This window comes from Plutella xylostella, chromosome 18 (assembly GCF_932276165.1).
Source record: "Plutella xylostella chromosome 18, ilPluXylo3.1, whole genome shotgun sequence".
NCBI classification, from domain to species: Eukaryota; Metazoa; Arthropoda; class Insecta; order Lepidoptera; family Plutellidae; genus Plutella; species Plutella xylostella.
Window position 1 is genome coordinate 236,465 of NC_063998.1, and position 72,089 is coordinate 308,553.

Sequence of the window (72,089 nt, forward strand, 5' to 3'; positions counted from 1 at the left end):
ATATGCCTATTGATATTGATATTTAAAGGCCATAACAATCAAGCCATGACCTACATTTGTGAAGTATACCTAGGTAAGTGAAGTTTAAACCACAACATTCCAAAAGCCAAAACCACTAACTAAAAGGGTACTTAACCCATTTTTCATGATGCATGGAGAAACTATCAATCAATCATCTCTTCTCAATAGGTGGCCACAGACATAATTAGGTAAGTACATACGCAGATTGCACATAACGATTAAGTATGAAAAATAAAAACAACTATACAACATAATCTTTATAATAATATAGGTATTTTCTTAAGTAAAGGAACAGAATTTAATCTTTAATCGATCTAAATTCATAGAAGTATCGAGTAGACAACATAGTTAAACGACCACTGACGACTTAGTATTGAGCCAAAATTCGAAAATAGAACTGCACAAATTCAAAAGGCACTACAGCGGTTTAAATTTGGAACAGTATTCAAATGGTGGTTGTTCAAACAGTGAATGCCGCGCGCTGCGATACAAAACTAAGCCACAACGAACTGCGACCGATAGAGACCGCAAACCAGTATCCATTATAATTGCAACCTAATTGATTCTGCATTAGGGTTGAGCACAGGTTAGACTTGTTTGGAGTTTTATATCAGTAAATAGGTAGGTACTTCAATTATATAATTATGTATCTAATTTGTAGTGGAAAGGAGAGCCGGATGTAGCTTTTTCTTCTTTTCGTGTCAGTGACAGCTAGACTAAGGTTCCCACGCAGTCAAAGGATTTGCAAGTGCGTTGCACAGCCTGGGTTATGGTGATGTGAAATTTCAACTAACACTTTCAAGTTTCAAGAATAGCAGGAGAAAATAAATGGGAGTATCTGACAGACTGCTCAACCGTAAATATTAAAAATATCATTGAAATTACTAAATAAGGGTCGGTTATTTATTTTCAGGGCAGAATATAGGTATTGTGAGGGGCTGGTAAATTAAACTCACATATAAATTCGTTTTAAGTGGACTGTATTCAAATAATTATTTAATTTGGCTAGGCTAAGTACATGAGAAGTTAATGCGACCGCGGTAATGAGGTAACTGAACTTAATCTATAGCTACTTACAGATACTAACATATATGCTATACATCTGTTTACTATAGCTAGCTATGTAGGTATAAATCTATATGTGCGTTTCGTACATAATTGCGCCCAACGGCAAAGATATATCCTAATGACTTTACATGAAAAAATTAACACCTATACCCATGTGATAGTGATAACAAACAATTTAGAAACTTTGATTGAACCAATGTATAACTATTTAAGCAACTACTTAATTTAAACACATGGAGTAAGACATTAACGACACCTTATCCTATAATAATAGTTAATAACTACAGTTAAGTAATGTTACATATCTATCTACGCAGATTACATTGACTAACATTGCTCACACAAAATTAGCAAGTACACACAGGTAGACATAATCATGCATTCATAAATTTTATTAAGACACATTAATAGTTATGTACTTATAACAGGTATATGTGTGAACTGACCAACCAGTTACACCAACTAATTTGTGACTGCAACCTATTTGTGCAAGTGAATAACTTAGATAATTAATTTAACTGTGTTTAAAGTAACTGTAACAGAATAACATGTATTAAACTTATATTTTTATTAATCACACTGCATTTTATTGACCTTTACCTAAACGAACTTACTTATGTTTACAAATACATTTATTTACTATGGCATATCATACCTTTACATGCATTTTGATAGATAGGTAACACATCATCAGTAAACATAAATGGGAAATATGTACAAGTATAATGAAATACAGCTATGTACCTAGGTACATTTTAACTTTACACCTGAACAGTAAAGACACAAATTTTAAGTTTAATAACAATTGTAAGTCTTAAGATAAACTACTGTAACCTATTTAGCCACATATTTATATTGCTTTAATACAAACTAAACAAATTTTACAATGTAAATTAGTTGAGTAAGGCGAGCCCAATGAGCACCACAATGGAACCACCACGTTCCAGGCTTATTTATCGATAGGTAGTACACATACTTTGGTAACACTTGTCCGTAACACAGTACCTTTTGTTGTTTTGACTGACAATGCCCTAACTTTGCCATCTGAACCTGGGAACGTTTCAACAACACGTGCCATTGGCCAACTCAAAGGAGGAATGTTATCACTCCTCAATAAAACTAATGTTCCTACTTCGATATTAGGAAGAGAATTCTGCCACTTAGGCCTATTTTGCAACTGTACTAAGTACTGCTTGGACCACAACTTCCAAAAACTTTGCACCATTTGGGTACACTGTCTCCAGAATGACAGCCGATTGGTAGGTATATAAGTAACATCTGGGTCTGGAATGAACGATAGGGGAGCACCCGTTAGAAAATGACCAGGTGTTAAGTACGACATGTCATTTGTATCAGCTGTTTGCAGGGCAGTTAATGGTCGTGAGTTTAAGACTCCTTCGACTTGAACAACGACAGAATTTAACTCTTCGTAGGTAAGTACCTGATTTCCACTCTCTTCAAGTGATACTTAGCACTCTTTATACCACTTTCCCAAAGACCACCAAATATTGGGCTATAACTAGGTATAAAACTAAATTGAATACCTATTTGGGAAGCATAATTAATTACACTGTTTTGGTGATCAACATTGTTATGTAATTTATATAATTCGCTGAGTTGAGTATTAGCTGACCTAAACGTAGCAGCATTGTCGCAGTAAATTACTGATGGTTTATTTCGCCTGGAAATAAATCTTTTCAGACATTGAAGGAAGCTTTCTGTAGTCATATTAGATACTAATTCTATATGTATCGCTTTCGTAGTGAAGCACACAAATAAGACAATGTAAGCCTTATAAATCAAAGGTTTCCTTACTCGATGTAATTTGACTGAAAATGGACCACCATAATCTATTCCTACTATTTCAAATACACGGTTTGGATTGACCCTGTCAGCCGGTAAAGAACCCATAAGCTGTTGTGACGTTTCAGCTTTCAGCCTAAAACATATAACACACTTGTGTATAACCTTTTTAACTTCCCGTAAGCCATTTGAAATATAGTATCTCTGACTCAAGCTTTCTAATAATAATTTTTGTCCAGCATGCATTAACCCTAGAGTGCTCGCGCTATGAGCATTTTGCCGCCCTCAGCAAATAATGTTTATTATTTTGTGAACTATACACTCCTCAAGGTCCAGCGTCCATGTAGCTGCCCTCTCGGTCTTCTCCTACATGTTACGTAAATTTGGAGAAATTCAGTGCACAGGTTACAGCAGGAAGAGAGAATTGAAGAGAGTGTGTCGCACGCGGCGGCAAAATGCTCACTGCGCGAGCACTCGCGTCAGTGAAATTAAAGTTATTTTTTTACAATTGTTATGAAATATTGTTAGTTTTTCAGTGTTTTTTGGTAATAATAATGTAAATTAGATTTAGGTATGTGTCTATTTCAGTTTACATTCGATTTACGATATAATTTTGTTAATTTACTAACAAGTTAATTTTACGAAGAATTTACCTGGAAAAATAGCTCTGCCTATAACTACACCACGTATAACAATGGAATCTTACATATGGACAGTACATAAGTGTTTTTTATTGGTCCGGTGGTACAAATCTCCCGTTTTGTACCACCGGACCAACAAAAAACACCCTAAAGAAGAGAGGGTACATGCCTGTAACTATGTCCATATAAGAAAAATAGCAGGTCAAAAAAGGGTGCAATACATGAAGAAAGTTAATGTGCAACGAACACTTTGTGTTCATGTTTCAGTACTGTGTTGCTAAAATAAATGCTGTAGATGACGATAACATCTAATTTTTTTAATAATTTTGAGATTTGTTGATTTTGTGTGGCTTAAGACAAATTTATACCTAAAAGATCAAAATTTTTCCCAAAGCATGAACGATAGCTCATATATTGAACAATTATAATATAAAAACTATAAATATTACTTTTTCTAATACCATATGATTCATTTTATTCAAATTATATGCATTTAAAAGTTTTCGTAATTATTAAGTGTCCAAAAAATACATTTTAATATGTGCGGCAAAATGCCGTCACGCGAGCACTCGCGTCACAAAAAATGGCGCGACTACTCTAGGGTTAATAGCTTGTGCTCATTTAATATTATTAATTGAGTAATGACAGACCCTTTTGGCAATATAATTGGATGTTTTTTAAAGAACGGAACATCGGCATGCTGAAGCCTTCCAGACACTCTTAATAGTCCAAAACTATCTACAAACGGATTCACCTGTCTTAAATTAGACTTAATTGGCTTGTCAGCACTTAGTGCACCTAACTCAGGAGCAAAATGCGTTTTTTGATCCTGCCTAATAATTACCTTTAGAGCAAAGTCTAGCTCTTTGCATGATATCTGTGACAGAAGCCTATCTTCTTTCTTTGTTCTACAGTTGTTATAGAATCTATAAATTAATGCTACTATTCTCGTTAGCGTATGAATACTCGAGTATTGAGATAACAAGTTAAACTCATCTTCCTGCACACACGCAGTATTGCAATTTTTTATCTCGGGCACCTCTGTAGGTATATCTATATCTTCACAAGTATGTAAGTAATTCGCACTTGTTAAGAATGATGGCCCGTGAAACCATAACTCATTATTTTGCAATAAATGAGGCTTCACACCCCTAGAAAGACAATCTGCAGGGTTATCAGAGGTGTTCACATACAACCACGAAATGCCTTTTGTTAATTCTTTTATAAATTTGACTCGGTTTGCTACATAAACAGTTAGTTTTATAGATTCTGTATCTAACCATGCTAGTACTATCTTAGAGTCAACATATAGATACACTCTTATGTTGAATTTTGACTTCAAACATTTAACAATCCTTTTAGTAAGTGTTGCAAGCAATAATGCACTGTTAAGCTCTAGCCTAGGAGTGCTCAATGGTTTGATGGGATTAATTCTCGATTTAGAGCATAAAAGATTAATCTTAACATTACCATGCTCGTCTATGGTACGTATATATAAACAACATCCATATGCCTTGTGTGATGCGTCAGCAAATCCAATCAACTCAATCAATTTGACATTATGTGTATTTATGTTTCTATGGATTACTATATTTGTCATATTTAAATTATGAACAAATTCCCTGAACTGTTGATTTAATTCAATTGAAAGTAAGCAATCCCAATTAATTTTTAACAAGAACGTTTGCTGCATTATAAGTTTTGCCATAACTATAATTGGTCCCACAAGACCAAGTGGGTCATACAACGTACTGAGAATGCTTAAGGCCTTTCTTTTAGTGTATGAATCTAATAATTCTTGTTGTTGACAGCTTATAGAAAGCGTATCAGTATTCACATTGTACTTAAGCCCCAATGTTTTAACAAATGCAGTCTCATTTTTTCCTAACTCCAATTCAGTAAGGTTAAGCTCGGCTTGTGGAATATTTTGTAATAATTCACTATTGTTGGAACACCACTTATGCAATTGGAACCCGCCCAAGGCAAGCAGCTCAATTAATTGTTCTTTGATTTTACCTAATTCTTCTAAGCTATTGCTAGAAGCTGTTATGTCATCAACAAATGTATTGTTAAGCAACATATCGGAACCTAAAGGATACTTATCCTTATATCTATGTGCTAATTCGTTTAGGCATCTCGTTGCTAAATAATTCGAACTTTTTAATCCATATGTAATTGTTAATAATTGAATACATTTAATTCTTTCTTGTGGGCTACTACGCCATAGTATGTTCTGAATTGAGCATTGTGATGGATCAAGTTTAATGTTTCTGAACATCTTTTTTATGTCAGTTACTAAGACAAATTTATGCAATCGAAATAATATTAATATATTAAACAAACTGTTTTGCACACAAGGTCCATTTAACATTAAGTCATTTAATGAAATGTTTCGATCGGTCTGCATTGAACCGTCGAAAACTACCCTTAACCGCGTAGTTTTACTACCTTCATTAATCACAGGGTGATGAGACAGAAAATATACAGGATCCTCTTCTAAATTGTAACTTTCAATATCAACATATTTCGCATGCCCAAGCGAAACATATTCATCAATAAATTGTTTATATTGCTGAAAAAGCAACGGATCCTTTAAAAACCTTTTTTCTAAGTTATAGAACCTCTGTAAGGCTCGAGATAAAGAATTACCCAGCCTGACTTCATTAAAATCTTGCTTTAAAGGTAGCTTTACCTGAAATTTACAGTCTTCTAGCTGGACTGACTCCTGAAACATTGTTTCTGCTAGTTCCTGCTCAGATGAAGCCTCCTTATAAATCTGCGGCACCTGCTCGCACCGCCACAGCTGTTTGAGTGAGCTATCAATAGATGTAAGAGTGTCATCGACCTCACGTGACCTAATTTCATTGTCAAGGTTACAAAAGTTGCTAACAGCTGTTATCTGTTGTGACGTGGTGGCCGGGCTTCGTTGTAACGGTAATTGTCCTGCCAAAACATAACCAAAACGCGTGTCATGTAAATATAACCCGCCAGGAATTATTGGCAATTGTTCACGCAAAAGAATTTTGAAAAATATATCACAACCCAATAAAATTGATATTGGTTCACTTTTATTGAAATCCCTGTCAGCTAACTTGATGTGAGTCGGTATGTTTAAGCTACCAATATCTACATCAAATTGTGGTAAATCGCAAGTTATTTTTGAAACAATGCAACATGTTAGCTTTAAGCTGTAATCATTATTTTCAGAATATATTGTAAACTTAGCCTTCTTTGCAGTTTTGTTTTTCCCTTGACATATGCCACTAATTATAGTTTGCTCATCTTTTAATTCACAACTAATTTGATCAGCTAAATCTGATGAAATGAATGATATTTGACTACCTGAGTCACATAAAGCCTTGGCATAAACCGTATTGCCAAGCTTATCTACTAAACCTACCTTAATAGTTGGTAGTAATATATTGCCATATTGGCCCATTGATACCGATACCTGCTTAGGTATTTCTGGTACATTATCTACGTGCAATAACGTATTATGACGCTCCTTACATATGCTACACTTGAATGCAAAGAAACACTTTCTATTGTTATGCTGATTTAAGCAAAGTGAACACAACTTATTATTTTGAATAAACAGCACACGTTCAGTTGGCAAAGCTAATTGAAACTTTTGACATTGATACAACTTGTGATATTTAGACTTACAGAAGTCGCAGCATCTTGTGCTGGAGCTGGTGGTACTCCCTGTGGTGGTCACGAGGCTCGCTCCGTGGCTCTTGTTCACTACTCGGGTAGGGTGAGCATGGCTATGGCCAGCCTCAGCCACGGTCTCAAGAATGGTTGCACGTTGCTCTAAAAAGTTTAGAAAATAATCTAGCTTAGGCAATGTATTTTGTTTAAGCTCTGAATGGAAAAACCTAAACGTGCCCTGATCAATTTTCCTTTGCAAAATGGAAATTATAATTAAGTCCCAGGATTGAACTGGTACATCAAGTGTTTGTAAGGCAGCTATGTGTTGTTTTGTTTGTGAAACAATGTTTCTTAGCATTGAGGCTGAGCACTTATTTATTTGCTGTATATCTAAAATTGATGAGATGTGAAAGTTAATGATTCTAAGCTTATTGTCGTACCTTTCAGCCAGCAAGGATAAAGCTAGTGAGTAATTAGCATCAGATAGGCTTAGGTGTTTCACCAGTTCAGCGGCATCTTGTTCGAGCAATGATTTTAAATAGAAAAATTTGTCGCATTGTGACAAACGCCCATCTTGATCAATTACACTTTTAAATAATGAGATAAAACTGTGATAATCACCCACCTGTCCGCTGAACCTCGGTATTTCTATCCTGGGCAACTTAGTCAGGTTGCTGCTGCTGGTAGATGGTTTACCAACCTCAGAATTTGTATCAGGAGTCAATTTTTCATTAATGGCAGCCATTATTGCAAAGTATTGATTTTCGATGCGCTCGAAATCCTCGCAATTTTGTGAATCTAGAACAGATATATCTATATTTAAATCACAATATTGTTGGAAGGTTTGGACCAACAATTCCTTTTTAACCTTCAATTGTTCAAGCGTACCTTTTTTAAACTCGGTTTCATTACTAATGAAATTATACAATCTTGTAATTGTGCCTTTTAACTGGCCTCTCGCAGCTATCAGCCTTTTTAAGTCTTGTTCCATTATGAACTTTTTACTAATAAAACTATTAAATAGTAATAATTGTAGTGATTAATCACGAATCACTTTACAAAAAAATACTTGTTGCGCCCACGACACAACGAGGTTACAAAATAAAATACAAATGGCGCAGATTCGGCAGCAGCTTATTCTAGTCTATGGTGCAGATGGCACCACTGAGCAATGGATGGCACACGAAACTTGCACGAAACTCGGAATAATAACTAGGTAGCCAGACGAAACTCGGAAACACGTATTGAAGTTGGTTCCGCTAGCCAATGAGAGACTACGATGCGGCGCGGCGAGTGTCCACGAAGCAACACGAAGTGCATGAACGAACGATTCCGAAGCCTCACGACCAGCAGGAGACGGAAACTGCGTCAACGCCAACCGCTATAATACGTATTTATGTGCAACGCCTTGTACTTTTGGTATTTTAATTTAATGATTATATAGATGAATATGCTACACTAGGTGCACTTCACAATGTCCACAATGCTAATTGAGCATGCGAAATCAAACACTACGCGCGATTGATTTATAATTCCGACCACAGTTCTTCGGTAGGTTATACTTAGGTAACCTATATAAACGTCCTTGTCGCACTTAATGTTCCAGCGAATAGCACCGGCAACACCAATGTCCCGGGACAGAGACTGTGAAGGTCCGTATAGATGAAGCACTGTATAGCAGTAGCACGCACCAACAGCCTGAGAGTTCTGCAGCACCTTATAGAAGTGGTAACAGTCCTCCTGACCAACGTCCACGAAGACAGCCGTTTTATAGAAACAGCACACGACGCGATGACACGACACACGCTTTGACGCAACTCGAAGAAGTCAACGGGTTAAAGCACACGTTAACTACGCGTTAACTTAAATGTCCCAATATGGCGGTTTAAATGTTGAGTTACACACACGACGGCACCACTTTTAAATGTCCTTAGCCAGCCCTTTATTAACGGCGAGAAATGACCATTATGTGAGGGGCTGGTAAATTAAACTCACATATAAATTCGTTTTAAGTGGACTGTATTCAAATAATTATTTAATTTGGCTAGGCTAAGTACATGAGAAGTTAATGCGACCGCGGTAATGAAGTAACTGAACTTAATCTATAGCTACTTACAGATACTAACATATATGCTATACATCTGTTTACTATAGCTAGCTATGTAGGTATAAATCTATATGTGCGTTTCGTACAGGTATTATTATACTTATGACCGTGACCTTTTTATATTGTGGGAATAAATCAATTTACTTATATATTTGATATTTAAAAATGATCGGAAGAAGTGGAAATTCATTCTTCGAGCCCTATGTCCCTGATGAGGGATAAGAGGATTTCATCATCATCACATTTAGAAAAACCTGTGAGTGGCAGCCCTGCGGGAGACGCATATTGCACACTGACCGGCCAAATGTGCTCGTCAATCATTTGATCCGATTAATTTTGAATCTAGTTCTGTTGTGATTAATTATTAGTTATGATGCCTGATAGATGGCGCTGGCGGTGCAGTCCGCGACGCACGTTGTGGAGGGAATATACAATTATAATTAGAGGCAAACATACATATTATACTATGCTATAGTTGACGTGCCTTCGCACAACTAAGACCAGTGTGGGACTCCAACGTGCTCAAGCGTCGCGTGAAAATCTCCCTTTTCAACTCCGTCGTCAAATCGGTTCTGCTGTTCGGTTGTGAAACGTGGAGAGTGACTAAGGGATTGATGAACAAACTACAAGTGTTCGTCAACAAATCCCTGAGGTCGATCCTCCGCATCTTCTGGCCGAACACAATCCGGAACGTTGACCTGTGGAACGTGTGTAAGCAGACCTCCATCGAACAAGAAATCGCATTGCGAAAATGGAGATGGATTGGCCACACAATCAGAAAAGGAGCCGAGAGCAAAGCGAGCATTGCCTTTGAATGGAATCCACCTGGCGGCCACCGCAGACGCGGTCGCCCCGTGCACACATGGCGGCGCACAGTGGACGGCGAGCTGCGAGCGCAAGGCCTGAGCTGGACGGAAGCCAGAGCGGCTGCTGAGGACAGAACGGCGTGGCGCACGCTTTTAAAGGCCCTCTGTACCACCGGGGTACCATAGGACAGCAACAAATAGTTGACGTACAATTTTACTGAAACTTTTCATAAATATCAAGGATCTTCCATGGGAATTTCTTCAAAAATCACACTTTGTAACAAAAGTACATAACTCTATTAAGGAGTACCATAGCATTTAGATACTTACCTACAATTTATCGTAAGGCCCTTTTTCACAATGTCTAGTTAGTGGCTGCTTTACTACTTGTCAGATAAAAGACATGCTGTCACCCTCTGCTATTATTTTTAGACAGTGACAGCATGTTTTTTATCCCACAGGTAGCCACTAACTAGACATTGTGAAACAGGGCCGTACTAAATCCAAATGACACAAAATATTGTTCCTTCATACGTAACGGTTCTAAACTGATGTAAGCAAGGTCATCAGAACATTACCGAAATCAACAATAAACGAAGGAACCCTTTCAACCCCATTTAATAGTCAGGGCTCGTCAACCATTCCGATCCAAGCACTTACAGCTTCAGCAACACATTGCAAACATATGGACCTTAATACTTATGTAGCAAGACTCAAGATGGAAGTAGATAAGTGTACGATACATGTCTCTGAGTCGGTAGTACACGTCGCCTGGTCCATCCCACAGACTTACACTTAGATTTGACCAGACACTGCAATTAAGTACATCCTACAATTGCTAGGTATGTTCTTTGCATGTACAAATTTGATAAATCAAATCTCATACAGTGTGCAGCCAAACGTGCTCAATGACGGTCGATGATAATAACACAAGCCATCGCCTCCCCATTGCTAGGGCCCGGGTCTCCTTCCGATGAAACAGTAAGTGTTTTGAGCCTAGTCCACCACGCTGCCCTAGTGCGGGTTGGTGGCCCCAACACGAGCTTGTGTTGAGAGAGTTGCCGGCTAAGTGGGCCACCCGAACGGTCCGGCGGCGTCTGACTATGCTTTACGACTGCTGCCGAAGCAACAATCGGGACCCACGGTTTAACGTGCCTTAAGCACGGAAGCGCCCAGAAAACAACCACGTGCCAAGCTGTTGCTTAACTTGGTACTGGTCAGAGGTATGTATACTCATAACTTAAAAGATGTTTTGAAATAATGATACGCTTTGTTTCTATACAAGTGGAGTGCGCAGTCTAGGCAAATGTAAGTCTGTGGCCCATACAATCAAGTCACAAAGCCGATAGCGGTGGATTAGACTGGGCCGCTCCTGAATTAATTTGAAACGTGTCAATGATTTACTGCGTGACGGTTATTTAGTGCTGCGCCTGTAATGACGGGCTTGAGCGGGTAGATTGTACTGGTCATCATCATCATCCGCCTATAGCAGTCCACTCAAAGCATGCCATTGGATGCGATCTAAAGATTTCTAAAGATTTGCGTGAAAATGAAGTTAAATGTTTCCTATACAATGGATATTGGTTTGAGCATTTTGTATTTTACGCGGGAATATCTGGTTTAAATTGGAAAACACGGATGTCTCCTCGACTAAATATTCTACTAACGTGTGTAAAGTAATTTGCTTAATATACATTACTAACTAAGCTAATTTAATGTGTCCACGGTCTAAAGGCTACTGAAATAGTAATGTACATAATTTGAGGTAGCATTCGAAATGCGCCAGTATTGAATGAATGTCGCTACTCGCTCCCTCATTGAGAGTGAATGGAATTGGAAACTAATGCCCGGTACTTAATAATCGTGGCCAATATTAGTACAGGTTGCAGTGCAGAGGACCTATAATACTTAGTCACCCGTTCAATTAAGTACTTCCCTCTAACAATATTTTAAATGTATGTATGAGTGATTCTGTAAGAAATTAATTGATTCTTCTGAAATGGGAGCTATGAGTATAAGTTTGACGAAAACTTTGATGATGACATCCATCGTAGCCTCATCGATCAACTAGCTAGTCTTTGAGATTGGTGACCCGCGTGTGTGAGTGTGCATGGTTAGTTAGTGATTTGTATAACATGCCACATTTTGATTGATACATGATATGCAGTGTCCGACTATGGAACTGATTAAAATCTATACTGGGACCAAACTCGTGCGTACTACATCCACGACACACTATCACGAGACATTTCTGTGTATGATACTGTCAAAAACTGTGAATTTATCAAAAGGGACTAATATACTTTCTAAAATAAAATATAATACTTAATCCTAACTAATATTATAAATGTGAAAGTAACTGTGTCTGTCTGTCTGTCTGTCTGTCTGTCTGTCTGTCTGTCTGTTACTCTTTCACGCCAAAACTACTGAACGGATTTGCATGAAATTTTGGTATTGGTAATTGGTATACATACGGTCTAGACCCTGGGAAAGGACATAGGCTACTTTTTATCCCGGGATTCCCACGGGAAAACTTTTTAAGGCGAAGCGAAGCGCGCGGGAACAGCTAGTAAATAATAAAGTAAAAAAGAAAAGAAGAAGTTCAGTTTTTGACGGCGTCGGAAAATGGTGTAAATGACTGTAATGATTGCGGAATAATAGAGGTAATATAATATAAAGTGCGGCGCATAATGCATGTAAATTTATATTAATTTGTGATTAGATTATAGTGTGGTCATTGACAATACGGATTAATGAACTAAACTAACGGTGCAGCGTAATTATAATAATATGAAAACGTTAAATTATGCACAGTGGATTTTTGGGGTGAGTTTAGTTATTATATTTAACTTTATATCATCTTATTTTATCATATTTCCTATGCACATCTGAGGAGACCATAACTGAACCGAGACTTACTGGTGTTCCTTCGAATAATTTGTACCATGTACCTACTTACCACAAAACTAAAGGCAAGAAAAAGCCATGATATCTGCAAGTAACGCTGACGTCACAAGAACCTTTCACGCTGAGAGCTTATAGACAAAAGTAATATCTCCAGAATAAGAGAGCGTAGTGGTTCCTTGAGCTGGCATGGCGTGCCTTTGTCGTGTGGCGCCGAGATGAGGTATGGAGCCTCCGCGGGCTCGCTTCATACACTCGCGACTAGAGAAAATAATAAATATCAGCCAATAATCATCCACGGCCGGACATAGGCCTCTCCCAAGGAGCGCCACAACACTCGGTCCTCGGTCTTCCTCATCCAGCCACTACCGGCTACCCGCAGGTCGTCCAGCGGGCAGGAGGGCGTCCTACGCTGCGTTTGCCTGGTCGTGGTCTCCACTCAAGAACTCCTCTATCCCAACGGTTATCGGTTCTTCGGCAGATATGATCGGCCACTGTTTTCCTGTTTTTGTGTACAAATTAAGAAAATCTCTCGGTCTTAACTTTCTATTAACGTTTCATGCGACTGATGCAAACTTGTCAGAGTAAAATTTTTTTTTAATGATTTGTGAAAAGTGACCTCTTGATTTAATCATCAGAATAATATAAATCGTACACTCGTATGACCAATTTTTTTAAATTAAGATAAATAAGGTCGAAAGTGTCTGAAAGCGGCCCACTCAGGCGGCGTATTGTCATTTCTCGTCACATACTTCTTCAGAGGCGGCTGAGACGTGGGTTGTTAATGAATTACACTTGTACCTCTCTGCACACTCACTAAACCGCAACCCGAATACAAAAAAAAATATGCTTACAAAAAAATTTGAAAAGTAAAAGTGTTATTTGCAACAACATAATTATTATCACATAACTATACATAAATAGGTAGGTATGAAAAGTGTAACATAAGGATGTAACTGGGTAAGTTTTAGTCCAATGCCTCGATACGGGAGTTAGGTATTTTAATAGAAAAGATGAAAAATATTGTAGTTTTGTCTTTGATGACGACAGTCATCGATGCTTGCATGTTGCAAGTATTGTTTTATATCTGGACTTCCTCAAGATCTTTGAATTACGGGATCAATTATTACATTCTGAATACCTTATACTAGTATACGAATTATTTCTATTCATAATACTGTAACTATTATGAGCGATACAGTAGGACCGATGTGTAAGTTCCGGGTAAATAAAGCGTAGCGGCGCCGCCTCAAAGACTTCCATAGTCTAATTGAAATTGCTTCAGACTGTAGCTGGCCCATTCCTGTGCGGACCCCGACATCTGAATACCAAGGAAATGTATGTGATGCGATTCAATATAAGTTAAAAGGTATATTACATGTCCAGCTATTCCAAATGATTAAAAGTGTGCTTTAAATTGTATAATTTCCACTGAATCTTTTAAATGTAATATCCAATTTACGCTGCAGAAAAATAATACGCTATTTCATTATGTAATCTTTATGTATTATTGAAGTGGTTTATAAATGTATTTTATTGTCTTTCAGGTATGTCAGTCGCTGACCAGCAAACGTACGACACCGTCATTGACATCAGAAAACCGTAAGTTAACTGGATTAAGTTTAGTGAGCGACTAGTATGTTACACTTTAACTTTTATAGTTTACGACAAACCTCAGACATGTACGTAGACGTACTGCTGCAGTGAAGAACCAATGTTGGTACAGTAGGGTCGACGTGGCGATGCCAGACCGTCCCGGCCTCAAGGCGGAGGCGGATTGTTGCTAATTTAATTATTGTTTGTGATTCCGAGCGGCAGCATTAATTTATTTGGCCGCATGTACCTCCTGTTGGCTTCACAATCCGCGCTTATTTCCGCATGTTCTATACGATTTATGTGCGGCTGTTCGCTGTACAAGTTGCTGCTTGAAATTGTTGCCTATTTATTTATTTATTGAAAAGGATAAACAGAAATTGGATTTCGTAGTTGGAACGTAATTAATTACTAAACAGGTGTGTGTTTGTATACAGTTTCGTATTTAATTAATAGTAATTCACTGTATTTCAGCAACAATTATTAATGAGGGATTAAAATAATATCTGAAATAATTAATAATATCTCATGATTAAAGTGAAACTACGCAAGCTAAAATGGCGGATTATTCACTGACATCCTGAAAAAATTACAAACTAATTGAACCGGCTACCAGTATGGATACATATCGTATAAACGAAACACACAATTACAGTTGCCTTTGAGAAGTCCACTGATAAAACCCCCCTCTCTACACAAAGGTCTTGAAGCCCCACAACAACAGCGAGCGGCTCGGCACTCGGCAGTGCGGCCGCGGCATTCCGCAGCGAGCTAATTGAAATAGTTGCACTTTCAGTAGCAGTAGGTACTGTCCGCGCCAGACAGTGGTGGCTGCTCTCTTGTATGCCAGCCTTGCAAGGATTAAGGAACGTGTGTAAGAGTTTGATAGTAATAATGTATATGTAAACTATGTTTATATCTGCAGCAAAATAAGTTCATCCTGAGAGTCGCACTTGAAAGAAGCTGAAAATATTATACAATAGCTTATATTTTATGAAATTTAACAATGAATATCTTGAAGGATATCATATATGTAATCGTGTGTACTTACGCAATTACATACTGACTGAAATTGTAACACAGTTCGGGCAGTGAAAAATAAATGTGATATATAATTTGTATGACGTTTAAGATATTGATAGTGGAACTTGTGTAAAGCTACATAGGTAGCAATTCTTCGGCGCCATTCATTTTTGCGTTTATTAATAAAATTATCAATTAATCACTGATGAAACCGTTGAGCATTACTCCCAAGTCATCGTTGTTCTAAGGCTCAAACAATGCAGAAAAGTAATACGAGCGCAATCATAATCTTCACCACACCAGGGGCTCCAAGTTGAGTCGAGAGACGCAGGCACATGTCAGCGTTTGTTCAGTCGCTCATTTCGCTAATACTTTCAAAAGCTTTTTCAAAAACTTCTAAGCAGCTTTCCGAACAACTTTATTGTCGAAGACTGGGATTTTAGGACTTGGCACTGGCTTAAATAGAAAAGTCCTGACGAAATAAGATAGGGAAATAACTTTATATTGCCGTTTTCAATTGGGATTTTTGACAACAGCTGGAGAGCTTTTCAATCTCTTCGATAGGATGCAACTGTTAAAACAATTGAATTAAGTTTATCTTTACCTATTGAACGGTAACTTTTTAAAACCATTTATTACTTTCGATCAAAAAATGCGATGGAGTTGTATTAGTTCTTATATTGTTAAGATTGATTGTCCTAATGTTTAGAATTTGAGCAAAGTACACAACTTTTAATGTAAACAAAACATATTGCCTTATTTTATTACATTGTTAAAATACCTAATAATTATATTTTTTTTGTAAAAATAATCTTCTGGTAAGATTAAAAAGGCTTTCGCTTTTACGGCAGATTAAACACTTTTTTATATTAAAAAAGGTGAAAACTTTATCTACCGGTTTACTTTTAAGTATCTTATCTGGGTCAAGCGAACATAAAATATTTGTAAAAGATATTATGCTGTAAAATTACTTTATGAAAACATCAGGATATGAAATTCACTTCTTGTTATCCGATCGATAGTTTCTCAGAGCTTTATGTGTTTTAGAAAAGTAATAATGTACAATCAGGTGGACTAAAAGCATTTTCTAAGAGCTTAGAGCATTTTCTACCAGTCAACAGATATTTACAATCAAAGAGGGGTCCAGTGTACAAAAAAAATCTAAAGGAATATAATTCTTTTAAAAAATTTATATTTATATTGTATATGTGTCGCAGCCGGATCGTATAATCCGCCGTATTACATTATGGCTAGCCGCATTACAAGACAGGGCCTCTTTGTAATGCGGCGGATCAACGTTTAGCCGTATTGAATATGGCTGAATGAAAATGGGCCGGATTGTATTCGACATCATACGTCATTCAATATGGCTGGCCGTTATGTAATACGGCGAGAGATTAGCCACCGCATCAAAAGATTTTAGTTTCGTTTTTTTAACACTCGTGACGCTGCTTGACATAACAACAATAATGGCGTTGGATACAGATATTTGATGATGATTAAAACAAAGAAATCGTGTTAAATATGTTAGTAAACAGTGACTTCAAGAAGAATTTTCATGTGAAATTAAATAATATCTATTCCGATCAATGCGGAACAGTGAAAAACGTACAAAAGTTATAACGCACATCAAACAGCTAAAGTGACCATGGATTCTGGTGGTCGGCGGATTGCCACACAGTATTACTGGGTCAAAAAATATAATTGTGGCCGGCAAAGATTATTTGATCTTGAAGAGACTGCGACTAGGCAAACGTAGTGTGAGGCGCCCTCCGGCTAGATGAAATGACGACTTACGAAAGGTGGTTGGTTATGATTGGATGTGGAAAGCTATAGATCGCATCCAGTGATGTGCTTTGGGAGAGGCCTACGTCCAGAAGTGATAATGATGATGATGAAGAATAATAATTTCGAAGATCCTACAATCCGAGTAGTGCCCATGCACAGTATTTTGATACTTTAACGGAAGTCCATATGATAGCATATTTACACTATTATGATTACAAAATGTTTGTCAAACCACCGAAACCTCAAAATTCCTTCAGCAGTAATTTCATGGACATGATCACCCTACCATTTAGTAGTAGTACGATGCGGCTAAACGTGGGCCGCCGTAATGAAGAACGTATCGAAATGACAATCCGGCTAAACGTTGATACGCCGTATTACAAAGCGGCCCTGTTTTGTAATGCGGCCAGCCGTAATGTAATACGGCGGATTATACGATCCGGCTGCGACATATGTACTTATTATTAGGTACTTAACAAAATAAAATTACACGTATACTATACACATATCATATATTACACATATCTCTCGTACGCTATGTCTATACATGTCTATACATAGCGTACGAGGTAAATAATTTGTACTTCACTTACGACTCAAAATCAGATGATCATAGCCATATTGTTAACAAAAATTAGTCTCTACAGCTAGTAACTGAAAAGCTGTCCCTTCAGGTAGGTACCTATTCTCAGCACAAAAGCTCGTCAAAGTCTTACATATGACTGGATTATACTTGCAATTGGTATTTGCTTATTCGCAAAACAGTTACTGCTATATCCAAAGTGATCACGATTTGTAGTTGGAGGGCGAGTATTTAGGGGCGGTTTGTGTTAACCTCCTGTGTAGCAACTATCTTGAGCTATTCAATCGTGTCTAATTGGAGAAGTTTGCACGTTGCATGTCCCAATGACTGATAACAACAGCTACACGCAGAACCTACAGCGCCAACTTGGTGTATCGGGTTGTAAAACAAACTTTACCGCGACCTTTAGGCCATCCTTGAGTTGAAAATAGGCAAGCTAAAGATGTACGTGTATGATGTTTTGTTTTGATTCAGAATGATGTACTTAGCTATAGAGAGGCTGCGTTCCTAGTCTGAAAACTGCTCAGTCGTGTTTTCGCAATAAAGCGCCATTTACACGACGCAAGTTTCTTCCCTGTTAAAACATTGTTTAGTTTAGACCATACAAGTAATGAATTGCTTCAATTTAATTTTATGCAACAGGCAAGAAACATGCGTTGTGTAAATGGCGCTTAAGGCTTTCTAGTACCTACATTGCTCCTAGTCTGCAACTTTAATTCAAGTGCTGTTCAATAAAGCATATTCCCTTCTATTCTATTCTTTAAAGCCCTGATAAAATTTAAAAAAAAAACCTTATCTTTTCTTCTAAGAAGCCAACCATGTAGACGTGAGCTCAGCTGATCAGCGAATCAGTGATGCAGCTCATTCGGTCCTCATTACCATAACTCGCGTTGCCTCCACTCTGATAAGCAAGCGGAGCGCAGCTCTGTTGTGGCGTCCTGACTTGAAGAGACTAGCTAATTGTTTATCAAGGAGGCATGAGTGTAGAAGATCTCTTTTGAATTTAATAGTTTGATTTCAGAGTACGTAGGTAATCTTCGTCCTATAACCGAACCGACCTATAGTCGATATTCTATGAATAAAACTATATATCGGTGACTGGGTAATACTGAACAATCGCGACAGGAAAAGTGATTCTGAATAAACCCTAGAGTCACCCGCTTTCGGCTTATTATACCACTTTTACACACCCTGTAGGTATATAGAGTTTTGTCCTCATAAGCAAAATGTAAACTTTGTATGTATTATACCTACTCATGGGATATATTGTCATTAAGTTAAACGGTACAGAGGCTCTGGGCTAGAGTCAGCCGAATCTCGGCGCTGTATCAGTTGCTTACTCAATCGGGTGCTCAAATTGAAACGCCGAACGAAAATACAGTTCGGTGCACCGACAATTTACAATTCACTTGCACCGCCCTGTTGTTTCTGGGAGCGTGCAGTGCTGGCCAGATTATTAGGGACTTTTCTTAGTTCTTTAGTAAAAAATCTAGTAAGTAGATTAAGTTGGACCATCATAAATCATGCCAACAAAATGGTTAGTTATGTTTTTATTCAGTTTCAAATCCCAGAAAAAGCCATGACTGTGGGTCATGGCATTCACCTGATCTGGCATGGGTGCCATTCTAGGTATATAAATTTAAATTCATATTTCTTTTTTTGCTGATATTCATTATTCTGAGATTATTTATCATTAAGCCAATACACTGTTTTGCTACTTATCATTGGAAGTTTCAAAAACAATGTATCTATGACAGATTTATCTCAGGCATACATAATAGGTACATCGAGTTACAGACACCAAAAGCAAAATAAGCAAGCATTTTCAGGTGAAAAACCTTATATTTTCCCTGAAAACCGCTATAAAGTAGCATTACATTTGTAATTTCAAGAAATTATTATTATCTAGTACTACCCTGTTTCCTTTCATCAATACTTTTACTTACTCCCACCACCTGGGTACAACATCCCCAATGATTTGTCTTGCAGTGTATTCCTATGAATTGTATTTGAGAGTTAGGGTGCATTTTCATGGCACCGCCACCCAAATGATGTAAGGGAGGAAATGCACGGCCATTGGAAATTTGCTCTCGCGCTTAGCTCTATTTAGTCCCGCTTTATACCGACTAATGAATGCCAACCCAGTTATTGGTCGCGTCCAGTTGATGGCGGATTCATTGATTCTACTTTGGAATCGGCAAATCTCTGACGTATTGAGTTTGAATGTGACGTAACGTTATTGTTTGATAATTTAATAACGAGGTCGGAAACAGTATTTCTGTGTGAGGCATTTTGTGAGCTTTGTATCTAGTACGTAATGTAATTTGTACCTAGTGATTTGGTGATTTTTTTATTGAACTTTGCACGAAATAATTCACTTTCTGCTACCGTGATTCTATCTTTCTTTAGCAATCAATAATAATATATTTAAACAATGCATTGCAAGAAAAAGGTCATGTGATATTACACCAATCATACACCATTGTGCTTCACCATAAAACCTAGACAGTGATCAACAGATATGATGTTTAGCGCTGTCAAAGGCCTAATAAATCTGTCAATTACTATTGTGCACCCTTTAAACTTTGTTTTGAGGTAGATAATAGAGTTTATGCTTAAGCATGTCCTATAATACTGTTTCACAGCCTTATAATCTTTCAGTTTCCTTTACAAGTGCGGCTCGCCTATTACAAACACTAGAGCGGACATAATACACCCGCTAGCGAGGCTCGGTAAGAGGCCGTCAAATTAAAAGTACCAGGCAAGCATAGCCTCCGAGAGTAAAAGCCTCAGTAATTATTCCGCGCTACAGGTGTCGAGGAAAATGGGACGACCGTGACGTCACTCATTCCATAATGGACTCCTTTTGTACTCCGGTAAATGGAAAATTTCGAACGAAGTATTTTCCTTGTTAAGCAGTGTCATCCGAGGAGTGTTGATGTTGAGTGAGCCAGATACTTCCATTTCATGTAATCCTGGTATTAATAATAATAATAATAATAATAATATCCATTTATTTCAGGCATCAATGGCCCATAGTATAAAATACACAAATACATTTTAAAATAAATCAAACAATATTAATATATACTCTAGAAACTTATAAAAACTAAAATTAACTAAACTCTAGCACTATTATCAGGGGGTTTAATAGTCTGTTTGGCCTCCCTGTATCGGCGGAACACTATCCCCGCAGGCCAGAAGTTTTTATCCAGCAGAACCTTCTGCTGGGCCGCGGGAATCCGAATACGGAACGACTTGAAGTCCGTCTGCTTGGCGGACTGCAGCCTCTCGATCGCCAGCACCTGGACTGGCTGTTCGTTGCGGCCGACACTCCTCTCCTTAATATAGCCTTAATGTTGACCTGGAACTGTCTGATCACTTTCAATCAAACTGCCTACTGCAGGTGCAATTTTGATTTTGATTTATATTCGAACGGTAAATTCCAAAATCAGTTCACCACTTCCAACATATAAAACAGAAAAATTATAAAGTTGTTTCGACATTTTTACCGAAACTGCCAATCTAATATTATACGTACTGGTTTATATTAACAACCACTTTTGAATAGGTTCGTAGTTATCTCTATTCTACGTTAATTAAACAGCATTTTAATACTTAAAAGTATCATTTATTTACCTTAAAACTGGCAACAGAACAAACTTTAATAAGTTAAGCCATTTGTGAGTTTGCAAACATTGTTACCACGATATTACCGAGGCTCTTAGGCAAACGGTAGGCATTACGCAAATCCCTAATAAATACACGGATTACAATTTAGTATTCTAGGCTTTAGCTCTGGACTTGAGACACAGTCTAAGCACGTCCTTTGATAAAGTCACGTAAGTAGGTAGGGCGAGGTACCCGCCTAAATTTGATAGACTGAAAATATTCAAGACAGTAGCTGACAAAGTAAAATATTTTAACAATAATTATATTTCTCTGGTTAATCTATGTTCTTTTTTGTTTGAATATCGATACATTATCTTGAAGCTGGTAGAACCAATCTCATCTAGATTAATCGCAAAGATCAAGATCCACCCCATAGACATAGTAAGTACCTAAATTAAAAAATATTGTCAATAAATAAATAAAAACATAGAATAACGGTGACACGTGTTACAATCAATAGCTACATTGATTACCTACTATAGTGTGACAAACTTATCTGTTCCGGTGAGAGCGAACTAAATTGATCCATATCTCATTACTTACTAATGAATTGTATATTGTAATTGATTAGATGGGTTTATTACACCGCAAGAGCGAATTAACAATACGAGCAAACTTAAAATCTTATAGAATTAAGAAATATTAGTCATTTATGTGAGCTGTCACCGGAACAGATAAGTTTGTGGCACTGTACATAAATTTTTCAACTCACTTGATAGGTGACTTGAAAACTCATAGATTTCAAAATTCAAGTGTTTGCCTGCGTCACATATCTCCATTTATGACTGTACCTGTTAGTACATACATATTACCTGAAATAACATTATACATAAAGAATAATTTACTGTCTAAACAGTTTTTTTAAAGATCCCCCACAAGGCTGACATCGTATAAAAGCGGATCTCCAGTCTGACATCACAGGCGGAGCGGCGGACTGTAAACTACACGTCTGATATCGCGATGTGCGGCCGAGCGGCGTCCCACTGATCCCGGCTAGGGGCGGCCGGAGGGTGTCCCACGATTTGTCGATACTTCTTCTTCTTCTTGTCGTGTCGATGGCAACTGTCACTCGATACTGTACTTTGGATTTGATTCCATGGCCTAACGTACTTATTTAAAATATAATACAATTATTTATGTAATAATAATATCAAATTATTGTGATAGTCTTTAGTAAAACCTTATTATAAACCTCATAAAATTGACTTACAGATAAGGAACAATGCAACAATTTAATACTTGGCGCCTTATCGCAAAGAGTGATCTCTTACATACAACCGTTGTAGAACCAGAGTGAAACATTGGAAAATTGCATGTACTTACCTTCTTAATCATACGCGCTGTGGTGTCCCAGATGAAATAACCTCGATACTTCCTTGTTCCCCTCACTAGCAACATGCCTGAGTCTGGTTTGCTTTGTGATGTCAAACTGCTCTTTGTTACAGATAATTTCGGTTTAACTACGAGCAGCAGAACTGCGACATATTACTTGGTCTCCACTTTCAAACTCCTGGCATTAGGATCTTTGCAATAACAGGTTGGTTAGGTTGTGTTACATTTAATAACCAAATGTTTCAAATTATGTAAAACATACATAGAGTCCAACAGTACTTAATATGCACACAAAAACTCTGTTTTGCTTACACCAGAAAATAACAATCATCTTTTCTTTTTTTGACACAGACGTGTATCTTTTCTTATTTCTGACACAGACTTGGTTGTCGAGGCCTAATTCTTCACAATTCATTTAGGACACCAGAAAAAATCACCCAACTTGGTATTTTCTCTCCATATATTTTAATTCGACGAATAAATATGATAATAATGATTTACTACTGGTTGACCTATCCACCGCCAAACTGACCAGTCGGATATTCCACACGCAGCCGCCTTTTCGCAAACAATAAATATCATAATTAATATTTTCCCCACTGTAGACAATGAGTCCGTCCGGTGGACCCTCCCATACAGCCTTAAAGCGCCGACACACTAGCGGACGCGGTTTAGTCTTTTGGGACAGTTCGTGCCAGATCTCTTGTAGACGTCCGAGAGCGATTTGGCACGCACTGTCCCAAAAGACCGTGCACACTATCAGTCGCGACTGTCAGCCGCGTCCGTTAGCCGCGTCCGCTAGTGTGTCGGCGCCTTGCAGTCCGGCACGACTCGGCGGGTGCCACTCCCTCCGCTATATTACCTCATTGTTTTTAACCGCTGCTCCTGACTCACGCCTAATTTTATCACATTGGCTGTGAAATATGCTGAGGTTTTTGCGGAACAATGGGAAGGATTTTGAGAAAATTATGGGGTCTTCTTGGGGATTTTAATAATGTGTGATATAAATAACATCCTTAAGGGGCACGTAATTAATATGCCGTGTGAGCTAAAAAGTATTTATTTCTTGAGCCTAGCACACAAAAAAATAACAAACAGGAGACAGACACAAAAAATAGATGGTACAAATTGGCGGTCCTAACCGGGAATCTCTTCTAGACTGATAACTTATATTTATAATAATTATATAAGATTTTAGTTTCCACTTCTGACACGATGTAAAACTCTCACTAGGCTTTCACCTCCCCTTCCCTTCCCCTCCCCTCCCCTCCCCCCGCAGGTCTGTGCTGTCAGCGGCAGGCTGCACTGTCTCGGCGCTCAATGGACACCAAAGTAATTTACGGCCAGTATTGACCCCCATATCTTAGGGCTATAAGGGCAGAGATGCTACACTGAAGGAGGGTAGAGGAAACGTGTAAGTAAGTATTGCGTAACTAAACCACACATTGTACATAATTATAAGTATATCTATGTAGAAAATACCTTTTACGCGGCTTATTGAGAAGTCTCATACAGCCAAACTTTTATTGGATTATGTTATTTCCCATTTATTTTTTAATAACAGATTTTAGCTCAGGCATACATAATAGGTACATCGAGTTACAGACACCAAAAGCAAAATAAGCAAGCATTTTTATGTGAAAAACCTTATATTTTTTCCTGAAAACCGCTATAAAGTAGCATTACATTTGTAATTTCAAGAAATTATTATTATCTAGTACTACCCTGTTTCCTTTCATCAATACTTTTACTTACTCCCACCACCTCCCTACAATATCCCCAACGGTTTGTCTTGCAGTTTATTCTATGAATTGTATTTGAGAGTTAGGGTGCATTTTCATGGCACCGCCACCCAAATGATGTAAGGGAGGAAATGCACGGCCATTGGAAATTTGCTCCCGTGCTTAGCTCTATTTAGTCCCGCTTTATACCGACTAATGAATGCCAACCCAGTTATTGGTCGCGTCCAGTTGATGGCGGATTCATTGATTCTACTTTGAATCGGCAAATCTCTGACGTATTGAGTTTGAATGTGACGTAACGTTATTGTTTGATAATTTAATAAAGAGGTCGGAAACAGTATTTCTGTGTGAGGCATTTTGTGAGCTTTGTACCTAGTGATTTGGTGATTTTTTCTTTGAACTTTGCACGAAATAAATCACTTTCTGCTACTGTAACACCATCTTTCTTTAGCACTAAATAAATACATTGTCTAAATGCATTGCAAGAATAAGGTCATGTGATTTTATGTTATTAAAACATACACCATTGTTCTTCACCATGAAAACCTAGACTATTAATAGATGTTTAGCGCTCTCAAATGCCTTATAAATCTGTCAAATACTATTCTACACCCTTTAAACGTTCTTTTGAGGTAGATAATACAGTTTATACTTAAGCATGTCCTATAATACAGTTTCACAGCCTTATAATCTTTCAGTTTCCTTTTCAAGTGCGGCTCGCCTATTACAAACACTAGAGCGGACATAATACACCCGCTAGCGAGGCTCGGTAAGAGGCCGTCAAATTAAAAGTACCAGGCAAGCATAGCCTCCGAGAGTAAAAGCCTCAGTAATTATTCCGCGCTACAGGTGTCGAGGAAAATGGGACGACCGTGACGTCACTCATTCCATAATGGACTCCTTTTGTACTCCGGTAAATGGAAAATTTCGAACGAAGTATTTTCCTTGTTAAGCAGTGTCATCCGAGGAGTGTTGATGTTGAGTGAGCCAGATACTTCCATTTCATGCAGTCCTGGTATTAATGTTGACCTGGAACTGTCTGATCGCTTTCAATCAAACTGCCTACTGCAGGTGCAATTTTGATTTATATTCGAACGGTAAATTCCAAAATAAGTTCCACCACTTCCAACATATATTATAAAGCAGAAAAAATATTAAGTTGTTTCGACATTTGTACCGAGACTGGCAATCTAAGGTACTACGTACTGGTTTATTTTAACAACCATTTTTGAATAGGTTCATAGTTATCTGTATTCTACGTTAATTAAACAGAATTTTAATACTTAAAAGTATCATTTATTTACCTTAAAACTGGCAACAGAACAAACTTTAATAAGTTATGCCATTTGTGAGTTTGCAAACATTGTTACCACGATATTACCGTGGCTCTTAGGCAAACGGTAGGCATTACGCAAATCCCTAATAAATACACGGATTACAATTTAGTATTCTAGGCTTTAGCTCTGGGCCTCAAGTCTGCTATTGGTTATAAAAAATATCAATGCAGATATCCTATAGAGACTCAATAGAGACTCCATTGTGATTGGCCCAAAAACGGTAGTCCCTACGACTCACGGCCAGTCTCGATAAAATATAAATGCTATTGACACAGAGTGATCGTGACGTCATCTTGGCATATTATCAGTGTTGCCGCTTTTGTTAGAATTGTAAAGCCAGCATGCACGGATCGTCCGACTTGGGCTTAATTTGAAGATTTTTCACACTATTTATTTAAAAGTATAACTGTTTTATCTGATTCGATGCTTTTTAAAATCAATAAAAGACGTGTTATGGCATTTAAATATATTTTTCATATATTAAACTGGCTGTATAATTAAGACCATAGGCAAAAAAAAACTCTATTGTCGTGTCGATTTGTTTGTTACACAGAGTAGGTAATATATATGGTTTTGTTTCTTATGTCAACTTTAACATTGTATCGTTTTGTTTTGTTTCGGTTTTCTCTGTTAGTTGTGGATAAAAAAACATACAGACGAATTCGTTCATTTCCCTGTTGAAAAGTGATCTCTTCGCGAAATTATCGCAAATATGGATTATTTATCGATGAATGTGCAGTTGTGCACGCTTTGAAAGCTGAATTAAGGAAAAGAGGCGCATAAATAAGCGGTCTCAAAGAGCACCTAATTCGGAGGTTAGTTTGTTTACTGTTTACAAACTTATTTTTTACCAAATGTATGCTTGTTTGCTTAGATAACAGTTATGTTTTTTCTTTTTACAGACACCAAGACTATGACCGTAACAGTAACTTGGTTGGAAACGTAGAGGACAGCATCATACAACAAAATGATTCAGTGTATACTGTTGAGTGGCCTTCAGAAACTTTGTATAGCAGTGTGAACACTAAAAATTAAACTCCAGATCTAGATATTGTCACCAATGAGTAACTACTTTGGAATTTATGCACAGTGTACGGTGGCCTGCGCCTAAAAGTATACAGGCGGAGTTTTTAAAATAGCGATCCCTGATGATGAAGGGACCAGCTACATCTGTTATAAATCCGGGGACGTGTTGTGTGTGATGTGTGTAGCAGTGGTGTTTATGTGGATGTGCTTGAGCAGCATGTGAGCTTGAGATCGCTATTTTAAAATCTCCGCCTGTATACTTTTAGGCGCAGGCCACCGTACATACCATCGCTCTTACGGTGAATGAAAACATCGTGATAAAACCTGCATATCTAGATTTTCGAACCCAAAAACCTGCAGAGGACCAGCGTGGTAGGAAATGGTCCAAGCTTAGGAGTGGAGTTTAGACCTTAAGGCGATATGCACAAAGGCTCCATTCGAGTGAGCTAGGTGCAGGTACTGACACCCTCACAAATAATAGAATACTTAGTATACTATACTACCATTATTTAGTTTCAACTAACAACTCAACCAGCATTCATTGTGTGGATTACTAATGTGTTATATTTTTTGTATAGCAGTGTGTTTAAACGGAAAGGATAAATAAAAGTTAAATCAGTGTGTAACTCTTTTATTTTTATTGTATTTATTAAATGCCTAATCCATATTTACATTATGTTCTTTCTGAAATTGGTTATAATGATTTTCACAAACACGAGATTGTCGGATAATAATTATTTCACAAGCCACTGTTTTAGAACAGTTTTATTACTTGGTAACATATGTCCTCATTTTCTTTCCGAACATAACGGATCTGCACAACAATGCGGGATAGTAACTCGATATGATGATAGTTATTTTATAATTAATAAGCTTATAAGATTCAAGATTTTAAAACTTTATTGAGAACCTGCTCCTTTTTTCGGAGTATGTTAAAAATATGGCTAAGAGAATAATGCAATGAGTATCTGAAACGTATAATAAGTATACCTAAGTATTAGATAGTCTTCTACCATCCAGTTCAGAACAATTTTTTGCCAAATTATAGACGGCTCCAAACCTTCATAGATATACCATCTTTCCTGCGTTCTTTGGCTATCAGGGGAGTTAAATCCGCGGCAATCTCCTTCACCACATGCTTACTGAGGCGAAATGTCCTCACAAACTCCGAGTCCGGCAAACTCACGAGAGGATCGACATTCCGGCTCATGAAGGCGCGATTTCGACGCCGCTCCTTCAACTCCCGCCGACCTCTGTCCACTCTGTCTGCTAATATTAGCATTTCCCACCGCAAATTTAAATTATAATTCCGATCCATTATGACAACATCTGAATAATACGTGTATATTAGGTGTATCTGCTCAATGGCCTCAGAATGGTAATTTTTGACAGATAAACCGTAATGAAGCAACTGACGGAAACGTCAATAAATAGTGGACTACGCAAATTGTCACCCGAGAGACGATATCGGTGTGGCACTTGTCAGTGGACTAGCGTGTTGTTCAATGTATTATGAGTGGCTTCCATCCAACTTCCATCGAGCTGACACTATGGTCTTAAAAAATACAAGACTGCCAAATGTGTAATTTTGCGCTGTCGACATACAATCGACATACAATTATACTTTTTCATCAAAATTTAAGTGTTTGCGTTGCGTCACATATCTCCATTCATGACTGTACCTGTAAGTACATATTACCTGAAATAACATTATACATAAAGAATAATTTACTGTCTAAACAGTTTTTTTAAAGATCCCCCACAAGCCTGACATCGTATATAAAGGCGGATCTCCTGTCCGAGATCACAGGCGGAGCGGCGGACTGTAAACTACACGTCTGATATCGCGATGTGCGGCCGAGCGACCGACTGATCCCGGGTAGAGCCGGCTGGAGGGTGTCCCACGACTTGTCGATACTGGAATTGGGCTGTAGCGCTTAAAATATTACACTGTAATAAAATTGTATGTATTGATGTTTTTAGTACACTTACAATCAACACTTTATATGTATGTAATAATTAATAAAAAGCAGTGGACCGCCATGGTTGAGTTAAGAGGCAGTTAAGATCATGTGGCTGTCTCTCGGAATCATGGAACCTTTGTACACGTCCCCTATACAATACATCCAAGACAAAATTTACTCGATACTTCCTCTTGTTCCCCTCACTAGCAACATGCCTGAGTCTGGTTTGCTTTGTGATGTCAAGCTGCTCTTTGTTACAGATAATTTCGGTTTAACTACGAGTAGCAGAACTGCGACATATTACTTGGTCTCCACTTTCAAACTCCTGGCATTAGGATCTTAATAACAGGTTGGTTAGGTTGTGTTACATTTAATAACCAAATGTTTCAAATTATGTAAAACATACATAGAGTCCAACAGTGCTTAATATGCACACAAAAACTCTGTTTTGCTTACACCAGAAAATAACAATCATCTTTTCTTTTTTTGACACAGACGTGTATCTTTTCTTATTTCTGACACAGACTTGGTTGTCGAGGCCTAATTCTTCTCAATTCATTTAGGACACCAGAAAAAATCACCCAACTTGGTATTTTCTCTCCATATATTTTAATTCGACGAATAAATATGATAATAATGATTTACTACTGGTTGACCTATCCACCGCCAAACTGACCAGTCGGATATTCCACAAGCTACCGCCTTTTCGCAAACAATAAATATCATAATTAATATTTTCCCTACTGCTGGACAATGAGTCCGTCCCGTGGACCCTCCCATACAGCCGTACAGTCCGGCGCGACTCGGCGGCCGCCACTCCCTCCGCTATATTACCTCATTGTTTTTAACCGCTGCTCCTGACTCACGCCTAATTTTATCACATTAGCTGTGAAATATGCTGAGGTTTTTGCGGAACAATGAACAGGGTTTTGAGAAAATTATGGGGTCTTCTTTACTGGAATAACTTATAATATCATTAAATGAATACTTTACAGTTTTATGATTTTAAGCAAATAGCAAATTAAGCAAACTTTACAAAATTCTCCCCACTTTGACCAAGTTTCTGAAAACTGTTGCGCTAACCACGACTCTATAATTATGTCGTTGCAGTAAACTACCGATTGCATAACCGTTCTCCAAAATATCGTACCTATTTCGCCAAGCAAGAATCTTGTTGCGTAATAAGCTTCAAAAGCGTTTCAATTTACATGAGCAGACAGGGCGCGCCTTCGACAGAGTCGAGGTAGCATTTGTACTGCATGCAGCTCCTCACGAAACACAAAAACAATTGGGATGTGATTACAGCGAAACCGTGCGAAGACGATTTTCAAACGCATTATTTTGAAGAGTAGGTATATTTTTGCAAAGTATGATATTAATTGCATTTCCCTTTATGAAACTTTAGAACCTAACACAGGCTATCTACCATTCCTAACTACACTCACGTGAAATGTAGAAGTTTCACATGGAACGGTGACAGGTAGAACTTTTTCATTGCTTGCCATTGTATTACTCTATAGTAATATTATCTTAAGGGCTAGGGTGAGTTCTAAAACTGAATCTGATTTTCATGCTAGACGTTGGTTTCCACTTCTGGCACTGCGTAAAACTCTCACTAGGCTTTCACCTCCCCTTCCCTTCCCCTCCCCTCCCCTCCCCTCCCCGCAGGTCTGTGCTGTCACCGGCAGGCTGCACTGTCTCGGCGCTCAATGGACACCAAAGTAATTTACGGCCAGTATTGACCCCCATATCTTAGGGCTATAAGTGCAGAGATGCTACACTGAAGGAGGGTAGAGGAAACGTGTAAGTAAGTATTGCGTAACTAAACCACACATTGTACATAATTATAAGTATATCTATGTAGAAAATACCTTTTACGCGGCTTATTGAGAAGTCTCATACAGCCAAACTTTTATTGGATTATGTTATTTCCCATATATTTTTTAATAACTTGGTATTAAAATGCCTGAATCTGTTGTTGACTTAAATGGAGCAGGGTTGATTTTTTTGGGAAGAAAATAGAATAGAGGATTTTAATCCAAAACCATAATTTAACACATAACAGAAACAAAATATACTTATCTAAAGCCGTATATAAGTAAGTATCTTGTTTCTGTTAAGTATACTGACGTATTCTAGCATGTATACCTCAATACAAAGATAAGACATCACTTGCAACGATATGTGAAATGGGATGAGCCTGCGGAAGGCAATTCATCCGGCGGTAGTTAGCTGCTCGTCAACAATATGGTTAGTTTGCCGTTATGAAGATGAAAGCCTTTGCTCCTCAGACTTGTACAGAGATACAGACAAACTGTTGGTAGAATTATTAGCCTTGAACGGAATATTCGTTGCGTTTAAAATGAAGTTAGTGTAACCGTTTGAATGTTTAGGTTTAATTGCCAAGCATTGCTTATGTACGATCCTTGACGATGTAAGAGCTTGTAATTACCTAAAAGTCAACTTATAAAATAACTTTTATTTGGCTACTTTTATAATAAAAGAATTAAAAATACCCACTTACCTACTGAAAACTAAAAGCTATTTACAGCTTACTAAAGCTTTTAAAGAATGAACAAAATTGAACTAAAATGCATTTTGCTTTCATAATATTCAATTTTTTCGTGCTTTTGATCACAAAGTGTAATAATACGCTTTATCCGGGTAAATATCGCGATACACTTGGTCTTTGTATCGACGCTTTCAATGCAAGCTTCAAAGCTCTCCCTGCCCGACTACGGCAAAGCCAAAAGACGGGTATTGTTTTAAATCAGAAACATTCGCTCGGAGCGAGACGCTAAAAAAATAAGATTAAAAGCGTAACTTGCCAACTCCACTAAGAACAGCTTTTTAGTTTACTTTGAGCTAAAAATTAATTAAACTTCTCGTGAATATCAGCTCCCGGCTCAGCCATTATTCTATCTCCCGCTATTGGCCATCGCCGTTAGCTCCGTCAGAACTCACTCAACATTTTGTTATTTTATTTAGTAGAATAAGTAAAAGTGGTAATATGCCATCGCAGTATTTTGAAGTTCCTTTTAATACAGAGCTTTTAAGATCTCTTCTTATCGTCTCCATGAGAATTGCAAAAGCTAGACCTACCACCGGCCAAACTGGCCAACTCACGATGACAAACCCTATTGTCATCGTGAGTTCGCCAGTCTGGCTGGCCAGGGCGCAGTAGAGATAGGTATATTCAGAACTTGTTCCATGCCATTTGAAGGGGATTCTTTCATTATAGCCAAGTTTTCAAGTGAGTCAGAGGAAAGCATAGGCAATTTAGGTGTCTACTTTTCCACGGTAAAAGTATTATTTTTAACCAGGAAAATGACGCACGAAAATACAAATAAATTATTTTTGCCCAAATTAACTTTATTTGTTGATATCTCTTGATTCTGGGCCAAAGTTAGCGTGGTTGGACTGTACTCGTAGAACAAGCACGAGTGTCGTATGAAACAAAACTGAACAAACAAACTATTGTATTTGTTTCCTCGGTAGATACATTTGTCTTGCGGGATATCTGGTGGCAAACACGCCTTCAATTCTTAGTGGGTAAATATTTGCCACCACAATTTGTCTCTCTGTATGTCTTTGAGTTTTGTTGTTGCTTGTCGCTTATGTACACTCACGGGCAATGAAATAGATCCACTCAAAAAATTACGACACCAAACGACCCCAATTTTTTCAAACATTTCATTTAAAATTTTAACAAAATACTCTCGTTTTTAGTTGGTAATATCCTGATGTTGCAGAAGACGTCATTAAGCTAGCCTTTTCCGGATAGGAGTAAGTTTGTGCTCAGTGGAACCTTTTCTTTGCCAGTTAGTGTACCTATTAGTGAATGAATGAATGTCCGATAGGGTAAAACGATTTCAATTAGCTATGATACTTATGTAATGTACGTAAGTACCATTATAATATATCGAGACAACATTTATCTTTGAAATATACACACATAGTAGGAATATTCTCTGTGCTTTTTAACATACCTAACGTTAAATAAAACATGTATGAAATAAGAAAATCTGAGGATAATCCGCTTCCAGCTCATCCTTGCGGAGTTTTCAAGGAAGGTAACATTTCTCTCTCATTTGTGAATTCATTTATACTTTTTTTCTGTTTTAGTACTTAGTTAATCTTTAGTAAGCATAAAACAAATGCACCTAGCTGCTAAAATTTGAGATACTAAGTACGTACCTACCCATAACATACTATCCGCATCACAGATAAAATGCCTACAACCTACGCATATAATTTAAGTTGCTATGTACATAATATTATTTCAAGAACCATATACCACATATGCATAGTTGCAATTAATATGGCTACAATATTATGTTTTTGTGAGTGTTTGAAACAGACAGACACTCAGTAATTTCAGGTATTCACACAATACATGTGCTCCGGGAGAGCTGTCTGTACAAATTGAAGACCTGAAACATACAAAGAGCAGTCGGTGCTGGGGACATGTCTGCTAATAAGTATTAGTTCAATGAGAAGCCGTCAGCATGCATGCCACTTATCATCAGACAATACAGTGAATGCAGGAGGCCTTCCTGTTCTAGAGAGCGAGAAACCCCACAAAGGTAAACTAAAATGAGTACCACATCTTGTTCGTTGAATCTAGGTATATTTCTAAAACTATTTTTATTTCAGTTTAGTTCTAATTTAAAATTCTCTATCTTATTCATTGTAGTCTGTAAGTATATATTTACTCCTAAATTTATAAAATTGGTTGAAATAGTGTTATTTTATAGATATATTTTTTCATCGTTTTATGTCTTTCGAGTTTCGACCGATCTTTATAGCATTTTGACAACATTGATTAGCAGACTCGGGCTCCAGCTGGCGGGAGCTGGAAAAATAGATTCTGTTCGTCGCTGGTGGGCGCAGGTGTCGCCATATTGGAAAATATCCCACCCTTTATTTACTAAATCTCGCTAGCTGTATTGTGTATCGTATTATTGAAGGTTTCTTGAAGGAATCGTGTCTAGAATTAGGTAATTCGTCAGAGAGTATGATGATGATTTTTTTCTGTTACATCATGAATGAAGGTACTCAATCGTTTATTGCATCCATTACTTTTGCAGGTGTTTAATGCAGTAAATTAGGAACATATATGGACCCTGTTAATATATTTAATTATTTTATGAGTGAATTTTATACTAGCCCTAGGATTCGTAGAATACAATGAAACAGAAGGGTGTCCGTGATTCTCTGAATCGCATGATTTTATCAACAGATTGGAAGCTTCAACGTCATATTTTGATTAATGAGCGCAGTTTTGTATCACAAGATTCACACGTCACAAGTTGGATCGTTAATCAACTGTCAATACAAAAACTTATCTATAGGCCTGTAGGCTGTAGACATGGTATACCTACTCATGGCTGTATTTTATATTTAGTGAGAATAAAAAAAACAGTCTTGTATTTTATTTACTCCTTCCTATAATTAGAAAAACTGAAGATATCTTTAACACTGTAGGAAGTATATGTTACATTTATTATAATATGTTCCTTGTGTTAATGTAAATAAATACTCTTGGAAATATACTCACTGTCCAAAGAGATGATTCCGTATTACTTCTCACTAGAAATGACTATAAATAAAATTTAACTTAATTATAAAAAACCAGAGCTATAAATAATTATATTTATATTTTAATAAATAATTAATTAAGTATAAGGCATTGATAAAAAAATGCTTGTGCCTAAAAATCCAAGTATGAAAAATATATTAGACATTGTGTCAAAATCATGTCAACCCGTAGAATATAATTGTTATGGTTGAATAAAACAATTTTATATAAAAGTAAAATCATCATATAAATTATTAAAGGCTATGTAAATAATCTACAGGAATGTCTAAAATGACTACCACAAGTTTTCTTTTGTATGATACTATGCAAGTATTTAACAAAACAACATTTATGGCTAGTTCAAAATTAACAACGCTATCAACGTAACTACAATATAAAAAGTGGTACTTGTGAGCATGGGGAAGAATAAAAGCAAGCAAGATAAAAAGAAGAAAGATAAAAACCCGCCGCCACCACCGCCACCTCCTCCATCAAAGCTTACGGTCAGAATTTCTACATTCACAGCTGACAACCCTGTCAGGTTGCATGGCATGTTTATCGACGTAGATACACTCGTTCAGGTAATGCATGTTCCACATTTTTTATCGCGAATGGTGAAGTTTATCTACGTTGATAACAGTGTCGTGCAGTCGGGACTGGTCATCCACATGTATTCAACAGTATCTTTCTTCTCCGATGTTGGTCAATCACTAGTTTTCTATCTGATATATTTTTATACTCCACGTTATTTTCATTTATGTTATACATTTGCTAATTTACTTTCAGAACAAATCAATATCTAATCCTACACCAAAACCAGACGCTAGTGGACTGGGAGTGGCAGCAGCAACCAGTGGAGCCTACGCAGCCTCTCAATCAGCCCCTCTGTCACCGGCCGCCGACCAATCACTGACGGCCCCTACAGCTGCTGACCAATCACTGATGTCCCCGGCAGCTGATCAAGCAATGTCACCAGCAGTGGACCAATCACAGCCTTTCGTCATCACGCCAACTGCGGAAGGCCAAGCTGGTACATTCATAGGGGGCATACCTCCCGGTACGATTGGTCCCGATGGCCAGTATATCCCGGACGAACGAACCGAAGTTCCGGAAGGCTATGTGCAGTTGGCCGATGGATCCATCGTGCCTATTGAAAACGTGCAGGCGGCAACCGGAGGCCAGTACGGACAACCACAATAGTCTTTGACAAAAATATAATTATGTTGATAAAACATTTCAGTCTTCTTTCTAGTGTACATAATTTGAAATGGCGTAAATACTTTAGTGGTAGGTTATACAGATATACGAATGTAAAATAAAGCACACAGTGTTAGATGAAAAGCGAGTAAGCTATAAGAAGATTTCTAAGAGGAGTCCTTGTTTTGAGAAGTGGTGACATTTATTTTATTCTGTGGCGAATTCAGGACAAAAAAGTTAAAATCTGTGAAATGTGTGTCACTTTTGAAACAGAATGAAAATAAAATTTTAAAGATTTTATGTAATTATTGTTTTAATCCATTTTATTAAAACATTCAAACTAAACAGACATAGTATTAGATGTATTTTCTGTGACGTTATACCTATACGACGAATTTAACTATTCTCATTTTTGACGACTTCAAAGACTTCCTTAGTTTAACAATAAAATGATAAACTTTTGGCACGCAAATCTGTTTACATTTTATTACCTACCAATATTTACTTGATCACAAAAACGGATACTTAACTTAATGGGCAAGAAAAAAGGAAAGAAAGGAGAAAAAGGCGGAAAAGACAAGAAAGGCAAAAAGAAAGGTAAGGAGAAGACACCACCACCACCGCCGCCGCCGCCGCCGCCACCACCACCCGACCCCTTCGCTGATCTACGGCAGAAGTTTCTGCCCCCGTCCGCTCCAAATTCCGCGCCAAATTCCGCCCCACCGTCCGCCCCCCCATCCGCCCCATCATCCGCCCCGCCGTCAGCACCCACCAGCCGCAGAGGCAGCACCACCAGCACTCGCTCCACGGCATCCACCGACACCGGCACTTCCACTAGCACAGGCGACAGCAGTGGCAGCGAGAGTCTCTCCAGCAAGACACCACCCACCCCGGAACAGAAGCCATCAGCTATGAAACCTCCCGACTCAGCTAAGCCAGCTCCACCGTCTGCTGACTCTTCTAAGCCTGAAACTGCAACACCATCGCCTATGTCTGAATCACCAAAGATTCCGACACCGGTAGCTGAGCCTCCGAAACCTGCTGCATCAGAGCCTCCCAAACTTGCTGCTGCAGCCGATGACAAGCCGCCTCCGGTAGCAGTGACGGAAGCGGCTCCAAAACTTCCTGATGCTCCAAAGGGTGCTATGAAATCTGCATCTAAGCCACCAGAGGCAAATGTACCAGAAGCAAAGGCACCCGAAGCTGAAACAAAAACTGCAGACAAACCAGCTGACGCCAAGCCACCAGAAAGTGATACTAAACCTGCAGACAAGCCACCTGAAGCCAAACCGCCTGATGCTAAGCCTGAGGCACCTGCTCCTGACCCCAAGCCAACAGAAAAACCTACATAATGATCATTGTGTACTTTAGTGTTCTGTAGCTAACTCTAGTCTGTACCTATATTATTTTGTAAAGTTTATATGGACTGTGCCAATATTAAACTATGTATGGTAATGGTTTTTTAACACACTCGTTCACTTCAATGTTCACGATTAGTTAAATTATAAAATTAAATATTTATGTATGTTTTAATAAGAATAATCGATTGTAGATCGAAACAATTTAAAAGCTAGAGTTCCATTCAAATTTTTATAACAATCGTTGTTTCAATGCTATTATAATTATAGTATCTTGCCTTTGTTAATCTTGTTTCTATTAATAGACTTTGATGAATAGAGACATCCAAAATAACCCAGCACTTATAAGGGCTAGCGTTGATTGACTTGCCAAATAGTTGAATATCATCAATACGTAGGTCTAGTGGTTTAATAAATCTTACGATATGCTTATTAAAATCAATATACTTATATTATTAATAACTATTTTGTTAAAATTAGGTAGCTTCGTGAATTGTATGGTGAAAAATAACAATATAAGATTCGGAACAAAATAACCATCGAATTGTGTTTGCCAAATATTTAAAGAAAATGATGCAAACTTTACAATCCGGAGTCAGTAAAAATAGAAACAACAAGACTAACTACAGAATGTACGACAATCGTTTGTTCATTCCGATAACAAATAATAAAGAGAAAATATCGAATCACATCAAAAAACAACACACTCGCTTATGTACCAGTACCAACCGAGAATCACCTTCGAGCACGGTTTCAATGCAGCCACTAAACACAGGCTGGTGCAGCGAGACAGACGAAGGAAAACCGTCAAAAAATTTAAGGGATTGACATCACAAAAAGAATTTGCGCACTGCCAAAAAATTCGTGAATGTGAAAAGTGGAAGTCACCGTGTCAGTGGCGCCACGTGCGCGGCTGCGGCGCGAATTACTTCAACATCACACCCTACAAGAACTCTAAACACAACTACTCCCATTGCCCACACATTGTTCAAAAGGAGCCAGTACTAGTGCGCAGCCGAGAAGAAACTATGATCAGACTCAACCTCTACGCACCAAACCCAAGTATTTATGAGCAAGTTATCACTTGCAAAATTTGCTTCAAAGACAGAATCACTCAGTTGAAGGCTTATATTGAAGAGAATGTGGTGGTATGTTATCCGGTAGTCCAGAGCAATGGTGATAAGCAAAAATGAACTAGAGGAGTGCTGAGGGTGATGTGGGGTGGAGCGTAACGATATTCGAAGAAGATTGATTTGGTTGAATTTTTGATTGTGCGAGTAAGACGCATCTAATGCAGTTCTCACATAAATGCCTTAAAATGCTTGGTCTTTAAATAATTATATTTACCTAATATCAAATTCGCCCGCAGAGCCGCAGAGCCGACGACCGCTGGAGTACAAAGGTTCTGGAGTGGAGACCCCGTGTCGGCAAACGGCGTGTCGGTCGCCCCCCAACCCGTTGGTCTGATGATCTGCGGAAGGTAGCGGGAAGCCGCTGGATGCAGATAGCGGATGACCGTTTGGGGTGGCGATCGTTAGGAGAGGCCTATGTCCAACAGTGGACTACAGAAGGCTGAGAGAGAGAGAGAGAGAGAATATCAAATTATAAGAAAATAAAACTCCTCTTACTACCTATCGTGCCAGCATATTATGATTTCAAAAGCAGTTATCATACATTCGGTGCTACCACAGGAAACTTTATAATTAAGACTGTAAAATGAACAGATAGGATTACAGAAGAAAACAAATCATTTACATTTTAAACAATAACAAACTATGAGCTCTAAGAATCAAATAGAAAAAAAAATATTTACCTACTTACCACAAGCCAACCTTTCACCAATGACTTATCAATTTTCGCCGCAAAATATCGTAAGATTTGTTAGAGTACCTCCGGGCGCTGAGTGGATTGCGGGTCTCTCCGCGCTCTACAATAGACGCACTTTCCTATAAGAAGGTTACGCGACTTACCAGATTAGCTTTTCTTTATTCAGCTACAGGCTGCGTAGCGCTTTTTAGGTTAGGAAAGGAGCGACGAAGCCTCAATGTTGAGTGTTTTTCGGGGATTTGTTGGCTTTAGTCGAGATTAACATTTAATTAGGTTAGCAGAGAAGAGAAACATCTAATTGCAATGTAGATTTTTTGTTTAAATTACTTGCCACGGGTGTACATTTACATTGTTTTAAATGGGATTTTTGAATTTATTTAATAAAAGGCTTAGAGGTTCCATACTTCAATTTGCACAGTATGACTGCTACATTAACGTACTGCCAACGGGTTCACTGATAAAACATTACCCTGTATATGCAGATACAAATAAGTAAGTACTTCAGATTTTCCGTAACAAGATTCTTATAAAATGTAAGCTTCTTTTCCGCTCGAGATTATTCCGGTATTATTGGTGAGGTCGGGTTGGCAGCCCCCTAGAGGCAATCGTGATATTACCTACGCATTATACTCACGGGTAGTTACTGAGGAAACCCAATGAGTTCTACGTCTATTGTGATCCGACTCATTGCCAAAATTAAACCTACATCATTATCATTGTTATACCTAAGTTCCTATAAAGATAAAGAAAAGATAAAGAAACATTTATTCGACACATAGACAGCAACAACAACAAAAAGAAAAATACAGACTTAAAGAAAAGAAATACATATACAAGATAACAAGGCCAAAAAAAAAATAATAAAAAATTAACATGCGGCAAAAACAAAAATACAGGCCAAATATAAAACAATAACACAACGGGTTGCTGTCCGGAGTGTCGAAACGGCACCAGCTCAGCATGAGCTGTGGACAGTAAGGCCACAGCGCTGATTTTCAGCTGGCCCTTTTAAGTGACCTCAGTCACGTACACGAGTACCTACTTAACTATGTACAAACAAAAAATAAATAAATAATAATATATAAGTATAGGTATATGGGACGTATATTATATAGCTATATATTATTTCTTTCCTAGCGGTAGGAATAAAAACTTTAAAAGTAAAGGTTCATCATCATCACGACCCAACACGTCCCCACTGCTGGGGCACAGATCGCTTTCCAATGAAGTAAAGGTTACTGTTAAATTAATATAGTAGCAGTAAAGCTGCACCATGTAAGAGCATATAGATGTGTATATGTATAGGAATACGGGCATTGAAATGAGAAAGGGTTTCAGTAAGGTTTCATAGAATTCTAGAAAACGCGACAAGGATCTGCCTGATGCCTGAACGAAATACCTGTCTTACAAACTTTGTGTACATAATCATCTATTTCACATACCAATGGTAGAGCTACGCAAGAAGGTATATTAGGTATACCTACATAATATTTATTTTATGTTTAAACGACTTCGTGAAACGATGCCGCGTTTTAGATTGCAGATCTCGATGCGAATATTTCCTGTAAATGCGGCAGATGTACTGAACTGCCCTTACATATAAATCGTTCATTTCCGTGACCCCTACTATGAACTCACGAAGTCGTTTTTTTTTACAAAAGCTGCATATGTACTTAGTATGTTTTCTTGATATTTCAGATTTTATTACGTAAATTTCATAATTAATTACTAACAGCAATGCGATGGGCCCACATATAAATTATTAAAGTCGAATACAAACAATACTTAGTAATAACTGGTAATTACATAATACAACAAAGTAGGTACATAACGGTTTCAATAACTGTGAAGCAATCATAATTATTTAATTCTTTGTTTGATTGACCAATTATTATGGCCAAACATAGTATGAAGGACGCAGTTATTCATAGATTCACAGAGATCCACAGGAATGAAAAGAATCGAGAACAAAATCAATAGTATAACATTAGCGCAAAGCGGTGTACGATTTTTACATCTCATTTCAAATTACGACAGTTTTTTTACTGCAAGTAAAATTTATATTTTTGTGACGGAATGTTTCCTCCCGAGAAAAAATGTTTATTATGGAAGCGAAAATAAAAGTGTTTCAATATTAGGATATTTTACTTTGGTGCCTTGTTATCCCTGAACCCTGTACTTACATGCATTTTACGAACATCGAGTTATCCCATTTTTTATTCATGAATATTTATTGATAATGATCATGCAGTCGCTGGCTACTCGCAATCACGTTAGCAGCTAGTTTTTCTCTTGGATGATATTATAGGAAATGACTGAAATACAAATGCAGGAAATGCAGGTGTTTACTGTAGATGAATCTTGCAGTAAAATCGTTCAAATAGTTTGGGTACGGTACGTATCAGTAAAACTAATGGAAAATACCGAAGAATAATATTGTTATTACGAGTATTACGACTACAAAGTACATTGTGCACCTACCAAAACATTCTGCATATTATTAATTTATCGAAAAATAAATAATATCAGTTAAGTGTACGTACGCTAAGTAAGTACTCCACTTGAAAATATTACTTTCACGTCAAAAACAACAGCGCACATCCACTTCAGTAAAAGACGAAGCGCGGGCGATACGACTCAAGTACTTACTTATAACAGTAATATTACGAGGTAATAGTAATTAGACACCACTTCATCGGGGCTGCTTCCCCGAGATATTGGAAAACGATGAGTAGCCTTCAGTACGCGTCGGATTATAGCGGAGGTACACTCGGACGCAGATATTATATCGAAATTCTCGGAAATGTATGCTTCACTTGTTATTTATTGGGGAATACCGTTATCTACAAACAGTGTGTATTTACTTACAGCCAGTCTATATGATTATGATGAACAGGGCTGCGGGTATATAGGGGTCAATTGCCATCTGCTAAAGTATAGATCAGGCCAATACATAAAGCTGGGTACACATTTGTATAATTTTCTTGATATCGTGCCTCGGCGCGTATCATCACATGGTCGCTTGTTCGCACAATATGTGTCAGAATACTTGACCACAACAGAATAAAATTTCATTTACTTTACAACTTCCGCGGTATTAATAATTAAATTTCATAAATCAAAGTGGTTTGTTTCACCCAACGTACACTCCACTTGAGAATCTTCATAAAGTAGTGAAGTGTGCCGCCGCCGCCGCCGCCGCCGCCGTTGGGAGAATTTAATTTCATCTTCAAGTCTGAACCTTCACTTACACCGTGATTAGAGCATTTCCGTCATCATTTATATGAAACCTTCTCTGCTAATTAATTTCATTTGTAACGAAGAAGTTTTATCTACATTAAGAAGCTTTTGATGTAAGTAGGAAAATATTGAACATTTTCTTACTAAATACGGTGGAATGTTATCATACTTAGCCACTTCCATCATGAAACTAACTCGGAAATCGCGAAAACAAATGTAATAATAATAAATAAATATGTGGGGACATCTCACACACGGCCATCCGACCCCAAGCTAGGCAGAACCTGTGTTATGGGTGTCGGACAGCTGATATATTTACACAAATACATAGATAGATAGATACTAAATATAAATATCAACACCCAAGACCCGAGTACAAATATCTGTCTTTAAACAAATATCTGCCCCAGCCGGGAATCGAACCCGGGACCCTCGGCTCAGTAGTCAGGGTAACTAACCACTACGCCATTCGGTCGTCAATGTACTTATCCTATATTTTATTACTATATCTACCTACCTGCATAATACTTGGACACCAGTCTATATCAAGATAATCATTCTGCGGTGTATACCCAACTATTATAATTTAGACTAGGCATGTGTAGAAACCACGGCCCTGGTTAACTATTTTGTTATACATTTTGTAATTAGGTTAATTAATTCGCATACAAATTAACATAATGAGAGGGACGCGGTTGTAAATAATCCGCTGCCTATAATGTGGCAGCTCTATGTCTAAAAAATAAAACAATCATAATATTTGGTTAGTATTAAATATATAAATACCTGTATTGTACAACGTAAATATTGTTATGGTGGAATTCGTATGTTCCTACTAAGCACCAATTTTTAATTGTGGAAATGTATAACTCATTATGCCTACGAGGTTTTGAGAACAACGTTGTTATTTTGTAACTTGTAAGTGATCTAAAAATGAAGTTGCGTAAAAGGCCGCAGATGGCCGGTGAATAAAATTAAAAATTAATGACCAACAAAGTTACAGCAAATCTAAAGTTGCTAAACTTAATTTACATAAAACAAAAAGTTCTTAAGCTTTAAGTTATTTTTATTTATGTAAAACAACTCAACTTCTGTTCCATTGTTCTGTATCCATTTTTAAACTCGGACTAAAAAATAATGGGGTTAGAGGTTTGGCGTGTATATTTCTGTTATATAATTATTTTATTGGTTTGTCTGTGTGGGGCTACAAAGGATATAAAAGATTCAAATGTTGCCACGTCATCAAAATCAGATCAGCCGCTTCACATCATTTTTTCTTGTAAAACTAAGGGAAAATCCTCGTGGATGCCTATAGAAGGCGCAGGTAGCCCCAGGCTCATGCTTAGCCTTCACGACCATATTTCACACACGATGACTGCAGCATCGTACAAGTTTATTAGGAGGTCAATTAGTGTAGCTCTCTGTACAGTACGGTCCCGGCGAGATGACCGTCGCTTGACTAATGCGTGTAATCTCCTCGCTTGCTAATTAACCCGACGAGTACCTCTGTGGGCCGTGAGTGGGTTCCGGGGCGGCGCATGCTGCAGGAAACTGTCGCGACATTTTTAAGTTACTTAGTTAGCTTTCTTTAATTATTCCGCACTGTGTCAATAAATCTGATAGAGAACTAAAGTCACCGACATATCTCACTGAGTTATTAAGCTTTAGTGACAGTGGGTTGGTCACATCTGTCGAAGAACCGGTGACCGATGGGGTAAACGTGTTCTGGTGTGTAGGCCGCGACTAGGCAAACGTAGTGTGGCTGGTTATGATTGGATGCGGAAAGCTAAAGATCGCATCCAGTGGCGTGCTTTGGGAGAGGCCTCCGTCCAGCAGTGGACTGCTATAGGCTAATGATGATGATGATGTGTCAATAAATGGAGGGGTGTAAGCAACACTGTACTTTACCCTACTATAAATACTATTCAGTACAAGCTTCCTTATGGTGGGCTCCAACCCACACTAATTCAGCGTGGTGGACTAGGCCTAAACAATTCCTTCATGGAAGGGGACCCGTGTCCCAGCAGTGGGGACGAGATGGGTGGTGATGATAATGATATTTTATGTACTATTTATTCATATTTTTTCAATTTGGTTTTGCATGGCGTGTGTTATCAGGCAAGGCCGGATCGCGCCAAGCCTTTAGATGCCCGTACAGATTTTTGCGTACCCCATCTCATAACAGACGACCATACGGCACATCTGATGCGGACGTCCTCACAATCTATCGATCTGGCCTGTGTTAACCTAGGCTAGGCCAACCCACTTTTAGAATTTAGGCAGCAATTAGACCTACATTATTGATATCACTATATGGAAATGACAATCTAGAAAGTTGTAGAACGAAAGACAAACGTGCAGAGTGCTCCCCCAAATTCTCACCCTAACACCTTACAACTCTGTTTTAGCACCCTGCTGTGGGATGACACTATTCTGATTGGGTAATCCTTTCACCTCGGTGATAAACCCCAGACCAGCTCTAGTATTTAATTGGTCACTAACACGCTAAGAAGAAGAGGGTGTTTCTGCACCTGCCAAGTAGAGTGGCGAGACAGTACTATCCTCGGCCGAGCACTCTTTCTATTGCTAGCCGTTCATTGACCTGCCGAGGATACTGTCTCGCCACTCTACTCGGTAGGTGTAACAAGGGTATAAGGTGTAGATTGAACCCGCTTGACCTATGAGAAGTCTTTCGCCTGTGACTTGTGCTTCATTCTCTAGCCTTGCTTGGCGCTATTTCTGTCCATTGTCTGGAGCCGCCGCCGCTGCCGCCGCCGCCACCACCTCTGCGCACATTACGCCGACGGATCATCCTTCACGCCACATTCTGCCGAAATTACCCCATATTTACATATTAAATAGCTAAGTACTAGTTACGAAATAGAAAAGTCTTTTCTTTCTATGGCGAAGGAAATTTGGGAAATTGGATTGCAACGTATCTGGATATTATTAAAATTTATATGCGTCTTCAACTCATTTTCATCATCATTTGGTATTAACGAGAAACTTGGTAAGTACTTACTGTTTTTCATAAAATAATTAATAAGAATGAAAAACCGCTGCAATGAAAACGTTTAAATCAAAATAAAGAGCTTTCAAATAAAATACGGAGTGAAATAAAATGTTTCACTTCATCATACGAAAACAGTTCACAACGGAAACAAGCACTGTTCCACAAAATTAAATATAATTTATCTTTAAAATATGCGAAACGCATTATTATTGTCAATAACGAGAGAGTGCCTTGCTTTTTTAATGGAAGAGTATAAATATTTATACATAGCGCGGCTCAACTCTAGCGGAATTTCAGTAAACTGAAGAAAACAGTAACTTTCATAAAAACTCAGTTTTGAAATAACATGTGTATTTCTTTCAATCCACCTTTGGTTATCTAATTAATAGTTATAATTTTATTTATACGGGTCTTGATTTTTTGTTTGCAATAAATGTATGTTTCATTAATTTATATTCTATGAATTTACTACACAAGAAGTTTGGTAGTAGGCATATAACGGACATTATTTTTTTATTGCCATGGCATGATAATAACTAGCATATAAAAATAAATGATAATTACCTACTGTGAAATAAACTGAAACTATTAGTACTTCCGTACTGTAATCGTTTTGACGGTGGAATTAACATTCATATTTAATAGCAGTTATAACTGGTATTTTCTGCATTTCACCTCATATAACGGTCAGAATTATTAAAATAAATTACTACTCCAAGTCATTCGCAGTTGACACAGTTTTGCATTAAAATATTGCATTGAGATACACTTTAGTCAGTGTGTGTTATTGAATTTTGTTTAATACTCTATAGACATGTTTCATCAAAATCGTTTCAACCGTTAAATTATAACTAACCGATACGTCCCTACCTACATTTTCCTTTTGTTTGAACGTCTCTGGTATTAGTATAATGCGGCTGCCGGAAGTTATAAAGGAAGTAATACCATAAAATTGGAATGTTCCCTTGGATTTTTGTGACGCGAGGTGAATTTCACGCATGATTTGGGGATCGCGACATATCACATAATTACTCGCGCGCCTGGCGGCCTGAGCGCACTCAGGCGGAGATTCAATCGAGTTACTGACTCAATTGAGTGCTTTATGATTGTCTGAGTACGTTCTTGTTTTTGTACGTACACACATATCGTTTAAAAAGAAGCCTTCTTGTGAAGGAGACGAGTACAAGGTCTCGAAAAGCGGATTGTTTGAAAATGGTTAATGGAATACATTTTCTGCAGTAATACGAATGGAGTAGTAAACTCACGTTGATTTTTACTTTTTGCGGGTTGATGATAATGTTGTCAGATGGATATATTTATGAATACCCAAGATTTTACGTGTATCTAAAGATAAATATCTAAATTTTACTGTAAAGTAAGGTTATCTAAAATATGTTCCCTAAGTTAATTTTTCTACATAATATGTGCGTTGTCTTTAAGTAGGTATAAAAAAACGGATCGCAATTAAGCACCTGAGTTGCTACAAAAATGTATATTAAAAATAATTATGCAATCATGCATACATTAAAATAATTATAAATTCATCAATACATTAAAACAACAGCTTTATACGACACTGCTTAAGCTCCGATGCCGATGGTCAGCTGAAATATTTTGATATTTTCCAGTAAAAAAATTACGGTTCAATCATTCACGATAAATACATTTCCCTGCCGCCCCCGGGCGCGGGCTTCGCGGGCGGGCGGCGCCCAAACTGGTAACGTTAAGCTGGTTTAAAATATTCGACCAGCAGAAGTTATATTTTTTATTGTAAAGAAAAAGTGTCAGTGACTGCCGGCTGGTCATATATATGGCGAAGAACTATGACCGATGGGGTGAAGGAGTTGTCGAGTGCTGGAGAGTTCGTCTAAAGCGTAGCGTGGTTCGCCCTCCGGCCTGATGACCTGAAATAAGTAGGCGGTAGTGGCTGGATGAGGACGGCCATGAAAAGAGTAATGTAGGGAGAGCTAGTGACAAACCCTACTAGCTAATTCTTTCACCACTATGAAGCTATACAAGCTCTAGTATTTGTAACCGATAAAAAATGGGTTACAGGCAGAAGTGACGAGTGAGAAGGTGACGATTTATGTCTGTATCAAAACCGAACTCTACGCAGTACATTGAGTAAATTACTGTACATATTTAGATCCCTATCAGTGCACAAAACGTAGAGCAAACTTGCGAATTTGCCCTTTTCAGCGACGAACACCAAAAAGCCAGAAATCGCTCGCCGCCGCTCTATCAAATTTGCATCGCAAAACTCATTCGCAAAAAATTACCACAACCGCTTAACCAAAGGAGAAATTAAATTGAAATGGACGCGCTCTGGAAACTGCGGCTGTAAAAATAGAAAATTGTGCGCCAGATGCCGCAATTATCTCTCTATTACAATCTTCCTCTATTTTAACCCGAGCACAGAGAGCTAACGGAGAACTGACTTCTCAAATATGAATTTCATAATTGGTAGCTACTTACATCGTATATTTTTAAAAATTGCACAAACAACATTATAAGAATCCGTCCTAGAGTAAAGATTGTAGCTAAAGGCTCTTCCGACTAAGTTCTGATAATTTTCCCTCGGTCTACGCGTCATCGTGTAAACGTTTTTTCCAGCTCAAAAAGAAGTTTCTTTGTTAAAATTCTGGCTGACCAGGTAAATCTTTCAGAGTGCATTCCTGAAAAAATTAATAGATTACACGAAATGGTGCAAAATACAATACACCAACAGTTGGATAATTTACGATGTGATCATCATCATCAGTCATAGAATTAATGGCTGCTGAAGCTAGCGATGCTACTTACCGCCACGTCTGCAACACACGGCGAGCATTTACATTTCTACTTATTAAATTATCCTTATATTTTAACTCATAAAAGAAACAATGAAACGTGGCCTGAACACGCCAATAAAGTTTTCAACTGTAAGAACCTTTTTACTGTTATTACGTGACAGCGCCCCCTGCCGTGTGAAATTACACAATTCGTTTTAATGGTTCGCGCACGGAGTCGGAAATCTTTCGCCGCGGTGTTACTTTGTTGTAATTGTTTCATGTATTGCTGAGCTCATCGAATTATCATTATACTTTTGCATAATAATAATATATGCTCACTATTTTTTCGAACTCTTTCCTTTACCTGTACCTCATAGGTACACATAATAATACTCCCGCGACTATCATCTCCGTAGGAGTATAGAACCCTGTCAGAGGTGACTCACTTTTCGCATTACGTTTGTAGGACTCACCCGATAAGTTGTACTTAAATTCCTTACTTAATTGAATATATTTCACTGGTATGTGCCAGGTAACCCACAGCTTTTGGATTCTAAAGCATTATTAATAAGCATTATAATATTCCACAGAACAAAGCGGTTCGCCGGTGGCGCACTATTATTCACATCAGATTCGTAAATACCCTCGTAATGATAGAAGGCCACAAAGTTTGTTGGCGAATCGTCTGCTATTTTGTTAAGAAAGCTCAAAGCTTGGTGACTCGTTACTGTAATGATAGCGCCAACATAATAATATTTTATATAAATTGGTATTTATTGTCATGGAAACAGTATTAGAATAGAATTTGCACATAAATTATTATAAAATTTTACTAGTAAAAGGAGACTTTGATGATTTTGTAGTTATAGTATGTATACCCACCGATAATAGTCCTAGTTTCACGAAAACTCGAATAACTCTTTACCAATGATTGAAAAATATAGATGCAGTTGATGACTTTATCATGTATTTTGCCATTATTGTAATGATTGTACAGAATTACTCAGCAGACGCTTGTGAAGTAATTCGCGATTGATTAAGTCCAACAGATACAATCATGGTCATATCAGTTTTGGTTACAAACCTACATTTAATCAAATATTTAGTAGACTTGCGTCCGACGCTATAAAGACGGTTGCATCGCACATACATACCTACACACACACACACACGCGCATACACGCACGGCCGCATAGTTTGAAACAGTCCCAGATAACAATGATTTAATGAGCGCAAAAAACTTTAAACATTTCTGTTTAAATATTTTGTCTGCGAGTGTACCTATACTAACTGCAGCCAAACTGCTACGAAAAACTTTTTGAAAAAAATGGGTTCTCTACGTTTGAATGGGAAACGATCCGGCGAAAGCCTTAAAATACAAGTAAGTAATATAATAATATTTTAATGACCTTAACCTTAACCTTAACATTTCCAAAAATCAGGTTAGTTTAGAAAATATGTTTAAAACCAACTACGTATTATCTGTCTAGGAAAAAACATATAGTCTACAACAAGAAGTATTAATAGTAAATACCTAGTAAGAAAATCAATGAAACTGTAAAAAATCTCATTTCTTTATTTTTTGAATTATTACTATCCTTTTATTTACGCCTTACATTTACGGCTAATTAAGGATAATACCGATATTTTCTTTTTAAAAAACTATTTCCTAAGAACCATAATCCAAAGAACAATATTCACACGGAGCCACTACGTATGTTCACTCGTAAATTCTAATAAACCCTCAGTTTTTGCGAAAGCTCGGCTAACAAATTTATACGAGTTTTGTATTTGAGATGATATTTATTTACTATGCCCAGGTGTAAAAGGTGGTTTGCCAAACAAATTATGCTTCGTTTTTATAAGGTTTTTATTGTTATGTTGAGTTCATTCCCAAGACTCTGTTAAATAAATAGAAAATGTATAAATTATAATTGCGGCTCAGCATCAGCATGGCCATCACTCTATTGTCTAGAGTTGTTTAGAGTGACGCAGACGACGTATGCGACCGGCACCTGCGGCATGGATTCTTTATCGACGTCGATAAACTAGTTTAATCCACAACTACGACCTCGCTGTGTTTAATATGAGTTGCGATATAATTACCTACATTTCTCTAGGATATCATTTCAATATACGCTATTTATAACGCTCTTACTTGACCACTTGAAATATAATTATAGATCCGTCAGCTAAAATAGAATCGTACCTTACTCATTTAAATTCAACCTTGTCACAAAAGGCTCAAGCGGGATCAAAACAAAAGTTCCCGGATATTTTCCGGGAAAGTTGTCGGTCCCGGGCACTTTAACGCTTCAGTTAGTTAATGATGTGATTTGTCTTTACGAGCCTTCCCCGAGGGTCCACGGGACTCGTGCTAGCTCGCTGAAAACTCCTTACACTTGCGATTATAATTATATCCGTATTATTGCGATGAATAGTCAGCGACTAACTGCTTGCCTCACGAGCTTGTCCTTTCAGCACGGTGAAAAATGCTGTGTTTGGCAGAATTTTTTTAGTATGTTTCATATACTTAAGCAAAACCGACTATCGCGTCCGGATAAGGCAAATCAAATTTTACTCTCACAGTTTTAGATAACTGTAAAGATGTTTTATTTTATTATCTTCTAAATAGCTTCAAATTTAGTTTTCTCAGTCGCGGTTGAAACCTTAAATATTTCCTTGCAAAATTCCCCTACGAGCACAGCCTTTGTCACATTACATCCTAAATCACGTCAATTCCTTTTCACAAGATACTTAGTTACACATAATACCAGCCAAATATTACTACGTACAGAGAATATTCTAATGTATTCGAGTCAAATGGTTCATTTTCACCTGCCTCGTGTGTGTAGCTCTACAGGACACTTGATGAAAGGAGAAAAGTCGAGTTGTCTACTCGAGAATTAATAAATATTGTTTTTTTAGATTGTTTTATTTACGTTTGTACTAAAGACAAACATAACATATAAATTCAATACAGACTACTTTTTGTAGTAAGCTCAGTCGGACAAGCGAGAATTTTGGAAATTTGCAAAAAAAACGTTCTCCATAGTAAAAGTTTCCATAGTTTCGTGTATCGTCAAAACAAGTAGAACCAAAATTGTTCACAGTGACCGCCTGATTCACTCTGAAAAATTTTTGTTCAGACCCTGTTTACAATCCTTCTGACGGTCCCGTTGGAAGAAAACATCGCTAGGAAACCTGCATATCTAGATTCAGCAATATGTACATGTGAAAACCCACTAACTCGCAGTGGACCAGCGTGATGTAAAATGGTCAAAGCTTAGGAGGGCAGTGTACACATTGGGAATATTCATAAAGGTTCCATTCGAGAGAGCCAGGTGCAGGTACTTAATTACACGACATAGACTACACTTCTCCTGTAGACTGTGTTGAAATGCGCACCCTCTTAAAATTAAACTAAGTCTTTGACGGAAGAACCGAAGCTCGCTCGTCGTCGTCTCGTAAAATATGAAATTTTATCACATCGCATGAAAATTACAGGCACACAGACGAGTCCTGAAATAAAACTGAAAGATTAACTTGCTAATGTTAGCTTCAGAACATAAATTTATGTTTTAATATTTGCCCGTGACGTAATAAGATAGATTATCTATTCGTTTTATTAGTAGGTCAATTCTTTTTAAATAGATACAATAGGTACATTTTAAAAAAAATTAATCCTACAAATAATCATTATGTGTGTATCGATTATCTTTGACATTTTACGTATTCCTAAATTGAAAGCATCGAAATTTAACGGTCGCGCCACCGATACAGACTCGCAATGGCTCCGTACAAAGCATTTTATCACAAAATCAATTTAAAAGGCTATTTGAAATTGATAATACGTTTGAGAGCGAGCGGTATAACTCGAATATAATAATATACACGCCATAAAGAACGAAGGCGGATATTGAAATTCTGTGCTAAAGGATTCTGAGAGTATTTCATATTACATGCGAACGTCACTGAGCGAGTGTGGGATATGAACCGGAGTCAGAGTGCGATTCAGATTATGTCGGTTCCAGTTAAACACCCACAATCATGCCAAATGAGCTCATATTTTAAAGAACTGAACAGATTTTGAGAAACATAATTAGTTTATTGTTTGAAATTCATGTGTAAGTTATTAGAATTTATGATATTAAAGCATTTTTGCTACAGGAAGTTTATGATATGTACTCCTTTTAATTTGGGAAATTCCACGGGAAAAGTTTAACTTAAAGTAAAAGCGAATGCGTCAAGATAAGTATACCAATTCTAGGGATCATTGTAAATAACTATTGTTTGTGGAGGAAGAATCAACGAGTCACTCAAGTCTTCTTCCCGCGGGACATAAAAGGGACTTGAATATTTCCTTATTTGACAAAACTCTAAATATAAAAAAGTGAGCTATAAACAAAAAAAAACAAGATACCAACATAAACTGTCTACGGTAACATCTGTGCGGTTTATTAAAATAGCTAAAGAGCGTATTTCAAAACGTCATGTAAGTGAAGCAATCTCCGTAAGCCGTAGCTCACATACAGGGCGCTCTCACGCCATGTTGCACTCGGGCGCTATACACAGGGTGCTCGCGGGCTCTTCATTTTACCTTTCATAGTTTGAAGTTAAGGAAAGTTTTCAGGAATCCGTCAAAAAGATGTTACGGCACTAGGAAAGGATTTTCTCAAGATTGTTTCCTCATCTGAAGTCGGACAACATACTTAGGTATAAAGAAGTTCTAACGAATATAATAGACGTTTAGAGAGTGGTTGAGTGACGAAATTCTAGGACTGAAAGATAAAATGATAGTGATTCAGAATCACTGTTATAAAAACAGTTAAACAAAAATCGAATATGGTTATTCCATAAAAGTAATAAACTAACTAGTTATAATCTTTATGGGTTATTTCCACTATCGCTCTATTTTCATGTGAGGGACACTTTATAAAATTATAATTGCATCAATAATTTTTATATCACCTCTTTATTAAACTTTAGAAGTGGTAAAATACTTGAAGTGGTTAAAATAAATTATAATCTACTAGTGGAACTTGGATATTTTTTATCCAATTTGAACTGGAACTCTTATTCTATCTATAATATTATGTACCTATACTATTATACTCACACTTGTCATTGCGCTTCAATAACCACGAAACGTAATAATATCACCAAATAAATCACCCATTACAGTCGATACTGAACAAAAACTTACGTTATTCAAACAGCTCCCTTTGTGGCCGTCCCCTCCGCGCTTTGTGCAACACGCTTTCAACTCTATAATAATATTTTAATACCATATTTACTTATAATAATTCTATTTTATCCCAGCGATCATAAAAAAAGTTATTCAAAGAGAATACAAAAGTATTAAGCATGGGAGGGCATCTCTTATTTCGTTTTCAAGGCCAATATTTTGTTACCCTCAAATTAAATGTTGGTAATGGTATGAATGAGTGAATTTTGTATTTTAATAATGAGAATATTAATAATGAATGTGAAGCGTGGGTTAAGAGATAATAAGCATTTTTGTATGTGAATATACTTATTAGATCTGTGTCTGTCACGAAAAAAGTATGCAATTATTAATGAGGAAAGGCGCATAAGGCATTATGAGCAGTGATATTATTTAACTACTCACTTCTACTTCTGGCACAAAATTATGCATTAGCAATAAACATATAAAAATGAAAAGCAGCACATTTAAAAATCAAATGCAAATTCTAAGCTGAAATCAGGTACCTACACTTTTAAGCTGGAAGTTTGAGAAACACAACCGAAGTGAACATTCTCTATTTGTTCGCTCAGAGGAGATTCTTCGCGAGATTCTGAAAGTTTATTTTAAAACTTTGTTGTTAAATAAAAGAGTGTCCGGTAAAACGGAAGTTGCGGGCTTTTTGTTTATTTCCTTCGACCAAGAAGCAGCTTTCACTTTTTTGTTTTATAACATACTAGCGTTTCCCGCGGGATTCGCTTTGAATTAAAAGGTTGTCCCATAAATATTCCGGATAAAAACCTATAGATGTGTTAATCCAGGGTACTGACTTACAGCATGGCAAATTTCATTTGTAATGTCGAAAGTATACTGCAAAATACGTACCACACTGTTTTGTTTCTGCGCGAGCTTTGCATCACACACTTTTGTTTACCTTATAATATGTACCTACTTTATGCATAATTCAGGTAATTCCCTTTAGGCCATAGGTACCAACCAAACGTAGGTAACAATCCATAGGTATGCGGCGCCGCACCGCATTGCTAAGTGTAATTATAATAATCAATTACAGACGCCAGCGGTGCGGTTACACGGCGACGACACGACGGGTCTCGCACGCTGCACTTCCCACGGCACGCACCAGACACAAAGGTTATTACACTTATTAGGCATAAAAATGTTAACTAGGTACCATAATAAGGACAACTGTGCTTGACAGGAATACTCACAAATAGTAGTAGTCAATAAAACAGTTCCATTTACAAAATGCTTACACCAAATGACCCAATTTTTGCAAAAAAAATCATATTTACGTTTTTATTTTCGTAATATTTGGATATGCGCTGTTAAATATACTTCAATATTACAGACATTAAGCAGGTGTATACAAGTAATTTGTGTTATTGCCATTGTAACCTTTTCATTGCTCGTGAGTGTATTAACCTTGACCCTATCCAAGTCAACACATCACATAAAGCATCTCTAAATAATCTAACCTCTATACCAGAACCTTCTAGAACATAATTAATCTCTCCGAACTCCCTGCAAGACGCGCTGCAGTTGCTTCGCTCTTCATTACACTGAGAACTAGAACTAGGTAACAAGTGACAAGGCGACGGTTTAGGAGAATTAGTCTCAAGTTCAAGGTAACATCTGTAGCCGCAGGAACTGCTAACTCTGGCTAATGAGACTGTAATGCAATGCGGTCGCACCTTAGGTAGGTAATTAGTAATTACATTGCAACTACGTATATAAGCAATGTATATGGAGCCTCTGAATAGAGATAGAAATTTATTTAGACAACAATAACTTACTCTGAATATTCATATTGTTATCGAATAAATAATTTACAGAATATGATTTAAATTATAATTAATAGACGCATTTTTCCTGAAATAAAAATGACATATTATGTATCTAGCCTATCTGAAACCTAGTTAAACATTGTGAGATATGGCGTTTCGACTTTCTCCGTGTTCGGCATCATAAGGGTCACAGTGACAGTTAAATAAAGTCCATTTTTCTCTCCACCTTTAATTTGCAAGGTGCGGGTGCCTATATAAATAGAGTGAGTCGCCCGCGCGCCTCAGTTGTAATATCACCATGCAGAAATGACTAGGTTTCAGATAGGCTAGATACATAATATGTCATTTTTATATCAGGAAAAATGCGTCTATTATGTAGTCTGAGCCTATCTGAAACCTAGTTAAACATTGTGAGATGTGTTTATTATCGCATGGTGGAGAAAAAAAACCAACTGTGACCCATAAGCTACTGATGAGTATATCAGTAGATAAATATTTGAATCTATAAATTTATAATGCATAGATTTCTAGGTAATAGATATACTAAAAAGAAAGGTATAAGTATACATAAGACTTAAGTACTTCCTTATTATTCCTGACTTGCCAGAAAGTTATGGAAGGTATGTACCTATACATATAGGTAGGTATTTATTCATATGGATACACACAGTGCCTCTTCGAAAGCAATATTTATAAGTAATTATTGATCAAAATCTTGTTATTGTCAAGGCAATATTTTTAACATACACTAGCCGAATGGATGGAACCAGTGAAATACTTTGCAACAATATTTAAAAGCTGTAAAATGTAGAATATCGATCCAGGCCGCTGGGGCTCAGGTCAGCACATGCTGACTAGGGTATGCAATTCTGGACTGACCTCGGAAATGCAGCAGCCGACTCTGGGGCCTCGAGGACCTGCTCAGTCAGCCCTGTACGACGACACGGCCTACAACACCTGGCGCGGCATCTCGTCCTTGGAACGAGGAGTGGTGCTTGAAGGGAAGATAATTTTACTAAATATCTCAGCCTCATCAGCTACTGGAAAAGATTAGATGAAGGCTGTGACACTGGCGGATAACTAAGTATTCAGTTTTTTAAAACATGATGCAGGTCACTATATTCATATTCTAGATTGACAAGTAACACACAGTCTAATTTTGTATTCTAACTAACTCGGCGGTTAACGAGTTCCTGTGCAGTCCTACTAGGAAGAAAAGTTATTTTATAAGCCTTTGCACCGATTTTGTGGACTACTATCATTCTGTATCATCATGTGTGAATATTATGAGCTCTGGCAGCATTCCTTGGTAGATGACATCAATTAATAAAGATTGATTAACACAACAATAACAATTATAATAGTTGATAAATGAAACCCGGCTAACATGTCTTAACTGGGTAAGTAAATGATCAGTCATGCCACCAGGATAAGTAAAATGTTCAGTACTTCATATGAAAAACATTAACAAGGTCACCTTTAGGTATGTTCGTCAACACTAAGGGCAGGTCTCGGCCAAAACCTTAAGGCTTCGCCTTGTTGCAACTTCAAAGGTACGTAGGTAGGTACCTACTTACATTGTTGTAGGTTCGATTTTGAAACCATTAAGTCAACCTAGATAAAACAAAATAAAATAGCTCGATTAAAAGATGGTACGTAAAGATGTTAGTTGTACCTGATCAGACCTGATGCAACGACAGCCAACATAGACTCTCTAATCTGTGGAAGCAACAATCATGGTGCCGGGAACATGGACAAGCCACCTCGAGCCTGACTTATCAATCAGAACTGACAGTTCGCCAACAGCAGATAGCTTACGGCTATCTATAGGTAAACTTAGGTAGTTAGCTATACCCAAGAAAAAGTCCTTGGACATCGATATGACAGTGGAACGGCGAATAACTGTGACATTCTTTAAAACAAAAAGGCTTGTTGTTGTTGTCCAGCTAAGGAAGGTTACCTACTTCAGCGACCTGGTATTGCATTCTGAAAGAACTGCGAAGAGTTAATATTATGACTAATAATTATTACTTATTTAGAAAGTTTTCAGCAAACTCTAATAAATCAAGCAGCTACCACGTCACCGCTGCCCGGTTATAACTCTGTACTAGCTTAGTAGATATATATACCAGTTCTAGACTTCAGCTAGAGGCCAGAGAGCTCCAAAATGAGATGCGAGTACGAGCATGACACAAGTAATTTTTTTACTTGGTAACTAGTTACGTAACTAACTGAAAGATCCATAAAACAGTTGAGGATTACTCAAAATGGAATTGTGAAAACGGCACGTCTGCATCTTAACCAGTCAGTCTAAGTAGTTTCAGCTGATACTCGTACAGTGTTGAAAAATAGTTATGAAACGTTTGCGCAAGAATCGAATTAAAAATACATTTTCATTAGAGAAGCCGTTTAGGCATGAATAGGTACTTTCACACTTTGGATTGTGCTCCAAATGATGACCTCCGAAATTCATAGAAATTTAATGACGACTGCCATTGTTTATTATCTAGCCCCGTACATTGAGTAGGGCTGCGGCTACACGTGATGTGATACACAGTACACAGTAGGTATATGCATGTTCCCAGAATAGTGGAGGTTATAATTTTACCAAAAGGTAGTCGTCTCGTGCAAGAGCACCGTTACTCGATTTATTCGATACACAACTAGTAGACAGCTGCTGCGTAGGAGGTTCACGCATTTTTCAACAAAGAGCTCGGATACACACTCACAATCCACTGGGACATAAGGAAGACAGCTAATATGGTTTCACTCAGAAACCGCAATGACATTCCGATCATGATCACCCGACAGTAGGATCATAATAAATTCGGTAACTTGTGAAGCGGTATGGTATAGCAACAGCGACTTTCACGAAATCAGGAATTAGCTCAGTGCTTTTAGGTTGAACACTCGCCGGTGGGATTCACTTTGCTCACATCCGAGAAAAGAAAAGACTCAAAGCTGGAATCTGCCGATGTGTCATGACACTTAAGATAGTGTCTGGGGGGTCACTTTATATGACGAAAAACGAACTTTCAGTGCACTGCGGCGCGAGCCGCTCTATCTGTTTGTATGTATTAAACGTGCCGATTGCACGACAGCTCTCGTTCGTTCGTTTCTCATCAGTATAGAGTAACGCTCCTGTACTTACCGTGCGTCACCATTCCCATGAGCAGTCCAATGATCTTTAGGCAGTTTAGAACAAAAGCTGCATTAGACAGTTTCTTCAGCAGAGACATCGAATTAAAAAAAAATGATTGCACAACTATCCCCAGGAGCAGTCTACAGGTCACTTTGGGCAGTACAGAAGAAAGCTGCTTTAATAGAATACCCTACCTCAGCGGAGGCATCAAATTGAAGTGCTATAACACTTTTAGAAGCGGTGCACGTTACCCGATTTGTCGTCATCCATGCCGATGCGGCTACGGCGACTGCAGGTGGTTACTCAGGCTTCGTTGGTGTGCCCTTGTATGGCTAACATGACCAACCTTGGCAGTAAACGTTCGTCTGCATATGCCAAAATCACTGATGAATAGCGCACGTTACTCAATACCTTCTAAATAAGTCACTCATAATGATGGCTGATGATGATGATGACCGTGCTAGCAATAGTGCAGGCGGTTCCGCTGAGCATAAAATATCTTCCCAGACAGGGGGCGTTTGGATCTGGCAACCAGAACAGGAGTGCCAGGTGTGCGCAGCGATGCAGGTGGGACAACACAGCCGCCAGGGCAGGAGTGCATGGCTGGGTCTATGCAGCGGTGCAGGTAGTACAGACCGGTGGCCAGGGCCAGGACCGGGTGTACGCTGCGATGCAGGAGGCACAAAACGGTGGCCAGGGCCAGGACCGGGTGTACAGCCGCCAGGGCAGGAGTGCATGGCTGGGTCTATGCAGCGATGCAGGTACCACAAACCGGTGGCCAGGGCCAGGACCGGGTTTACGCTGCGATGCAGGTGGCACGAGACGGCGGCCAGCGCAGGAGCACAGGGCCGGGTGCAGGTTACACGAAACTTCAATTTCACCGAATCGGCCTGCCTACCCTCAGCGGGTAGGTACCGGCGGATCACATTACTCGCCGCACATGCCACAATGTCCCAACATACTGAAACTCGGAGCCACGTGCTTCCTGTAAAAAATCCTATGACGGTCCTGGAAAGCTCCTGTTTGTAAAGCCTTACATAAGCTATAATCAAGTGCATTATTGTAATAGCAAAGTTTTTATCAACTGTTTTCTAAAAATATTAGAAATTGAGGGTAGAAAAATATATTTTTATATTTTTTTCCTGTATAAAATTAACATATGCTTTACTTAAAGCGGTCATTAATGTAAGTATCTAGCTCAAGCGCCACTAGTAGGACCGGAATATGTGATCAATCATCACCACGACTATTGAATCGGACCCTACTGCGTGGGATAAAAACCCCAAGCGCCGGAGCATTATGACCAGTGGCTGAGCTTTTAAAAGCAGTAAATAATAGCATTTTACTCACGGCTTATCAACTCAAACCTTCGTTGCGAAATCCTCAGCAATGGCTGCGTGCGCAGCAGCCGGCAGGCCCCGCGCCGCCTGGTCCGCATCACGCTACAGCTCCCGGCAGCGAGGACTCCGCAAATTCAATATTATATTTTTCCCCGTCGGAGCGAAGCCGACGAGAACCGTGGCTACTTTGAGCCATTTTGCCGAAGTGTTCACTTCAAAAATCAAAAACCAACTGAGGCGCGCGGGCGACTCACTCTATTTATATAGGCACCCGCACCTTGCAAATTAAAGGTGGAGAGAAAAATGGACTTTATTTAACTGTCACTGTGACCTTTATGATGCCGAACACGGAGAAAGTCGAAACACCATATCTCACAATGTTTAACTAGGTTTCAGATAGGCTCAGACTACATAATATAGGTATAACATCGGCATCGTGACCAAATAAATGATAAATGACAATCTAAGTACTTTATACTTAGCAATTACTGTGTAATGTGCCTTAGCAACTAGAAATATGAACTAAGAATTATGTGCGGGAATCGATACAAGTGTTATAAAACTGTAATTATCTGCAATTACATAGCTCTATACTTTGTCGCTAAATTATTAAGGAAGCGTGCTTTTTATTAATATGAAAATTGCTAGCTTTGAAAAGACGAACAATTATTTTGAAGTGAATTTTATTTCATGTGTAATTTTACAGCGTTTTCTAGGAAAATAAGGTTTTAAAATAAAGCTGCAAATTTTATGAAACTATCTAACAGTTCGTGAGTTAGACAAAAGGAAAACGATAGTACCTATATTCATTTTAGAATATTAAAATGTTTTCTGTTTTATTTAGTGTTTATGTATTTGTACTATTTTGTACCGAAAATGTGGTTTATGTATTTTATTTTTAAAATTTTGGTAAATTCTCATAAATTTAAAAACTCAAAAGTTCAGTGTGGTCTTCACTTATCACTCTGGGTGACATCAATTAGCTCACAATTTTAACGGGGCATACAACAGAACTTAAACTACGTCCTTCGGTCCGGACAACAAGGGAGTAATGGCCGCTTGCTGCTAGCAATTTGACTTGGGTAATTCAGCTATTAGTCACGTTCATTACGCAGCCATAGTGCCCGGCACTTGGTGTCGGCGGCCGATACTGTGACGTCACTTGTAGGCAGATCGCTGCTGCGAGGCGAATCCTAGTAGGTAGTAACAAAGACTCCAGTACAAACTCATGAAAGTTGTGATGAATAATGCTTCAGACATTTTGGAAGTTAAACTGCTTTCCAAAATGCTCTAATAAATTCCATGTTTGAAATATGTAGATGACCACAGAAACGCCTTTTTTAGGCACATAAATATCCTATGCACTTAAAATACTTTCAGCCTTCAGTTTTTTTCGATTGTTTTGAATCCGTAGTTCGGCAGTAACCTCTGCCGTCTACTCAATAATTTGTGAACAGTACAGGCAGGCGTAAGTGCTTACATAATGTCTAGTACAATCCAACATTGTCTTGATGATAACTGTATCAGTCGAAACATTCGTTCCAACTCAAATCAAAATCAAATCAAATATATTTATTTAACAAAAAACACAATTTACAAACAGAAATACACTGCGATCCTCACACTAGGCAAGCCTGTGACGTGAGGATCAGATTACGACATTGTAAATACGACTACTACGGTTTACAGTAATTTTTATAGGTAGGTACTAGTAAACATTAAATAACAATAATTTTGGTAAGTACTTAGGTAAAATCAAAAACATTTTGAACTGATCGGATACAAAATAAAATGAAAGCATGCATTTATGTTAACAAACCAGATTAATAGTAATGTAACTTATAAAAAACATATCAATATAAATGAAATACATAAAATATAATTAAATATATATAATATCGCGGGACGATGGACAGTCAAGATTTGTTGGATAGTAAAGATTCAGTATCATCGTAGCTTAAACTCAGGAGCCATTTCGAGACTTTGGTTTTTACTTCCATTGCCGTTTTATCACGAATATTTTCTATTTTTGTGACTTTATTGTAAATTAATAACTGAGGAAATGAGCCAAAACGTCGAGCAAACTCGGTATTAATTTTTGGAAGGGGAACTCGGTAAACTCTTTTCTTCGTTAGGTCTGCAAACTGGTCCGATCCTGAAATGTATCTATGAGCTTTTAGTGTTGATTTAAGAATGTAAATTTTACGAACGGAGAGTATGTCTGCTTCACTATATAGTTTACGGGTACAGTACATTAAAGGTTTAAAAAGCATTGTTTTTATGACGGATCGTTGAGCTCGCTCTACCTGTATCATAGCAGTTTTAGCAGCGCCTCCCCAGCATAAGATACAGTAATCCAGGAGAGAATGGCAGATGGCAAAATAAAGCATCTTAAGCGTTTTTAAATCGGCCACTCTGCGTAATTTACGTAAAATATTTATTACTCTGCGGACTCTTCCTGATAACTTAGCTATATGTTGCTTAAAGTTAAGATTTTCGTCAAGAAGTACGCCAAGATACCTGATGCAGTCTACGCGTGTTATCGGTTCGCAGTCACAGGATATGCCTTTGTTTATACAATTGTGGATTTTAATGTCCTGTGAGTGGTTTGGCGCTGAGGATTGGGTGATATGGAAGCATAGGTATCTTGTTTTACTAACATTAAGAGTCAGAAGGTTATTCTGTAACCACTTTGAAACCTGGTTCATGCCACGCTCGGTACGAGAATAAGCTTCGTCCCAGCTCTTGTCATAGAAAAGGAGAACCGTATCGTCAGCGTAACAAATAATTTCAGAGTTAGGGGTGTCAACGCTATTATGGATGTCGTTCATATATATTAGGAAGAGCGTAGGACCCAATATGCTTCCTTGGGGAACGCCATAACGGACTGCCGCCTCCCTGCTAGTGTATTGGCTTACTCTTAAGCATTGCCGACGGTCTTTTAAATAACTTTCAAACCAGTCTAGAGTAGTTCCTCTTATACCCATACTAGACAGTTTATTTAAAAGAATGGGAATGGAGACTGAATCAAAGGCCTTTGCTAGGTCGATAAACACACCAATGCATTTGTTTTTATTGTCTAATAAGTTGGCAATTGTTGAAGTGAGGAGGGAGACTGCATCCTCGGTGGATTTACCCTGCCGGAAACCGAACTGTCTATCTGAGAGAAGATCATGAGATTCAAGATAGTTAACTAGCCGTGTGTTCATGATCTTCTCTAACATTTTTGCGAAGATATTCAGTAGTGAAATAGGTCGATAGTTTCCTGGCAGAGCCCTTGAGTCTTTACCTTTGTAAATTGGGCAAACGACAGCGGTCTTCCAGGCTATTGGAAATATACCAGTGGCTAGACTCATGTTAAATATTTCTACTAGTGGCAAAGTTATGACGTCTTTGATGCATTTTAGTAAGGTGGTGTCAATGTCGTCTAATCCAGGTGCTTTACCTGACGTTAATCGCATTATAATTGATTCCACCTCTGCTGAGTCAGTAGGGTGTGCGAAAAAAGAGCCAGGCTGAGAGAGGGAGTCTGTGTGTATTTGTGAAGCTAAGTCTTCTTCGTTTGCGTTTAGTTTCAAGAGGATGTTATTTGCTAGATTTTGGCCTACATTAGCGAAGTATGAGTTACAAGAGTTAATTGCTGTGTTAGGATCGGAAGACTCGAAGGACAGTAGTTGTGTTGATTCCTGTTTTTGTGCCTTTAAATTACATATTGATTTGATTGTGTCCCAAAGCTTTTTTGAGTTGCCCATACTGATACTAAGTTGGCTTTGCTCGTATTGTCTTTTGAGCTTGTGTAACAGGTCATTACAGAAGTTCCTGTATCTTTTATATACGACTTCTTGAATGTCGTCTTTGGGATTTTTTCTACATTTTTGGTGTAGTTTATCGCGATGCCTAATACATCGCATTAAACCTGGTGTGATCCAAGGTTTCATATTGAAATTAGATCTACTTAGTTTCTTTTGGTAAGTGTGCTTCTCGATTATCGATGATAACCTATCAGTAAAAACAGTAACAACCTTATTAACATCAGAATCACATAGAATTTCGGACCAAATAACCTCGGACAATTCTTTCTTGATTGATTCATAATCACGTATATTAACAGTTCGATTATGTCGTTTAGTCAAAGGGATGTTAATGCTGAAGCCAGCTATTGTGAAAAAGTGATCTGTAATTCCAGTGGAGCAAACAATACCTAATGAAGGCATCTGAGAGCTAACAAAAATGTGATCAAGACATGATTTAAGCCTAGTAGGTTTTGTTATCACTGGTGTTAGGTCGTGTTCCGCAAGAGTACACATGTAATCTATGGCCTGGGTACTGAGAGTGTTATCTTTACCTGGTAAAATATTAATGTTTATGTCACCAGCTATAACGAGATGTTTGCAAATTTTGTGTTTGTCAATTTGTCGGTTGAGATCCTCCAAAAATCTATCAGTACTTCTAAAAGACGGCGATCGGTATATTGCAAATAGAGTTATGGTATTTGGGATATCAACCACGATGCAATCGGCTTCTTTAAAAGTCGGCTCGGCTACCGTAGGCGACCAGTTGTTTTTAACGTAGACCACAACTCCACTATTTTGGTTAATCTTCTTTGTGGTGTTGTATGCCAAGTATCCGGGTAGTTGAGGTATTATCGAGAATTCGTCAATGCGGCATTCAGTCAAAATAATGATATCGTATAATATCCCTGTTATTGACACCAGAAAGTCATCTAGATTTTTATCGATGCTTCTTATGTTAAAGTTTATAATTTTGAAATTGTACATATTGGGAAGAAGGGTTTCAGTCATCTGAATATCGTCTATATTATGACAGACAATATCAAGAGAGTCAATTTCAACTCCTACATTGTGTAACATTTATTTGTGCGTGTGTTTTTTTTTTTTTTGTTTGACTTTGCTTTGTTATACGCCTTTCATCTATTCTAAATACTGCTGAAACCCATTTAAGTATGAAATTAACAATGACATCATACAAGTGCGTTATGGCTGTGATTGTGAAATGTTTCCTGTGTTTGCGATATATATTTAATAAAGTATATAATATATTAAAACATAGATGTAGGTACAAGAAGATAAATAAAAGTACTATTTCATTATAACATGACAATTCCAGGTTATTTGTTCGAGGACATTGAGGCAGTATCCTTAAAAACTCGTTCCAGGTCGTCTTGACATGCAATCTGTTTTGCAGGTTTTCCTTCTCGTTGTCGAACATAAATGTTGCCGTTCGTGGACCAACAGTGGGCGAAACCTTTTCCTTTTGATAACGCTCTTGCATCTCGAAACAACAGTCTGTTTGTTTTAGTGAGTCGCTCATTTATAAAGACTTTTAGTGCTGGCCCGGGGATCTCCACATCTGCGCTCGTTAAGTTCCGCCTGGATTTCGCAGCTTTCGTAAGTTGGTCTCTTTTGGCACGACGCAATAAACGGACTACAACAGGGCGAGGGAAGTTGGGTTTATCTTCACTAGTAGATGGTGACTTTTTAGGACCCACTCGTGTCACCCAGTCTATGTCACGATCATCCAGGTCCACTCCAACCTTTTTGGATAGCAAGAGCACAGTGTGATGCAGATTTTCATTTACAGCCTCAGGTAAACCAGCTATCTCAATCTCATTTCGGAGCTGATATTGGGCTTGCGTGTTTAGTTCACGGTTTAACATAATGACCGACGACTTTAGTTCCACTATCTCCAAGTCTCTGGCTTCCAACTTACGTAGTCTGTCGTCTGTGGATGCACTTGCACTCGCAAGTTCATCTAGTCTCTCGTGGCATTTGGTTAGAGAGAGGGTTGCCTCGTCTAGTTTGTCCTTGAGCGAGCCTATCAGTTGGTTTAGGCGACGTAACTCTGAAGTTAGAACCTTCAATTCGTCGTTTGACGTTTCAACATTATGTGCAGCAGGGGAAGGCTTACTACGAATAGTTACGTTACAGCTGGAAGAGTCATTGGAGGATCTAATCGGCGAGTTAGTGTAATCGCCAGTTTTTTTAGTTTTGGCGCAACAAGAGGGGCAAATCCACGTTTTCTGACGGCTTGCAGTTAAATTTGGTGTTTTCGAACATGTCGAACAATATATGTCTTTACAGGAGGTGTTGCAGCAGGTATAATAGTTAACCGCTTTGGATTCTGTTTTACAACCAGCGCATATCATTTTTAAAGAATTTAGGTATAGCAGTTTTGAAATCAGAGCACCAGTCTTTTCTGCAACTTGTTGATCTATGCCCGCTTAGTTGTGACGTCGCCGAGTTACCTGCGATCGGGCGGGCGGAGAAAGCGCGCGCAAAAGTAGACCGTACGCGGATGCGAGTCGGGTCGGAATCACTTGACGCAGGCGGAGGTACCCGTTCTACGTTAATAAAGTTATAATAGTAGCACATTCACAGTTTCACTAAATAACTTGCTTTTAACACTATTTACAATTACTTTTAGAATACTTTGAGTGTAACAATATGAAGTGACGAAAGTATAGATATACTTATTGCTTAAATTCACCAAAAAATAATTTTAACTATGGGATCAAAGAATAGCGGTGTTTACTGTGAACCGGAGAAGGCAAAGATGAAGATGAACTATAAGTTGAGTTGCTTCAGCATCACTCCCAAAGTTGTAACAAGCTGCATTGTCCGGTGGTCAGTGCGTTGTTTATTCTGTGATGGTTTATTTTAGAGCATTTCAAATAATTCTGTCAAAGAAACATGGTACACATAAACATACCGTATGTTCTACTTAAACTTTATAGTTTGGAACTTGTACCATTTCTAATTCCTACGTTATACTCGTACCTACCTTACTTTAGAGAAAAATTTAACTGTAAGTTTTATTTTACGTAACATATTTTAAACGTCTATTTCTGTATATTCATAGTATAATACTAGAGCTTTTTGCCGTCGCCGTCGCTAATCTATCGCGCCGGTGTGCAGTTGCGGAGTACAACTCTGCGAATAAGTTTCTCCCTCTAATCGCGTAAGCTGTGAGCTCGGATTTCAGGAACCTGTTCTCAGCGCCGTACACACGGAAACTACGTCCCAAAGGTATTGGAACTCTGTATTTTAGGTCGTTAAGAGAGTTTGAGAATTTCGCGAAATAGGTACCTAAGTTGGGTTTTGACGATTCGGTCGTTAAGGGTCTGCAAGGGGTAATCGAGGGTTGGCATTGTCATAGAATTATGTAGTAAACGATGCTCTACAACCTTGAAAAAAATCACACAGGTAGTCGAAGAGTCTAGCTAGGTGCTGAATGATTCGAATTTAAGTAAATGCGTATGGATAACTGTAAATAAAATTCAGAATATCAAGAAAAACCAGAAAATCACACTCCCGTATTGTAACAACTGTTTCGTAATTATTATGAATTTTCATATGATTTTTATCATATTATAAAGTTAAAGGCTTGGACTAGGCGCTAAATACCTTGTTTTTTAATAAACACATACTTATTTTGTGTAAATTAATCCCAAACTTGAGCAATTTTTTTCCCTCAAATCTTCATACAAATATCTATGGCGGCTTTCTGTGTTATAAAATCATAAACACAAGTGACGTTTGACTCAGTTGGCCGCTGGCCTCCAAAGAAGGGTCACGTCGGTTTAGGTAGCACTGACAGCTCGCGATCTTTTCGTGTACAGATACAAAATCACTGCACATTGGTTGTCATTGCACTTTTTCAACTTTTAAGACACCAACATAATTTGATTTGAAATTGAGGAAGCATAATTCTTCCAGTATATTATTCAATACATTATACATTATACATTGTATGTATGTATTTAAGTATTTATTATTAAACATGAATGTTTACTACATTTTGTACACCTTCCTCATTTATTCTTTAAGTCTCTCCTCCACCCAAAGGTTGCCTGGAAGAGATCGCTTTTAGCGATAAGGCCGCCTATTGCGTTATATTGTAAATTGTTATTTGTGTAAATTGTTTTTAAGTCAATAAAGTAGTATTCTATTCTATTCTATTCTACATTAAATTAAATTAGATAGTGTGCAATATTCTCGTGACATTACAGTCTCGTAAAGGTCTGATGAAGAGCAGGAATATAGCGAATGGATCTAAGTGATGACAATACGCACGAACATTAGGTTAGGGATCAAAAATACAGTCTCTTGGTGCTGGTTGAGGTATGGTCTCGTGAGGATCTGATGAGGGCAGTAACACGGTGGTGGCTCAATTTTATTTCAAAGATGTTAATAGCTAAAAGCATCGAGTTTGGGCTATTAAGTATGTTTTTCAGAGAGAGAGAAAGAGATTTTATTTTTCCTCTGGATGTGTTAGGTTTACTGGGTTTACTAAGTTCATTCTGTTAATGGCATCTAGTTGTTATGTGTTCATAAGTAATAATTATTTTTAACAAAATGCTGTTGTTTCTCCACGAAAATGTAAAAATAAAAATAAAATAAATAAAAATAAATTCGTAACGTAAAATTGTCAGTGACGGAATTTCTTCTATAAACAGTAGCCACAAAAAAAACAAACGATAGATGGCGTGATTTGAAGATAAAGATACATTTATTCGACACATAGACAGCAACAACAAAAAAATACAGATTTAAAGAAAAGAAACACATACTTATACAAAACAACAAAGAAAAAAAGGATAGGTAAGTACACATCAAAATAACTGGAAAAAATATAAGCCCCAATTTACTTGTGTGGGACAGGGAGTACCATAATATTTTTTTTGGGGTACTCCCCATCTATGCGAAATATCAGCTTGATATCTTTACCCGTTTCTGAGAAAAAGGGCGGTGACAGACAGTCAGTCAGACAGACGGACAACAAAGAGATCCTCTCTATTCTATTCTCTGTGGGGGTGTAAGTACCTGCACCTGGCTCTCTCGAGTGGAACCTTTGTGCATATCCCCAAGGTCTAAACTGCCTTCCTAAGCTTGGACCATTTCCCACCACGCTGGTCCACTGCGGGTTGGTGGGTTCACATATCTAGATGTGCTAAATCTAGATATGCATGTTTCCTCACGATATTTTCCTTCACCGTAAGAGCGATGGTATACATTGTACTTAAGTTAAAATAACTCATTGGTACATGTCAGCGCCGGGATTCGAACCCGCATCTCTTGATTGAGAAGCGGGCGCTTACCCGACTGAGCTACCACCGCAAAAAAAAAAAGAGATCCTATAACGGTTTCTTTTTTAACCGACTTCAAAAAAAGGAGGAGGTTCTCAATTCGTCGGGATATTTTTTTTTTTTATATTTTTTTTTATGTATGTTCACCGATAACTCCGCCGTTTATGAACCGATTTTGAAAATTCTTTTTTTGTTGTATTGGGTTGAGCATCCAGGTGGTCCCATTTTTTTCAGAATTTTATCTCACCCCTAAGGGTGGGTAAAGGGGTAAAAACAGGGTATGAATTTCCATTTTGGACACATATTAACCGATTCTAATGAAATTAAGAACGTAAATATAGTTCTTATAACAATAAAATATGATGGTGACCTTGAGCTGATCTGATGATGGAAACGGAAGGCAGTCAAGGGAACTCCTCAACGGTATATAGCAACTACCTCGTGTTTAGGCTTGAATGATTCGTATTGATTAGTAGGACTTTTTGGTATCATTTGCATCTTACTTTTGATTAAAAATTATTGCAAATAAACTAAAAACTATAAAATAAAATAATAATTTAAAAAAATAAAAAACCGACTTCAATAAACCACTAAAATGTAAGTAATAATTTAAGGTTTACACAAATTATATGTGACAGTACAAATATACCTAAGCAGGAACTGTTATTTTTTGAAGTTGGTGCCATATTTCTTCAGATTACTTTGTCACTGCACCAACATCAAAAAAGAACAGTTCCTGCTTAGGTATATTTGTACTGTCACATATAATTTGTGTAAACCTTAAATTATTACTTACATTTTAGTGGTTTTTTGAAGTCGGTTTTTTATTTTTTTATTTCTTTTGACGTTCGAAACCCTAAAATTAAGTAAAAATATTATGCTGCTACCAAAAAATGTACTTACAGGTATTGAAAAAGCGGTATATAGTACTAAACAAATTATAAACAAACAAAAAAACCGACTGCACGCTAAAAAGATGAAAACAAGTCCCAATGTTAATGGAAAGTATCGTAGGCGGGGACCAGCAGAAGGTTCACCATTTAGCTGAATGTTACTTAGAAAACGGCCTTGAGTGGCGGTCAAGTTTTTTTATTTGTAACTTTTTAGTTGTTTTTATTTTATGAAATTTTACGTCAGTAGTTCATGATCATTTTTTATTTCAATAATTTTGGTGTTGTTATTTAAATACCTTCAATATGCATATTTTTGTAATGTGAAAATCAAGCCTTTTCATTTGATACCTTACACGGCAAAGTTGAATTACTATTTTTTCGATCATCACGTTATGTCCTCTAGAGGGCGCTATGTACATTTTTATGGAACGTCACATAACCTATAACCATCGCGCCATCAATACGCTTCTAACAATACCTCATACATCAAAATCTATCAAGCCGTTCAGGCTACAGGAGGGAACAAAGAAACATACATACATACAATCAAAAAACATTACCGTCCTCCTTCGGCAGTCGGGTAAAAAGGAGTAAGACAGGGGGTCATTCTGAACTTTTGCTCTACGAGTTTTGGAAATTAACAAAAAAAAACCTTTTTATAGAAACTTTGTTTGACCTGTGACTTTTTACCATGGAAAACGAATATTTTTTTTCGCGAATTTGCAAATCTCGTAGAACAAAAGGTGTTCAGAATGAGCCCTTGAGTCATCCCCTTTTGGCTTAGTATAGCCCTTTTGCGACACTATGTATTTACTTTGCTTTGTCGTCGGGGTTCAGTTGGCTGGAGGATGCCCGAAACTTATTATCTACACTTTAATACTTGTAGTTACCTTTCTACAAGTAAATACCACATTTGTTTGAGAAAGCTAATCGGGTTCCGAGTATAGAGTATAGATTAATTTCTACTCTTTCCTGGTGCCTACCAGTGTAAGTAAGAATTATACTTACTTACCCTAAAATCACCCAAAATGTACTTGAACATAATTGTCAATAAAGTTGGCGAGTAAAAGTTTATCGACCCACTGTGCAAACTTACATGTGTGCGTGTCACTGCGTGTGCTGTGTGAAGAGCATTGAAAACCCAAAATTGGCGCGGCACGTCACCCTGTACGGGCCCTTAAAGGATTTGAAATAGAGAATTATACACTTTTGTGTATAGAACTAATAAAAGTGTGTCAGCTGTCAAAATAATGTATTGTGGACATTATTGCAACTTTTTACTTTACATAAATAGTATTATTATGTATGACAATGACTACGAAGCACGAAGGCCTACGAAACTTCGTAGCGTAGCGTAGCGTCGTAGCCATTGCTACGATCCCTCACTTTATTTGCTAATGAAAGAAGTAAACGCGATCGCTGAACTTTAATTATGTTTAAATCTTATTTAAAATGAATATCGTATGATTTGGATTATTTAAATACAAAATCATTAAATAAAAATAACATCTACACTGCATTACAACTATGACGCAACACGGATGAAAACGCTCAACAATATAATTACTATCAAACGGTATTGAAGGCTTTTTTTTCTTTATTACAATATTAAAATTTAGGATAGTAATATCCACATAACTTATCAATAAATGCGGTAACGTGGTGGAAAAAATAGATATTATTTTGTATTAGGAAAACCAAAATTATTCTTGCAAATTTTTATTATCATCAAACTTCTTGATTATATTTACACAAGTTCTTAGGCCATAATCATGTTCCATTAAATTTACATTCGGTATGAATACCTACTTTGTGGAATAAAGTAAACACGTAACATTTAAAAATCTATGCCTAAAAAAACACTGGGTTATATTGGAAAAGTTACATTTACATAAGACACTGGTAAGCAATAACTGCATGATAATTAAACCCTATCTGTTAGTTTTATACGCAAGAACATCAAGATAATTATGCAGAACTTTGGTATCGTACGCAGAGTTGTAATACGCTAAATTGTTGCCGAGAAGGACTTTTAGGGATTTTTAGATAGATTTACTGAAGTAAAAAACCAGGCATACCTATATGACACAAAGTTACAAAAGTATTTACAATGTTTGAAAAAGATAAAGTAACAATGTTTACATTGTACTTGTGAATTATACCAATCTAATATTTACCGCCCTTCCCACACGTTCTCATCTTATTTCTAAATTACATAATATAAGAAAATTTACTTAATTATTCTCATCTCTAATTTCAACATCTTAAACTTATTATTTACATTCTACACCTAGCCGAGTATTTTACAGGCAAAACTGGGTCCGAATCTAAATTCTATATTAAAGATAATAATTTAAGTAGATCTAATTAACAGTCTTCAAAGTTACTAAGTTTAGACAAACTTATACAAGATTTATTAAAAAGTAAGTACTGTGAAGTATAATAATGATAATGGTTCATTATTTTATACAGATTAGGTAATTTAAACAGCTCAGGGGTGTTTTAAGATAGAAGTGTTAAAAACTATAACATATTGAATATAGTCACAC

The 72,089-nt window shown here is 37.6% G+C and overlaps 4 protein-coding genes across 5 annotated transcripts; 2 read left to right on the forward strand and 2 right to left on the reverse strand.

The window, feature by feature from the left end:
• Positions 1 to 2,094: 2,094 nt before the first annotated feature.
• LOC125489874 lies at positions 2,095 to 7,011 on the reverse strand. The gene is made up of 2 exons (XM_048627317.1): positions 5,703 to 7,011; positions 2,095 to 2,260 (listed from the first exon to the last, which is right to left on the reverse strand). Coding segments are annotated over exons 1-2 (1,272 nt in total). The 5' UTR covers positions 6,973 to 7,011; the 3' UTR covers positions 2,095 to 2,258.
• Positions 7,012 to 7,024: 13 nt separating this feature from the next.
• Positions 7,025 to 9,372, reverse strand: LOC105389948. Of its 2 annotated transcripts, none has more exons than XM_048627318.1 (3): positions 8,073 to 9,372; positions 7,810 to 7,982; positions 7,025 to 7,346 (listed from the first exon to the last, which is right to left on the reverse strand). In XM_048627318.1, exons 1-3 carry the CDS (start codon positions 8,173 to 8,175, stop codon positions 7,278 to 7,280), a joined length of 345 nt encoding a protein of 114 aa, XP_048483275.1. In that variant the 5' UTR covers positions 8,176 to 9,372; the 3' UTR covers positions 7,025 to 7,277. The 2 variants fall into 2 exon arrangements, with proteins under 2 accessions (XP_048483275.1, XP_037972277.2); XM_038116349.2 differs by having other exon boundaries at positions 7,810 to 7,997.
• A 25,445-nt stretch (positions 9,373 to 34,817) lies between these two features.
• Positions 34,818 to 35,874, forward strand: LOC119692662 (vasodilator-stimulated phosphoprotein-like). The gene is made up of 2 exons (XM_038113872.2): positions 34,818 to 35,145; positions 35,429 to 35,874. The coding sequence occupies exons 1-2, from the start codon at positions 35,059 to 35,061 to the stop codon at positions 35,840 to 35,842; spliced, it is 501 nt and encodes a 166-aa protein (XP_037969800.2). The 5' UTR covers positions 34,818 to 35,058; the 3' UTR covers positions 35,843 to 35,874.
• Positions 35,875 to 36,372: 498 nt separating this feature from the next.
• On the forward strand, positions 36,373 to 37,191 carry LOC125488534 (vegetative cell wall protein gp1-like). Its single transcript, XM_048627471.1, has one exon. The coding sequence runs from the start codon at positions 36,373 to 36,375 to the stop codon at positions 37,189 to 37,191; it is 819 nt and encodes a 272-aa protein (XP_048483428.1).
• Positions 37,192 to 72,089: the final 34,898 nt, after the last annotated feature.

Coding starts and splice junctions, on each gene's coding strand:
- LOC125489874 (XM_048627317.1), bottom strand. CDS start 6,972: ATGGGCCAATATGGCAATATATTACTACCAACTATTAAGGTAGGTTTA.
- LOC105389948 (XM_038116349.2), bottom strand. CDS start 8,175: ATGGAACAAGACTTAAAAAGGCTGATAGCTGCGAGAGGCCAGTTAAAA. Junction 7,998..8,072: donor TGAAACCGAGTTTAAAAAAG/GTACGCTTGAAC, acceptor ATTTAAATATAG/ATATATCTGTTCTAGATTCA. Junction 7,347..7,809: donor TACCGAGGTTCAGCGGACAG/GTGGGTGATTAT, acceptor TAAACTTTTTAG/AGCAACGTGCAACCATTCTT.
- LOC119692662 (XM_038113872.2), top strand. CDS start 35,059: ATGGGGAAGAATAAAAGCAAGCAAGATAAAAAGAAGAAAGATAAAAAC. Junction 35,146..35,428: donor CTCCTCCATCAAAGCTTACG/GTCAGAATTTCT, acceptor ATTTACTTTCAG/AACAAATCAATATCTAATCC.
- LOC125488534 (XM_048627471.1), top strand. CDS start 36,373: ATGGGCAAGAAAAAAGGAAAGAAAGGAGAAAAAGGCGGAAAAGACAAG.